Source organism: Ruditapes philippinarum, unplaced genomic scaffold (genome assembly GCF_026571515.1).
Source record: "Ruditapes philippinarum isolate M1 unplaced genomic scaffold, ASM2657151v2 ctg612_1_1_1_1, whole genome shotgun sequence".
In the NCBI taxonomy this organism is placed as follows: domain Eukaryota; kingdom Metazoa; phylum Mollusca; class Bivalvia; order Venerida; family Veneridae; genus Ruditapes; species Ruditapes philippinarum.
In genome coordinates, this window is record NW_026856417.1 from 1 (window position 1) to 56,377 (window position 56,377).

Genomic DNA, 56,377 nt, shown 5'->3' on the forward strand with positions numbered 1-56,377 from the left:
ATCTTCATGGACGTGTTCCTTGGGTTAGGGCTTTAAGACTTTTCATGTGCAAAGAAGACCCCCTCAAGTTGTACAAAATCAAATTTGCAACGGAATTGATCAAATGGTTTTTGAATGGTAGGCTCGTGAATATGATGTTTCTTCCCGAAATTTACATAGAGAAAGAACAAAATCGCCGGTGCAAAAAAAATGACCAAGCCATGCGGAAATCTCCTGGACATATTACTTGGGTTAGGGCTTTAGGCCTTTTCATGTGCAAAGAAGACCCTCTCTAGTTGTACAAAATCGAATTTGCATTGGAATTGGTCAAATGGCTTTTGAACGGTAAGCTCGTAAAATTGATGTTTTTTTTTTTCCGAAATTTATATACAGAAAAAGCAAATCGCTGGCAAGTGACCTAGCCATGCGGAGATCTCAGATGGACGTGTTCCTTGGGTTAGGGCTTTAAGCCTTATCATGTGCAAAGAAGACCCCCTCAAGTTGTACAAAATCAAATTTGCAACGGAATTGATCAAATGGTTTTTGAATGGTAGGCTCGTGAATATGATGTTTCTTCCCGAAATTTACATACAGAAAGAACAAATCGCCGGTGCAAAAAAATGACCAGGCCATGCGAAAATCTCCTGGATATATTACTTGAGTTAGGGCTTTAAGCCTTTTCATGTGCAAAGAATACCCTCTCTAGTTGTACAAAATCGAATTTGCATTGGAATTGGTCAAATGGCTTTTGAACGGTAAGCTCGTAAAATTGATGTTTTTTTTTTTTCAAAATTTATATACAGAAAAAGCAAATCGCTGGCAAGTGACCTAGCCATGCGGAGATCTCATGGACGTGTTCCTTGGGTTAGGGCTTTAAGACTTTTCATGTGCAAAGAAGACCCCCTCAAGTTGTACAAAATCAAATTTGCAACGGAATTGATCAAATGTTTTTTGAATGGTAGGCTCGTGAAAATGATGTTTCTTCCCGAAATTTACATAGAGACAGAACAAATCGCCGGTGCAAAAAAATGACCAAGCCATGCGGAAATCTCCTGGACATATTACTTAAGTTTGGGCTTTAAGCATTTTCATGTGCAAAGAAGACCCTCTCTAGTTGTACAAAATCGAATTTGCATTGGAATTGGTCAAATGGCTTTTGAACGGTAAGCTCGTAAAAATGATGTGTTTTTTTCGAAATTGATATACAGAAAAAGCAAATCAATGGCCAGTGACCTAGCCATGCGGAGATCTCATGGACGTGTTCCTTGGGTTAGGGCTTTAAGACTTTTCATGTGCAAAGAAGACCCCCTCAAGTTGTACAAAATCAAATTTGCAACGGAATTGATCAAATGGTTTTTGAATGGTAGGCTCGTGAATATGATGTTTCTTCCCGAAATTTACATAGAGAAAGAACAAATCGCCGGTGCAAAAAAATGACCAAGCCATGCGGAAATCTCCTGGACATATTACTTGAGTTAGGGCTTTAAGCCTTTTCATGTGCAAAGAAGACCCTCTCTAGTTGTACAAAATCGAATTTGCATTGGAATTGGTCAAATGGCTTTTGAACGGTAAGCTCGTAAAATTGATGTTTTTTTCCGAAATTTATATACAGAAAAAGCAAATCGCTGGCAAGTGACCTAGCCATGCGGAGATCTCATGGACGTGTTCCTTTGGTTAGGGCTTTAAGACTTTTCATGTGCAAAGAAGACCCCCTCAAGTTGTACAAAATCAAATTTGCAACGGAATTGATCAAATGGTTTTTGAATGGTAGGCTCGTGAATATGATGTTTCTTCCCGAAATTTACATAGAGAAAGAACAAATCGCCGGTGCAATAAAATGACCAGGCCATGCGAAAATCTCCTGGATATATTACTTGAGTTAGGGCTTTAAGCCTTTTCATGTGCAAAGAATACCCTCTCTAGTTGTACAAAATCGAATTTGCATTGGAATTGGTCAAATGGCTTTTGAACGTTAAGCTCGTAAAATTGATGTTTTTTTTCAAAATTGATATACAGAAAAAACAAATTGCTGGCAAAAGACCTAGCCATGCGGAGATCTCATGGACGAGTTCCTTGGGTTAGGGTTTTAAGACTTTTCATGTGCAAAGAAGACCCCCTCAAGTTGTACAATATCAAATTTGCAACGGAATTGATCAAATGGTTTTTGAATGGTAGGCTCGTGAATATGATGTTTCTTCCCGAAATTTACATAGAGAAAGAACAAATCGCCGGTGCAAAAAAATGACCAAGCCATGCGGAAATCTCCTGGACATATTACTTGAGTTAGGGCTTTAAGCCTTTTCATGTGCAAAGAAGACCCTCTCTAGTTGTACAAAAATCGAATTTGCATTGGAATTGGTCAAATGGCTTTTGAACGGTAAGCTCGTAAAATTGATGTTTTTTTCCGAAATTTATATACAGAAAAAGCAAATCGCTGGCAAGTGACCTAGCCATGCGGAGATCTCATGGACGTGTTCCTTGGGTTAGGGCTTTAAGACTTTTCATGTGCAAATAAGACCCCCTCAAGTTGTACAAAATCAAATTTGTAACGGAATTGATCAAATGGTTTTTGAATGGTAGGCTCGTGAATATGATGTTTCTTCCCGAAATTTACATAGAGAAAGAACAAATCGCCGGTGCAAAAAAATGACCAAGCCATGCGGAAATCTCCTGGACATATTACTTGAGTTAGGGCTTTAAGCCTTTTCATGTGCAAAGAAGACCCTCTCTAGTTGTACAAAATCGAATTTGCATTGGAATTGGTCAAATGGCTTTTGAACGGTAAGCTCGTAAAATTGATGTTTTTTTCCGAAATTTATATACAGAAAAAGCAAATCGCTGGCAAGTGACCTAGCCATGCGGAGATCTCATGGACGTGTTCCTTGGGTTAGGGCTTTAAGACTTTTCATGTGCAAAGAAGACCCCCTCAAGTTGTACAAAATCAAATTTGCAACGGAATTGATCAAATGGTTTTTGAATGGTAGGCTCGTGAATATGATGTTTCTTCCCGAAATTTACATAGAGAAAGAACAAATCGCCGGTGCAAAAAATGACCAAGCCATGCGGAAATCTCCTGGACATATTACTTGAGTTAGGGCTTTAGGCCTTTTCATGTGCAAAGAAGACCCTCTCTAGTTGTACAAAATCGAATTTGCATTGGAATTGGTCAAATGGCTTTTGAACGGTAAGCTCGTAAAATTGATGTTTTTTTCCGAAATTTATATACAGAAAAAGCAAATCGCTGGCAAGTGACCTAGCCATGCGGAGATCTCATGGACGTGTTCCTTGGGTTAGGGCTTTAAGACTTTTCATGTGCAAAGAAGACCCCCTCAAGTTGTACAAAATCAAATTTGCAACGGAATTGATCAAATGGTTTTTGAATGGTAGGCTCGTGAATATGATGTTTCTTCCCGAAATTTACATAGAGAAAGAACAAATCGCCGGTGCAAAAAATGACCAAGCCACGCGGAAATCTCCTGGACATATTACTTGAGTTAGGGCTTTAGGCCTTTTCGTGTGCAAAGAAGACCCTCTCTAGTTGTACAAAATTGAATTTGCATTGGAATTGGTCAAATGGCTTTTGAACGGTAAGCTCGTAAAATTGATGGTTTTTTTGCAGAATTTTTAAACAGAAAAAGCAAATCGCCGGCAAGTGACTTAGCCATGCGGAGATCTCATGGACGTGTTCCTTGGGTTAGAGCTTTAAGACTTTTCATGTGCATAGAAGACCCCCTCAAGTTGTACAAAATCAAATTTGCAACGGAATTGATCAAATGATTTTTGATTGGTAGGCTCGTGAATATGATGTTTCTTCCCGAAATTTACATAGAGAAAGAACAAATCGCCGGTGCAAAAAATGACCAAGCCATGCGGAAATCTCCTGGACATATTACTTGAGTTAGGGCTTTAAGCCTTTTCATGTGCAAAGAAGACCCTCTTTAGTTGTATAATTTCGAATTTGCATTGGAATTGTTTTAATGGTTTTTGAACGGTAAGCTCGTAAAATTGATGTTTTTTTCCGAAATTTATGTACAGAAAAAGCAAATGGCTGGCAAGTGACCTAGCCATGCGAAGATCTCATGGACTTGTTCCTTCGGTTAGGGCTTAAAGCTTTATCATGTGCAAAGAAGACCCCCTCAAGATGTACAAAATCAAATTTGCAACGGAATTCATCAAATGGTTTTTGAATGGTAGGCTCGTGAATATGATGTTTTTTCCCGAACTTCACATAGAGATAAAACAATCCGCCGGTGCAAAAAAAAGACCAAGCCACTCGGAAATCTCCTGGACAAATTACTTGGGTTTGGGCTTTAGGCCTTTTCGTGTGCTAAGAAGACCCTCTTTATTTGTACAAAATTGAATTTGCATTGGAATTGGTCAAATGGCTTTTGAACGGTAGGCTAGTAAAATTGATGTTTTTTCTTCTGAAATATATAGACAGAAAAAACAAATCGCTGGCAAGTGACTTAGCCATGCGGAGATCTCATGGACGTGTTTCTTGGGTTAGGGCTTTAAGACTTATCATGTGCAAAGAAGACCCCCTCAAGTTGTACAAAATTGAATTTGCAACGGAATTGATCAAATTGTTTTTGAATGGCAGGCTCGTGAATATGATGTTTCTTCCCGAAATTTACATAGAGACAAAACAAATCGCCGCTGCAACAAATGACTAAGCCACGAGCAAATCTCCTGGACATATTACTTTTGGGATAGGGCTTTAGGCCTTATAATATTCAAAGAAGACGCTCCAAAATTGTACATAATCGAAAATGTTCAAATAGTTTTTGAACGGTTTGCTCGATGATTTTTCCTAAAATTTATATAGAGAAAGAACCAATCGCCTGTCAAAAAATGTATCAAGTTACGCGAAAATCTCCTGGACATATTGCTTGGGTTAGAGCTTGATGCCTTATTATGTGCAAAGAAGACCCTCCAAAGTGTTACAAAAACGAATTTGCAGAATGGTGTTTTAACGGTTTGCTCTAGAATACAGTGGGCTTTTTTACGAAAAATATACACTTTATTGAAAAATAATCAATTGCCGGTCTAAAAATGACCGTGTCGCGAACATATCCCGGACATATGTTTGGGTTAATGTTTTAGTCCTCATTTTATGCAAAGAAGTCACTTAAGTTGTACAAAACTGAATATGCAACGGAATCAGACAAATTTCTAACAGTTGGCTCTAAAATATAGTGGGTTTTTTTTTACGAAATATAATACACCATAATAATATATATATAGAGGGAGAACAAATCGACTGTCTTAAAATTGGCCATGCCACGCTGAAATCTCCCGGACATAATGTTTGAATAAGGGCTTTGGTGTTCATTTTGGACAAAGAAAACCCTCAAAAATTGTACAGATACAAATTTGCAACGTAATCAAACAAATGATGTATAAACAGTTCGCTTTAGAATATGGTGCTTTTTACGAAATTTCTCAGACTTCATATACTTTAGAACTAAACGCCGGTTCAAAAAGCGATTATTTATGGGGCCTCTTTCTTTTATTTTTCTTGCGTTATCTAGGTTTTTTAAAATATTTATTGCTGTGAAGAAGATCCTCTTTATCACCACAATCTTCGTGATCATTCCACTTTTTCTCTTAATACGTAGCGATCATTTTTACTATGGCTAACTGTACATGACGTTAATTCCTGTGAGAACGTGCTCTAAATTGCGTCTCTTTGTCACACACCACTAAATAACATTTCTATAGAGCTGTGATTGGTCAAAATAATGTAAAACACATCTTAAGGAGGGTTTTATCTCCGTAATGACACTTTGTAAGTTTTCAATTTATCTACGGTTATATCGAAAACAGCAATTCGCCGGTCGAAAAACGACCAAGCCATGCGGATTTCCACGAATCCATTTTGATGTTAGAGCTTTAATCGTCATATTGTGCAAGAAGATGAATTTACAACGGAATCACGCACATGCTGTTTTAACGGTTGGCTCTAGAATATTGTGTGTTTTACAAAAAAATATTCACTTTATAAATAGAAAATGTCAGTACAATGTAGTTAAGTTGTTTAAAATGGGAAACCAAGAACATTTCTAGCGTAAGGAAATACAATATGGATGAAATAACTCACAGTGATAGGCCTTTTGAGTAGGACTTAACAGGGAAAACCAAAAACATTTAAGCCTCAGGAAATACACTCAGTTTGACCAAACCCATGGTTATAGGCCTTTCAGTAGGTATCAACGGAAAACCAAGCCCGGATCTATCTTAAATGCATTCAGTCAAGCTGACCAAACTCCCAATGAAAGACTTTTTAGTAGTTCTTAACAGAAAACCAAGACCTTTACCTTTCTATGCATAGCCAATACAGTTATGCTTATCAGACCCATGGTGATAGGCCTTTTCAGTATTTCTTAACGGAAAACCAAGAACCTTTCTAGCCTCAGGAAATACTGTCAAGCTGAACAAACCCACGTTGAACGGCCTTTTTGTAATCCTTAACGGAAAACCAAGCCCGGTCCTACCCTCAGGGAATAATGTCAAGCTGGCCAAACCTACGGTGATGCAACATTTTAGTTATTCTAAACGGAAAACAAAGCCCGGTTCTAGCCTCAGGGGATGAGTCAATCTGACCAAATCCACGATGATAGGCCCTTTTAGAAGTTCTTAACGGCAAATTAAGAACCTTTCTAGCCTTAGAGAATACATTCAAGCTCATTAAATCCAATGTGATAGGCATTTCTTAACGGAAACCCAAGCCCGATTCTAGAGTAAGCAAACACAGTCAAATTGACTAAACCCTATGTGATAGTTCCTAAAGAAAACGAAGGACCTTTCTAGCTTCAGGAAATACAGACAAGTTGACCAAATCCACAGTAATATGCCGTTGTAGTGTTTCTTAACAAAAAATCAAACCCGGCTCTAACCTCAGACTGACCAAACACACGATGATGGGCCTTCTGAGTAGTCATTTTGATGGAAACCCAAGTCCGGTTTTAGCCTCGGGGAATAAAGTCAAGCTGACTAAATCCTTGGTGGAAGGCGGTTTTAGAATGATATAATATAATGAAATATATTTTCGAAAATCGGGAGGTATTGGTTTCCTAGTTAAAAACTCAGTTACTGAGTATGTTGAAATTAAGAAGTCTGAACGCGAATATGTTTTTTGGCTAAAAATTTGTAAATCTGTGTTTACTGATTTAGACAAAGATTTTTTTATTGGTGTTATATATATATATCCCTCCCCAACAGTCGCGGTTGACAATAATGACGAATTTTTCAAATTCGAAAACAAGGCTTCTACTTCATGTAGTAACAACAAATATTGTATTATTCTGGGCGATGCAAATGCACACACTGCCTATTTACCTGATTAAGTGATTTTTGATGAATTTCTTCAAACACTTTTTGATTTAAGTGAGGATTTTATAGGCGAATTAAGCACTACAGAGGTCCTAGAATAATGATATTCCATTGAATAGGACATCTAAAGATACAAAAACAAATGCTAAAGGGTTTAAATTCTATTCTATTCTATTCTAATGAAGTTACATTTTTATTTTAAATGGGCGTATAGGCAATGATTATAGAGTTGGAGAATTTACTTTTAGAGATACTTCTACCATAGACTACGTAGCGTCAACAATTAACTGTTTTAAAATTTTGCAAATTTTGAAATAGTAAACACTGATCCCCTGTTCTCTGACGGCCATGCCCTCCTTTCAGTCACTGTTAATTGTTCTTTTAATTTCCAAACAATATTCCCAAACCGCATGTAAATATTAACCATATGGCGACGTCGAAACCACCAAAATTGCAGAATAGGTTGACAAATAAATTCGTAGAAAACTTGTGTCGAAAAAATAAACGAAGTTTTAGTTATGGTAAAAAATATATCACCTCATTCCTTCTAAACGCGAAAAAAATTTGGTCTCAGATCATATTGCGGAACTTTATGATTCGGCTACATCGACATTTCCTAAAAATTACTCATCTTTTCAATAAAAAAGATAAATCTAAAGCGTGTTTCGGGCCTCTTTGAGCTTAATAAAGGCAACGATACAACTCGGCGAGAAAGAAATGTATTTTGCGTAAGTCTGACCTATATAGACACGAATAAAATAGGGCGAGTAAAGTTTTAAAACAAACGATGAATATCTTAAAGCGGCACGCCTCCAGATTCATGCTAATTTTCATGAAAATTTTGAAAATGTCTTTAAAAGTATTATTCAGTGAAATAACCAAAAGGAAGCAATTTACACAATATCAATGGCACTTACAACCCACGTAAATTACTAAAAAGAGGACAAAATATTCAAAAATAGCCCTTTCTGCGTTAGTAACGCAGTAGAAATATAGTTATAAATACTGAAAAATCGGTCATTGACCGCACATAACATGTAAATTATTCCTAGAACTTTGAATCTTTACACTTTTCCTAAAATCTTAGTACATTTTTCTCAGGTTTGATTTTATTGAAATATTTTTCTCATCTGGAGGCGTGCAGCTTTAATACAAAAGCACAGATATAAAAATGAACGAAAACTCCGCTATGTTGAAAATTTTGAATAGTCTTAATACTGAATCTAAACGTAATAAAATACCAGATTTCTGAATATTACGAATATTATAAAAATACTAATGCTGATACTGAATATGATGACAACTTTAATTTTGAATGTGACATTAGTTCACAAGAAAACAATAATGTCTATAATGGTAAAACCTCTTCTGCAGAAATAAGTAAAGCGTTTCGGAAATGTAATAACTCAAAAGTTACATCACCGCAAGACTATATACACATGTATAACAAATATTTAAAGAGTACTGAACATATAATGAAATCAATTTACTGCGACTTCTTTAACAAAATATTTGATTCGGGTATTCTAGCTGATATCTGGTTAATAGGAACTATAACCCCAATTTTTAAACAGAAAAGGTCCCCACTCGCAGTGGAAATATAAAGACCAATAACAATATTAAGCGGTTTACAAAACGATGTTTACTGCGATTCTAAATGAAATAAGTTTCTTTTATTCAATAACTCATTAAACAAAAAAAGCAGGTTTTGGATTAACTATTCAACGTCAGACCAAGTTTTTATGTTAAAACTTCTTATAGATAAGTTAAGAGCTAAAAAGAAAAAACTATTTGTTCGTTCATTGATTTTTCTGCATCCTTCGACAAAATTTGGATAGTGGGTTTATGGAGCAAGTTACTACAAACCGGTATAAATGGGAAACTATTCCAGGTCATTTTTAACATGAATGCAGATATAAAGTCCTGTGTCACATTAAATTATAATATTTTTCCGTTTTTTAAACGCCAGTGTGGAGTCAGGCAAGGTGAAAATATGTCTCTGATCCTGTTTTATATTTATCTTAACGATCTAGAATCTTATCTTGCTATAAACAACAACGGAATCATAATTTAACGCCCAAATACTGACATAGGCCTATATTTAAAATTGTTTAACTTGTTCTATGCAGACGACACATTTCAAACCTTATTGAACGATTTTCATAAATATTGTCAAACTTGGAAATTGAAAATAAACATGAATAAAACAAAAATAATAATATTTGGAACGAACAAACCGAAAACTTATTACTTAATGGAGAACCAGTTGAAATTGTTAAAGAATATAAATACCTATGAGTTTTATTTTCACCTTCAGGAAGCTTTCTCAGTGCTAGAAAATTAATTTCGAGTCAAGCAAACAAAGCAATGCAGCTATTAAATGCAAACATATTTTACCTTGATCTTCCTTTAGATATTCAATTTAAATTGTTTGATCAGACTATACTACCAATACTAATTGCGAGGTCTGGGGTTTTGAGAATATTGAGATTATTGAAAAAGTACATTACGACTTTCTTAGATAAAATACGAAAGTAATAAAAGTACACCCCTCTATATGCTTTACGGAAAATTAGGCAGATCTCCCCTAGAAATTATAATTTAATCAAGAATTATTAAATTCTGGAGCAACTTAATTTCCGGAAATCAAAATAAAATACATAAAATATGTTACGGCAATATGTTGAATTCCAATACAAATAACAAATGGTTTAATTTGCTCAGAGATATTCTTTACTCCACCAGTCCACAGGGAACACCTTTTTTGGATACATCAAAGTACAAATAATCTTAAAATGTTAATAAAATTACTCTTATTGATTACTTTTTACAGAAAAAAACTGACGTAAAACTTGAACCATATCTAAAAGTCTTACCAAGCCATTTGAGACTGACTTTATTTCATTTTAGAACATAAACTACTGGTTGAAACTTGGCGGTGGTACAACTTCCGCGTCCAATACGAAAATAGAAAATGCATTTTGTGTCCACTTGACGAAATTGGCGACAAATTTCACTATTAATTTAAATGTCCATTTCTTTGACAAGAATAAAATTTATTCCGAAAACTTACTATAAGAGACCGAACGTCCCGAGGTTTGCGGAACTGTTTTCCGCCGATTCATTAAACATAATGCACATGTCGCAACAAATAATGAACCATTTTCGAAATTAAATAACAAAGGTTAACCGTGAAAATACAAAGCATGCAAATATTGCACATTACTATTAATACTTATGTCTTGCTTACCTTTCGTTAATCCCAAGAGCCCGAATCAATATGAATATTTCTATCAACAATAAATCCATTTATTATTTTTCACAGTGACAAGTGCGCGAGCATTCGATTTTCGACCACACCGTTGCTTCGTTACGCCGAAAGAGATTAAATCTTGGCCACGCTTACTTTTGATAATCTATGAATGAAAAATCGTGCTTCCCGTGCGTCACGGACATTGATAGTTAATTTGTAGAAACTATATCTCAGCGGTGTATTGATTTCAGTTTGTCCCGTTAGATTTGAATTTACCTATTCAATTTGTTTTTATATACGAAGATACTTTGTTTATCTAGAATATAAAAAACTTACTACTTCTTTTACACATTGATAAATTGTTACATACAAAAATTACTTTCTCAACCTGTTCCTTATATTACTTTCATTTAAGCTATAGTCATTCTATGTTATCGGATATAGTTTGAAAATATAATTAAAATGCCAACAATAAGAAAAAATAAAACTTTTTGATCATGTTGTTGCATTTACATGTATGTGACCTGATTCTAAATAAAAGCATTTTTGTTGTTGTTGTTTTTTGTGGTTTTTTTGTGTTTTTTTTTTGGTTTTGTTTTTGTTGTTTGTTGTAAGTAGTACTAAACGGAAAACGAAGAACATTTCTAGCTTCAAAGAATAGTCAATACAGGAATACAGCACGGTGATAGACCTTTTAAGTAGTTTGTAACGGAAAACTGAACCCGGTAAACCTCAGTGAATACAATAAAATTGACCAAACCAACGTCAAACGATGAGTTCGTAATTGAAAACCAAGCCCGGTCCTAGCCTCATTGGGTACAGTCAAGCTGCCCAAAACCACGGTGATTGGCCTTTAAATAGTTCTTAACGGAAAACTAATTGCGGTTCTAGTATCAGGGAATACATTGAAGCTGACTAAATCCACTACCTTTTAGAAAGTAGTCGGGCTTTTGTGCGAAAAAACAACTGAGTATCCTGATGGAGCACGCATGGTGTTCCAGTATCAATCTTTCTATATATCAGTTTTAATTTTTCATGAAAAGTTCTTCATATTTTTTTGCAATAAATGCAAAGTATGAATTATCTACTACCTCCTTGTAGGTAGTTTGGGATTTACGCAAATAACAAACCGAGTTCCCTGGTCGACATTGGGATACGGGGTGATACATTTTGGTAGAACTCATTTTTCTTTTCATATGTTTCTTTTTTTTATTCTGAAAAAAATGTTACTGATTTTAGAGAAATACAAATTATATTCTTTCAATTTATGATGTAGGGGGTGGGCGGTATAATAATATAAAACAAAACACATATTTGGATACATTACCATTAAATTTGTTTCAGAAAAATACTTTTATAGTAAATTTATAATCTAATAGTAGTAATATGTAGTATCTCATCTGTTAAAGCTGGTGTTGTATGTTCTATTTTGTCTCATTATCATATGTATATTTTGTTTAATTTCATTTTGTATGTCTTGTTCTGTTTATTGTCATGCTGTAAGTTCGCTTTAGTCTCGAATTGTATGTTCTGTTCTGTTTAGTCTCATGTTGTATGTTCTGTGCTGTTAAGTCTCATAGTGTATGTCCTGTGCTGTTAAGTATCATGTGGTATGTTGTGTGCTGTTACTTCTCATGTCGTATGTTCTGTGCTGTTAATTCTCATGTCGTATGTTCTTTGCTGTTAAGTCTCATGTCGTATGTTATGTGCTGTAAAGTCTCATGTCGTATGTTCTTTCCTGTTAGGTTCATGTATAATGCATACTCACCGCATTGAAAAATTAAGAATTATTTATGAAACAAAGTGCGGATTTTATTTTCTTTATTTTCACTGTATAAATTTATTTTTCACTGCAGTGAAACATATTTTCCGTATTTTCACTGGTACCTTGCCGGACTACCTTCCTCTAAATTAAACCAATACACAGAATTAAAAGGGAATTTTGCCTATTTATAGGTTAAAAATTTATAAAATAAACAGAAAATTTATGTTTTTTTTCCTACAAATACAGGATTTATTGTCAGCTAGTGGTATGAAAGTTATTATATTTCACCCGATGAAAAAAAATCCTGTATTTATAGAGGAAACTTGTATAAACTTCTTCTATAACTTCAAAATGCGAGAACACAACAGAGACAGCAACAGTAATGTTTGTAGGTAATTAGACAATTTCGTTTAAATTCTTTTAGGAAGAATGGCTTGTCTTATTTCAAGTAATTGTTAAAAATTAAAGTAAATATAAGTTACTAAACCTATGAACGGCAAACCATGTTGTGCTCTGACTTCCACTTAGATAATATTTATAATAGCCCAAAACGAAACAAATAATCTCAAATTATCATGCACTATGATTAAAATTGAGTCAGTGCATCGAAAACGTTACCAATAATACCAACAGAAACCAAATGATACATGTACCAAGTAAAAAGGAAATATCTAAACTATAAAATTGAACTATCAATACTGTAACTTTTCATTGAACATTTTATTTTAATTGGATAGGGAAAGGAAGCCTTATTTCGTACACATATTAAAGCAAAATTTGATTGTAATTTGATTGTATTTGACAAAAGAAATAAATCTAATTAGATTTATTTCTGTAAGATTTATAATAATAATAATAATTATAATAATAATAATAATAAAAAGAATAATAATAATAATAATAATAATAATAATAATTAAAATAATAATAATAATAATGATAAGATAATAATAATAATGATAATAATAATAAACATCATCATAATAATAATTCCTTTAATATTGCCTTCTATTTCAAAGAAAAATACAAGTTATTATATTGCCATAGGAAACTAAAAATAAATAAAGATTAAGGTGATGGCTCACACTTTCCAATAAACAGAATGTAAGAATTCATGAACACTGTTTCAGCTTCATGAATTTATGATTTCAACTTCACAAATGCAGGATTTGAACTTTGTCAATTTACTATTTTAACTTCGCGAATACACGATTTTTACTATTTCAAGTACACGAATTGACAATTTCAACTTAACGAATGTTTTAAACCTCGAGATTTCAATTTCATCAGTTTCTCTCTTTTTGTTTAGAATTCTAAAATACCATTATCATTAAATCATATCGTTAAATCAAAATTACAGGACTCACCATAAACGCAGAATACAAATCGTCAATCGCAAGTGTTCATTACGAGCCATATAGCCAAATTTATGCTAGACTTTACTTTGAACAGTAAAATTTAAACATGAAATATGTTGAAATTGTCTTAATAGATGTCTGCGGATTTTAAACAGAATGAATATGGGCTAAAAAGTAAAGGCTAGAATACCGTGTTGCGTTGTATATCTTAATACAAATAAAGAGATAATCGAATATATATTGTCGTTTATTGTTTGTTCAGTCAAAGATCTATCGATGCTTTACATATACAGTGCACTGACTATATAATCAGTATGCAACTGACATGTTAATAAATCTAGGAAATATATCATTTAGCTGGGTAAAACTTTATAATTTTAATGTTACTCTGGCAAATATCTGACATACGAAAGCCTAATATTAATTGAATATGGTATTGGTAAGGCGTTATAACGCGAAACAAAAGGAGTGATAACGCGAAAAGGGGCATTATCACGAGAATAAAGGCGTAGTAATTAACGCAAATAAAGGCGTTATAACGCAAAAATGCGTTATTACACGAAACAAAGGGCATAGTAACGCGAATCAAAAGACGTGATTACGTTTTATAATTTAGGCAGTTTTATATTGTAACATAAACATTTTTCTTTTGGTCAATTACAATTATAAAAGCCAATCTTTTGAAAAATATTACTGAAACAATTTGACAAGCTTAAAAGTGAGCATACTATCACTTTCATCGTGTAACTATGATGACTCTTTGGTGGAAATAAGAATACGTAGCTAGCTTTAAAACCCATCCTGTCCACGCAGCGAGCCATTACTTGATTATTTAAGTAGATTTATCTAAATTAATGATTTCCTAAAAAGGAACTTTTTTTGCACCTCACACCTATAAATGAACTTATAGTGAATACATTGAATAAACAATTAGAATACCATTGATAATGTCAGAGTGTACTTTTCGTACAGAGAAATTCGGTCAGTTTTATCATACATTACTTTGGATACATAGACACCAAATATTTTGGTAACAATAGCACATCGTTCCAAAATTAGCAAGATTCTTTGGTTGTCGGATGAACATGCATTATTTAAGACAAAAAAAAGAAATGCAGATCTAGACATAGTATGTCTTGATAAGGACCTTTGAATACGTGAAACACGATACACACGCGATACGACATTCAACTCGTCACTGTGTTACATTCTTTACAATACATGACTGAAGAAACAGGCTGAAGGGTTAAGGTGGACAAATTCAGAAGAATGATTTATTTCAAAGTTATTCTACGACTTTGTTTCGCTTTGTTTCATTTAGTGGGAAATGTGCATATGTATTCAATTGTGAAACGTCAAGGTAAGATTTTTTTACTTTTTAATAAAAGAACATAATTAGAAAATCAAATAAAAAAGGAATATAATTTTATAATAAAACATAATAAATCAATAATAAATTAATATATTAGCTTGATTAAGATACTTCTAACTCTACTTGTATATTTTTTTTTTGGAATTTGTAACCCCATACCCTGATATCACAAGGGGAAGCGTGGTCATAAACCGATTAGAGCTTTAACCAACTTTATCCTGGTAAAGCGGTATACATCTTAACGTTAGGCATCCACCCACACACACACCCACTGACTATACAGTGATTTATTGTCGAATAGGAACACAAACAACAAAATATATATATGGAAGCTTTATGCAACTTTATTCTATTTGTCATTGAATATATTTAAGGTAAATTAACGCTAAATTATGTGTCTATTAATATGTAAATGTTTTTCCTCCGCTACATGAACATTTTGCATAAAACATGTGTATCGGAATGTTATCTGCGTGAATGATAAGACAAATTGCGTATGTGTGTATATTGTAATATAATAACAAAGAGGACGAGTATCATGTGCACTTATTATACGGAAATGTCAGCACAAATTAACCATTATATCTAATTATGCATGCAATATTTTAATGAAAAACTTTTTTTTTAATTTTTTTTTAAGTGCCGAATTTTCAGTGGTATCAAGCCGGTCATGTGACATCCCACAAGATAACCGAGGCGTCTGGACTTGCTGCAAGTCGTAAACATCCGGGAGCTATTTATACTCACAATGATCATGGGGGCGCTGCTGAAATCTACGTCATTAATGCTTTAACTGGAGAAAAAGAGGCTACACTTACAATAAGTGGCGTCACGTCAAATGATTGGGAGGATATAGCTCTCGGGAAATGTCACCCTGATCCGAACAGTGGCTTTTGTATCTATATAGGTGCATAAGTTTTGTCTTTTTTTTCTTTTCTTTTAATTTGATTTGCTTTAATTGGTTGCTTGTAATTGACAGATGTCTATTTTCACTAGCCGAATGCATTCAAACCCCGTCAGGGGCAAGTTGTTGTTTCTTTGAGCAAGAAACTTTACACTCATTGCGCAGTACTGGTTGGTACCAGTGTAACGTTTTGGCATTTTTTTATAATTAACTAGTTTTGAATAAAGATTATCGTTTGCTGAAATGATTTTAGTGTAACTTTACAATTATGTTAATTGTTTATATTGCGACAATATATTTTAGTTTACGGTACTTTACAATATACGTTTAGTATACGTATTTTCAATGAACGTTTGATATCATATAATGTAATTAACGTCTCAGTGATCATGATCATTCTTATCAGCCAATGAAAATAAAGTCATGCTTGAGCGATTATCTCAGCAGGTATAAATACGGCGATTAGAAAAAAATTACTCAGTCTGCAGAGGAATTCACCGGGACCAGGTTACTTTATGTAATTGAAGCCTCGCTTCATACATAGAGGATAAGTTCGTCTACCTAACTGAAGCCTAGCTTCATAGGTAGAAAAGAAGAATTGGCAAAACTTAATACCCTTGTCTATCCAATTGAAGTCTAGCTTCATGGATATAGTGTCGTTCTAGTTTAGTTGTGAAATTGTATTTGACTCTGGGTACTTATAGATTTCCATATTTTCTGAAAGCCTCGCTATCAGGAAATTGGTAACATATAGGTATTAAAAATCCAGAGGTATACCAATAACGAATAAGTTTGTATAGATAAAACAGTTGGAACTTTGTAACAGTTGTAATTCCCCGCCAGCAGCTTATCTTTCTATCTAAATAGAAGCCTCGCTTCATAGATAGGGAGGTAGTTGCTGGACTATAGGAAATTATCGGGTTGCAGCGTGATATCTATAGCTTTTGAATTATTTCATAGTGTTATATTGTAAACATATTTACTGTATTGTGACTTTTAATAATTTAATAGTGTATTTTGGAGTATTAATTCAAGCTGATTGTTTATGATATATGATAATTTCATAATCATTTGTATCTAATCAAACGGCAGGTAGCCCAAAGAAAAATTTATTATATATTCGTTGTACATCCGCTCGGTACACGTTACACCAGGAAAGGATTGGAGAGTGTGTCTATAACCTTATAGCTCCCATACAATCGAAGTAAACAAAATTTGTATAGACCAAACAATAAGTGTACAGTTTCATTCTTACGGATATAACGACTTGCACTTAACGGGGTTTGAACCAAAGGAGCCAGCAATCCGTAGATTATTAACCCGACTCATTAACTATACCGATACCTGTATATAGCTTTTTTAACTAATTGCTTTACACACTTAAAACACAACATATTGTAAAATAATTGTAAAAAAAAAACGCGTATGTTTATGATCTCAAATGTTATATTATAAGAACTGAGCATTGCTTAGCATTGTATAGCTATTAAGTGTTTATTTTTTACGTTCCAGGCGACTTTGGTAACAGTGGCAAGGGAGCTCTGAATAATATTTACAGAGTTACTGAACCTGATGATCTAAGCAGTCAAACAATACATGTTGGTTCAAACGATAAATTAGAGTTCTCGTAAGCATCACGTCTAAAATTTACACGTCTAAAGTAAACATTATATCCGTACTAATACTTTGCTGTATAATGTGTATTATAATAAATCACAACATATCAGTTCATATACAAAATCTTTACTCTTGACTCTACAGATTTTATTCATTACAGATGGAACTTTGATGATTGTGAGACGTTGATGGTGGACCCAAGTGCCAATCTGTTCATAATTTCCAAAGTTTCAAACGGTCACGGTACTATTGCTCAGCTGCCAAATTCTGCTTGGGGTTCGAGCTCGAGAGTTTCTTTAAGCTCCACGGCGGTAGTTAACATTGAATCAGGCTCGAATGATCCTGTTGGTGGTGATATTTCTCCGAATGGGAATGAGGTTCTTGTAAAGGTATTTACTCCGTTATTAACCTTTTTTATAAAGGTTTCCACTACGTTATTACTCTTTTTATAGAGGTATTAACTCCATTATTGACCTTTTATAAAATTATTCACTCAATTATTGCCCTTTTGTTAAAATGTTTACTCCGACATTTCCTTTTTATAAAGGCATTTACTACCTTTCAAAAATTCATTTACTCCGTTATTTTTATGAAGGTATTTTCTCCGTTACTTCTTTTTATTTATAAAGGTATTTAATCCATCATTTCTTTTTTATATAGGTGTTTTCTCCGTCATTTCTCTTTACATAAGTATTTACTCCTTCATTTCGTTTAATATAAATATTTACTCCGTTATGTCTTTTTTATGAAGGTATTTACTCCGTTATTTCTCTTTTTATAAATCATTTACTCTGTTACAACGCTTTTATAATAGCGTATTTTCGTTATTACCATTTACTCCTTAACTCTCCTTCTTTCAAGGTATTAACTCTGATATTATCCTTTCATAATTTTATATACTCGGTTATTTCCCCTTTGTTAAAGGTATCCACTCTTATATCGACGGTATCCTTAAGTTTTGTAAAGTTATTTACTTGGTTTTTCATAACATCTTTAAGTCCGATTACCTTATTGATTTTTTTGCGACATGGCAACAAAGCATGACTTAAATTAAGTATTCGTCTAGAAGATTGGTGTCCATTACATAGCATTATCTTATCTAGTTATATAGTCGTGGCCGACAAGACCTTTCGAGAAATATGTAATTTTCGTTAAAATTCACAGCTGGTCCAAGGACTGGCATATGAATGTATTTTTTTAATTCAAATATCCTAAAATGCTCTAAGAAACTATGAAATAATCCCTTTTCCCACAGAAAACAATGTGTGTACGTTTCTATAATAAAACATCACATTCTCCTTATATTCCATTAACTCGTGAACTTTTTCAGCCAATCGCTGGCTATTTAGCAAGGAAGTAACACCTTATCTATAAAATTATTTTATTATTGCAGCTATAATACTATATCGTCTCTGTTTCAGACCCATCACAATATCTATTATTGGAATTTACACGGTTCAAATGACTATTTAGCCACGCTACAGACACCTGGGACAAAATTAGCATATAAAGATGAGCCCCAAGGGGAGGCCGTTTGTTGGGACGCAACTGGGCTCGGATACTACACTCTCAGTGAGGGACAAGATCAAATTCTTTATCACTACGTCAAATGATACTACACTCTTAGTGAGGGACAAGATCAAATTCTTTATCACTACGTCAAATGATAATCCTTGTGAAAATATAACATGTATTTATTTTTGACATTAAAATGTTAACATTTACTAATTTAGAATTTTTGTGCCACCTTTTTGAATATGTTGTCCCTCCTCCAAGTACATAACTTTGAATCGCAACATGAACATCCATATTTTTAACGTTCTCAGAAGTCTAGTTTTGGAAAGGTTTAAGGATGCCTGAAAATGATATATAATAGAAGTATAAGGAAAGGTATAGTATAGATGGATATTAAACGCGTGATCTGAAATGACGTCATCTTCATTAATACACAATTTCAACATACAGAATTCACAAATTCAGTATTTCAGCTCCATAAATTCACGATTTCAACTTATTTAAACTTCATGAAATCACGAGTTCAACTTCAATCATGAATTCACGATTTCAACTTAATGCCATCTGGTATCACACAAAACTACACAGAAGCAATTATTAATACACTTGGAATATAACCAACTAAACTAGTTATTACTTCAAATATTTAAAGAATTATTTTCTAGAATATAACCAGTCGTTTCATATAATTGTCAAATCAAAAGAATTAAAGTGAAATAATTAAGAATTGTGTCGTCGATAAAATACGATTACAATAAGAAAACCCTTCGAAACCTCTACATGTCCTCTCTCTATATGTAAATTAAAATAAAGCCGATCTTCTATCTTTAAGAAACGAACGTCTCTGCGCGCTATAAATAATTCTCGAGGCGCTGTCTTGGAGAAGACTTAAAAGTGATATGATGCACTTTTCCTTGGTAATATTACTGAGATAATTAGTTTGTAACATCACATAATTGTTTTGTTTTGTTTTTTTCAACAAAAATGAGCTAAAGACAGCTTTAATTATACAGAAACATTAACGCCTACTTTAATATCGAGCAAATCTAAAAATCATGATTTATTCAAATATCATTATATATACGCTTCTCTGATTATTGTGAGATCCATGAACCGAGAATTGTTCTTACAATATCTGTTGGTGATGAATTAATTAAAACTAATTAGTTTTATTGTATTTGTATGATTTGCAAGGGTGCAGCGGTCGATTGATCTTTGAAAAACTATGAAAACAACATATCCATTTGCATAGGAGCGTCACTTGAACTAAATGGAGATAATGAAATAATTCTTATTACAGCAATGGGATTATACAAATACAAATATTTTGCTGCTTTATATGTTTTGATAGTTACTATTGCATGTTATATTACAAGAAGCAACGGATCAAAATTTAAGTATAACATTTCAAGTTGGAAATTTTGTTTAAAATCCGACCATATTTTGTCGACGCTGACACAAGTAACGCTATCGCAGTGTGTTGATGAATGTGCCACACGAACAGACTGTCAGGCGGTTAACTATTTCAAGAGTTACCACATCTGTGAACTTATTCCGGAAAACAATGGTGTGTTGTTTGAAACTACAAAGGTCAATCGTGGATGCGTTTTGGTAAAAAAGGATGATATGATCACAACCGAGGTAATGTTTTTTAGATAAAAACGATTGTAGAATTTAAATACATATTTCTTTTGAGAAAATCAACCCAAGATTATAAAAAAGATCATTGAAGTAACAAAATTATAATGACGTCTAGGATTTTCATTATTATATTAAAGATGCATCGGTATAAATGCAAATGTGAATGTTTAAAGTGTGTTTTAAATCGAATGTTTGTTCATTTAATAGTGATTTGCAAAAGGTAAATATGACATTAAGACAATACAGTTTTTTATCTGAATAAAACTAAAGTAGAAACAGAAAAAAACAACAACACGATGACCAACAACAACATCAACAACATCATGCAATTACTGTTGGAATGAATACTGCTACCACTATTACTAATACTGCCGCGGCTGCTACATCTACTACTACTACTTCTACTACTACTGTTAGTGCTGCTACTGCTTGTGCTGCTACTGCTACTTTTATTACTAATGCTACTACAACTACTGCTTTTACTACTGCTATAAAGGCTGCTACTACTACAGCTACTGCTGTTTCTGTTGTTGTTGTTGCTACTTCTGCTCATACTACTAATGCTACTGATGCCTCTGTTGTTGTTGCTGCTACTTTTGCTGCTATTACGATTGCTTTTGCTACTATGTCTGCTACTACTTCTGCTTCTTCTACTACTACTGCTTTTACTACTGTTGTTGCTGTTGTTGCTACTACTGCTGCTAATGCTTATACTGTTACTGCTGCTAATGCGTCTGCTTCTACTACTGCTGCTGCTACTAATACTACTTCTTTTGCTACTTCTTTTGCTACAACTACTGCTGCTTTGACTATTACATGTAATGCCGCGGGTTTATATCTTTAACTTAAGTCTGAAACAGTCAAACACTTGCTCGATAACCAATACTGATTGATGAATTTCCTTACAATTAGATTAATGAAAGCTGTCCTTGTGGCGCGAGGGAGTCATGTGACCTTGAATTAGATGTGTCTTGCACGATTAAAGGTAAATATTATGTCTCCAGTGATAATAAATACAATATGAACTATTCAATTTAGAATTGCTCTCAACAGATAATGATCAAATTCTTTACACTGTAAATGAACAGGTATTTGGAAAAAAGCTTTCCCGCAATTATCTGTATTAAATAATTAAATAACAATATAATCATTCAGATCACACGTTAATATATTTTTTAAAATAATGTGTTCATATGAATAGGCTTCATTAACAAAGCTTTCCTTTTTCATAGAATGCGAAACTTTAACGATACAAAATGGTCGAGTAAATGGAAATATGCGGTCAATAGGATCTTCAATAACATACGAATGCAACCAAATGTACATTGCAACATTTCAAGAATCAGGAGCGACCTGCCTTGCAAATGGGACATGGTCATACACTCCCGATTGTACAAAAGGTTTTCCTTTTTGCTATATATAGGAACATTTTATGTTTTACTGAGTGGAATGGAAAAGAAAAATAAGTTAGCAAACAAAAAATCTCCTGGTAAAAGTTTGGCTGAAATGAAATTGAGATCAAAAGTAAAACAACTTTTCTTGAGTAAGGTTTTTGTACCGTTCCTTTCAGTGTATGTCTTTCTTTTTCTTTAAACCTATTAGAATAATAAAAGAAATGCATCAATATTAATAAGCATGACATTGTATATGTTATTGAATACGCCAATGGTTTGTTCGATATTACGGTCGCCACCATAATAGTACATGTTGTTTCACTATTTTAGTCAAAGAAAACCAGAAGAGAAATTTTCGAACTCTTTTTTGTCTCAATTTATTGCACATCATATACAAGTATATTACACATTGATATTGCACACATTCCTAGTGTATATTGGTCAATAAACCACTATATTTTAGATACTGAAGGTAATAACATTTGCAAGGGTTGTATACGTCCGAGAGATTGTCAAGATGTTAAAGCAGTTAACAAAACAGCAGAAACAGGGTTGTTTAAGATTTATCCAATTGGAAGCAATGGGTTTATGGTTCGCTGTGATATGGACACGCAACCTGGCGGCTGGACGGTGTTTCAACGCAGAGAATCAAATAGTGATTTTGAAAAAGACTGGGAAGCATATAAGGAAGGGTTTGGGCAGTTGGCTAATAATTTCTGGTTAGGGAACGATAAGATATGGAAACTTACAAGCAGAGGGCTGTACAAACTACGAGTTGATCTCATAGACCAAAATGGCTCGGAGGGATATGCGGAATACAGTTCTTTTTCAATCGGAAATGAGTCGACGAAATATGTCTTGAATATCGCTGGCCAAAGTGGAACAGCCGATGACAGCTTGATCGTGGGTCATAACGGAATGATGTTCAGCACTATTGACCGAGACAACGATACATATTTTAGATCTTGTGTATATCTTTTTAAGGGAGGGTGGTGGTACTCTGACTGTCAGGTTTCAAACTTAAACGGACCATATGGGAACGTCCGTTGTAATCGCGGAATGACGTGGAAACAATGGAGAGGTAATTGCGTGTTTATGAAATTTACTGAAATGAAAATTCGTCGAAAGTAACTACAATGTTTTGAGAACAGAGATAAAGCATGCTGTTTATTTGATAACTTTTTATTGCAGCAAAATCGCTTTAATTTCAATGAAAGAAATTAATATTTTGCGTTAGTGTCAAATATTTCACCGTAAGATGCACATAAACATTATAACATCATCTTATGTATATAACAATTGTTCTTTATATTATTCTGAAAAGTGAAATCCTTTAAAATCATTATTTTATTTTTTATAACTACCGCACTTAAATCATAATTTCCGTTTTGATAAATGATAGCGCTTTAACTTCATTATTTAAATTGTAATAAATGATATCGCTCTTAGATCATTATTTCGATTCTGTTAAATAATAGCGCTCTAAAGCATTTTCTAACACTATCGGAATTTTTTCTATATAAACAAAGAAGGCCCGAATCGTGCATTATTCTACAACAATGCACTCGCCGTTCTTATCATCTCCCTGTGCATTTTCACATTGAGGGCGCCATTTTGTTTGAAAAATCTGATAAACAAAGAAAAATTTGTTGCGAAAACTATTTAGAATGAAAGAAAATGGTCTTACTATGAAAATGAATCCGAACATCAATATCTTTAATTCAGTCGTTAACGCTGCACAGACGTTTAAACTGTTGTTTACGTGACGTCACAATGTAGCGCCAAACAGCACGTGCAAAACAATCAAATCAAGTACGCTATTTCAATATCGCAAACGAGTTAAGTTTTACATTTATTTCACTTTTAATAATTTGTATTTCGCTTGAAAAATTATAGAGTGAAATAAAATAAACAAAGTTTTACTAACGTTTTCAAAATTCGTTATTCTCAAAATGTTTCTAAATACGGTAGATTTAACGACAGTTTTTTCAACCCACTGGAACAGCCTTTAAAGAACGTTTCTATTGGAAATTCTGAGGCGAAAACAAGTTTAATCACCAAACATAATGTACAACTTTATAATAATAATTATAATTTATATCTTTTCTTGACGTGTTGGAATGAAAATAGATATTAATTCTTCGTGCATTATTGTATAATAATACACGTTTTTCGTTCAAATGCTTTGTAATTAATCACTCAGGCCTATCGGCCTTCCTGATTATATTACTACGCATTTGAACTCAAACCGTGCATTATTCTACAACAATGCACTAAGAATTTATATCTATTTCCTTAATTTACGTTTGGAAAAAATCATAGCGCTGTATGTTTTTTTTTCTGATAACGCCCTGAACTCTTATTTTTCCGATAAATTACAGCGCTTTTAAAGCATCATTTCAATTCTCATAAATGATGTCGCTCTTAAAATCATTATGTCGATTTTGTTAAATAATAGCACTCTAAAATCATTATTTTCATTCTGATAAATGATAGCGCTTTAAAATCATTGTATAAGTTCTGTTAAATAGTAGCGCTCCAAATTTATAATTTCCATTCTGATTAATATAGCACTCAAAAATCATTATTTCCATCCTGATAAATAATAGAACTCTAAATTTTTTATTTCCTTTCTAAAAAAATGATAATGATCAAAGAGCTTAGTTTTTATTGTGATATGCTGATATAAAGGGCATCTAAAACATTCTTGAATTTCTTATGCCTTTGTACTTTTACACAAATCATTTTAACAACATCTGTTTTCTAAAGCAGCATGCCTCCAGTTTATGCTAATTTTGTAAAATTTTGAAAATGTATTGAAAAGTAAACATTTTGAAATAAACAATAAAAAGGTAATTGATATATTGTAAACGGCATTTACAATCCGTGTGAATTACCAAAATGATGTCAAAATATGCAAAAATAACCCTCACTGCGTTTATTACGCAGTAGAAATATAATGATAAATACTTCAAAATCAGTGTTCAAAAGCACAAAACATATGAATTATTACTCAAATATTTAAATCATTTTACTGTTCTTTAAATATTCCATAAATATAGAGAGCACAACAGAGCGTCATATATACTCCAGACTTGGTAAACTATCTATTACTTTTGAGATGGATACTTGAAGCTTTGCTAATTTAAACTTGTTGCTAATAAATTAATTAGAACTAAATATTCTCGCTTCGCCTTAGTGATTAAGAAATCGGTATTGTATTCGCATAAGATAATTATAAAATGCATTTTTTCTTTAGATGGCAGTGTCGGTTAACCTTGAATAAATGGAATACGATCTCTTATTACAGAGATTGGGTCGCACAAACTTATAGTCATATTACATGCTTTCTTAGCACCAATTTATGTTGCGTATCAATGACCAAAGGAGTCAATGTAAAGTACAATATTTCGAGCTTTAAAAACTACTGTTTACAGCAGGACCGTTTTTTACGACGCTGACACAAGTATCGCAATAGCATTATGTGGATGAACGTGCAACAGGAACACACTGTCAGGCTATTAACTATTTCAATCTTTATCACGCCTGTGAACTTATTCCGGACAATGATGGTGCGCTGTTTGAAAGACTCCATCATGTATCTTCGTTCATGAAGCTGACATGGACCTAAGTAATGTACTTTAATGAGCATAAATATCTCAAAAATATGATGAGTTCATGAAGGTAATTTAAAGCTGAAATATCGTTTTAAACGTACAAAATATGTTTAATATGGTACACTTGATGAATTGAAATTTTATGATTTGATTTAAACGCCTGTTTTTTTTTCTAGTATGAATTATACGAATCGTTTGTAATAACCAATTTGATCAAGATCTATTTCTAAGTGATGTTATATTACCAAAAGGTTAATGACAAATGTTCTTGTAACCCTAGGGAGTCATGTGATATCGAAACTGATGTCTCATGTGCGATAAAAAGGTAAATACTATTTTCATATCTTGTTCTTCTGTTGTGATGTTTTGGGGTTTTTAAAATAACTGTTTTTTTTGCAGACGGGAAAGAAGTACACAAACTAATTACCCTTTCTATAATATTATTGTACGTATATTGAAAAAGTTACATTACTCTACATTTTTTGTATATTTTCGTAAATAGTCTTGTCCCATGTCAATTCACGAGAACATAAAGCTTTACAATAACACATTGGATACATAATTAAATGTGATTAACCGCTCGTTTGTTCTTGCTGGAAAGAGTGTGAAAGTTTTAGGATTCAAAATGGTCAAGTAAAAGGAAATGTGCAGTCCATAGGAACTTCAATGACATACGAGGGCAACCAAATGTTTATTGCAACATTTCAAGAATCAATCGCGACTAATCTTGCAAATGCCGAATGGTCATACGCTCCAGATTGTAAGAAAATGTTTACGTATCATTGCACTAGTATCTTTTATATATGTTGCAACATATCTCTTAGAAGAAAATTTAACAAAAATTCAAACATGCTTCAGTTTTTGGCCTAAATGATTAAAAACCGATTTTTCTTCGAACAATGGCCACATAGTACTTGTTTTTTTAGGATTATGTCACTTACATTCTTATATATGAATAATTTACTAAATAATAATTATCAACATTCTAATATTTGATGTTTTTCTTCTTATTACATTGTACCTAATGTATAACAGGGATTAAGGGCAAAAAGTATGTCAATTGCTTTTTGTTGAACTGTTTCCGTCCTTTCATCAATTTGTCTTTTGCGATTGCATAAAATCTATATTAGCAGTTTACGTTTTAAAACATACTTTACACAAGTCAAAGTCACTTTTACTTGAATCTTTCAAATTTTCTGTATTTAAGATACTAATGGGCATAACATTTGCAAGGGTTGTTTACTTGCGAGAGATTGTCAAGATGTTCAAGCAGTTAACATGACAGCAGAAACAGGAGTGTTTGAGATTTAACCAACAGGAAGCAATGGCTTCATGGCTCGTTGTGACATGGACACGACAGCTGGCGGTTGGACGGTGTTTCAAAACATATAATTACATAGTGATTTTCTAAAGACCTGGGAAGTATAAGGAAAGGTTTGGTCAATTGAATGACACGTTTTGGTTAGGGAACGATAAGATATGGAAAGTTACACACAGTGAGCAGTAAAAGCTACGAGATTATCTCAAAGATCAACAGGGTATGCCAAAAACGATTTATTTTAAATAGGAGCTGATACGACGAAATGTATTTATAATATCGCTGGGCATAGCGGAACACGGATAGTTTGATTGAGAGACACAACGGAATGAATTTCATTAATCATCACCATGATACTTCTATTAAGTATGATTGTGCAGAATATTATAAATGAGGCTGGTGGTATTGCGACTGTCAGTCACCGAATATAAATGGGTCATATGGAGATTATCGGTTGAAATTACGAAATGACTTGGAAAGATTGGAGAAATCCATGCGTGTTTATTAGACTTACGAACCATAATTGGGTGCAATAATGTTATATTTAATACTTTTAATATGTTCTCGTTATATCTAATCAAACTTTGCTAACATAAATTATCATCAAACAGAAATTCCATTATGTTGTTGTTTTGTTTTTTCAATTAAAAATTCAATGTTAACCTATGTCATTTTTTTCAATCGTTTTAAAACAACCACACCAACAGAAAACAATGTATTTTTACACTTCAATCTATTTGAGATAGACACTTCCATAGAACTATCGATTATTTTATTAATTTAAGGACATTTATTTTACAGTCATCTTAGTTATGAGTAGTTATTCAATCCGGAAGTTTAAAATATAAAAGTAAAAATCAATAAGAGTCAGCGCCGTTCACTATGATAGCCCAAAGCACACGACTACCTCATGTTTACTGATATATTCTGAAGAAAATAAAGAATGTCAGAATATTCAAATCCAAACACTTATTATAAATAATAACTACATGTATATAATTGTTCGATGCTGAAGATTAACACCAATGTTCAAAGCTTTTTTGTGAAGAAACTCACAGACGAGTTATTAAAAAAAACCATCTATAAACCCTGTACTTAGTTACACCCGTCTGAATATTACGCGACACCGGTAAAAACAACACACGACCATGCCACTCAGAAATCCCCTGCTTTGGTAAGGACTTTGAGCCTTATATTGCTGTAAAGAAGACCCTCAAAACTAATGGAAAACCAAATCATAAACAGAATCAGACTAAAAGTGTTTCGTATTTTATTTAATATACCCTTTACATACATAACCCTAGAAAACAACATGTCATGCGAAAATATCCCGGCCATTTTGCTTTGGTTATTGCTTCGGGCCTGATAATGCTTTGAAGAAGATCTTACAAAATAAAGGGAAAATGAGGATCCCTGGTTTGAGTACAAGTCAGGTTGCACCTTTTCTCTCCCTAAATGACAATTGCAATGATTGTGATGTCATCCTGCTGCTGTTTCTCAAACATGATGATAGTGGTCCTTATTATTGTAAACTATTAGGCTGATGATTAAAGAATTGATGAGAAACTACACTTATTTTGATGGTGGTGATGATGATGATGTTGATAATGATGATGATGATAACGATGATCACACTGTTGATTTTGCTGGTATTCCTCATAATCATGATCATGCTGTTACTCTTCATTTAATAATTGAAGAAAAAAATGTTATTGATGATGATGATTCAATGATTGTGATGATGATGATTATGATATTGATGATGGTTGGCATACTTTTGCATCTAATACTGATGATTATTTTCTTAATAATTGAAATAGTCATGTTGCTGATGATTCTGATAATAAGTAATAGTATGTTGATTGCTTTAATGAGGATGGTGCTATTGAAGATGATAATGATGAATGTGAGGGTAAGAAGAAGCATATTGATTGGTATGCTGCTGCTGCTGATGATAATAATGATATGTTGATATCCTTTGAATGATTTTCTTTAGTTTACTGCAGTAAATTAAAATGATCTGGAATCAAATTCTAAATATTTGTTTACGATAAAATATAATAATTGCTGTACTCTAGTCAGTGTGTGTTGTTTAAGTCAGCTACATTTCTAATAAAGGTGCTCTTGGTAGGGTAAATTTCTACTTGATATTTCCTATTTAAAGAAAAGCAATGTTGAGGTGAATATATGTGTGTCACAAATTTAAATGATTTAATATTTATAAGACCCAGTTTAACTCTATCTAGGTACATTTATGATCTATTAATCAAAGATGCAAGTATCTGACAATAACAAATAAAGACAAAGGTATATCTAGAAAGGACCATGTGCATCAGTTTTAATTTCAATGATGTTCTATAATTCAAAGATTAATTAAACATTAAAGAAATGACATGGCTACGCCCGTTATGAATTATTACGGGAACGCGGCAAGGCACCGAGGAAAATTTCAAGAACAAAGAGAGAAGAGCGACACCAAGGAAGACCCCCGTTCACACATTGCATTGTTTAAATTAACAATTTAGTAATTAAAGTTGAACAACCTGAAGGATTTCTTACATACCAACATAAAACAGGTAATTAGGTAAATAATTTTCCTTTTATCCTAGACTAAAATTTTGTTTTTTGTTTTTGGGGTTACAGTGAACACTTATGCACTTATTGGTGAAATGAACGAATTTCCATTTTACTGCATGAAGGAAGAGCAAAAAATGCCCTTAAAAGAAATTTAATAAATTTAGGCAACGAATTTAAAGGGAATGTAAAACAGACGTTTGCAAGTTAGCTGCATAGCTTCAGTCACAATAAAAAGGGAATTGAAAGTCTTCAGTCGGGAATTGAATCCCATAGCGAGAGGGCAAAGTTGGTTTGGAAAGTCAAGTACCATCAGCTCAGCATCGCCCTGAAGCAGAAATTAACTTAAAGAAGATGAAATTTTGTTTTGATCAGCTGTTCTTTATTGGAAATATATTCTCAGTGAGTAATATTTTGTTGAACGACTTGCAACCGCTATATGAACACATCTGCTGATGTTTCAAAATTTGCCAGTTCAATGTTAAATGTTTAATTCTGCTTAAGCCGGTGCTCGGAGGCGTGAACGGTAGCATGCAATTACCACTACCACCCTTAAACAGGCTCAATCAATCCAAGTCTGTGACATTTTCAATTTTGCCGTGTTGTGCTTTCTTTAGGAATTCTGCTTTTCTCTTTTTGCTGAAAGAACAGATGCAAACGTTATGCACTTGCATTGGAATGAAAAGAAAAAAACAAGATAAAACCATTATTTTACTTGCATACAATATCATTGGCAAAAGAGTAGACGAAAAATACATTCAAAAGAAGATTTAATAAAAAGCTTAATTTGATAGATAGATAGATATATAGATTTATTTCGGCATAAAGGTAAACATGTTACATGATAAACAAACACAATATAGATTAAAACAATTACAAATAAATAAATAAATAAATAAATGAATAAATACTATATTATGTAAAGGATTTTACTTTTAATTTATAAAGAGATGTAAACAAGATGTATTTACTTAGTATTTTAGATCAATTTAAAGTTCTTTAGAGTCTTACATAATGACGGTTCAAAATGAGGAATTTGAAATCTTCTTAAGATAGAGAGAATTAAAGAATCCCATAAGAGCGTACAAAACGATAAAATTGTAAAAGTTGCAGGCTCGGTAATGGAAAGTGCAATTTACCATCCATGCCTGCAAGCATCGACTGAAGCAGAATTCAACATTAATCATGGTAATGATGAAACTTTGAATTTAGAAACATCCGCAGTTATATGCATATGGTGGTTATCATGGAACCTTCAATGTGACACTTTCGTGCCATTCAATGAAAAGCGATGTATGGTCCCGAAAATAAGAAATTTCCTCACCTCTTAATTTTTCACAATTGCAGCAACTTAGAAATAAAAGGTATACTAGACTTCAGATTGCATACCTTTTTATCATACCATTACATGAAATTTCAAAAAGTTTGTAAAGAAAAGATTTATTGTCATATTTCAATTTCAAACATATTTTGTTCTGGTGCCAAGGGAATGTTCTAATCAGGACAATGCAATTTCATTCTCAGCTCTGCCTCTGTGTTCGTTATATGTTTTATTCATATACACCTTATTACGTTAATGGCGTGGCTAAAAAATGAGGTTATAAAACATTGAAAAGTCATATGTTATTCAAAATATAAATTATTGATGAGAGTCTAGTTTTAGACAGGCTTGTTGAAAGTTCTTAATAGTGTCGTTGTAAGTGGATTATTGTTCAGTTTTCGGTCGGTTCAGAATTTGTTTTTTGGCAACTGCAAAGAATACTGTGGTTTAGTACTACCAGCATAGTAACATTAACTTACATAAGAAGCCGTGCTGCAGGAATGGGCTACTACAAAACGATCAAAACTATTTCTGTATTGTGTTTTTCGTTTGTAACTATTACATTAAGCATTTTCACAAATGACGAACTAAAAGTTAAGTTCAGAATTTCGAGTATGAAATTTTGTTTAAAATCTGACGATATTTTGACGACGTTGACACAGGTTTCGCTATCGCAGTGTGTAGATGAATGTGCAACAAGAACAGATTGTAAGGCTATTAACTATTTCAACCGACTTCACACATGTGAGCTTATCCCGGACGATGATGAGGAGCTATTTGAAAATGCCAGGAGAAATCGTGCATGTGTTTTCGTAAAAAAGACTGACATGGATGTAAGCGAGGTATGGATGTAAAGAAAATCGCACTTGTGGAATGTTCAGAATTGATTTCATTTTAATAATCAATAGATGTCTTTTTCTACTTCTATTAAATTAAATGCATATTTATAAAATGACAGATAACATATTTAAAAACACAAATTATTTTGTTTATTTTGATATATTTATATTTTCATACAAATATCTAATATTTCTCAGAGGCGTGAGGCGTGGGGGAAGATGCACTTTTTCATTATCTATTACATACAGACTCTATCAAACCGAATTTTCACGAACTTTGATGTGATTAATGCTTCCTAGGGATCACTCTATAGCCATATTTTTATTCCGAAACGCCTTAGTCAAATATTTTTTGTTGTAAATGTTGGCCTACAAAGTTGTGTAGTACAATGCATGTCATTCATTTCATATAATTTCTTTCACTAGATAAATGACAAGTGTGCCTGTGACGCTGCGGAGACTTGTAATGTTGAACCCGATGCTTCATGTGCCATTAAAGGTAAATATTGATTCTTGATTTCTTGATTTATGGAGGATATGTTTCCAAATCAACGGTATTTGTATATTTTATTTGACAACACCACCAACGCAATGACAGGAAATTTGGTCATTCATTACTGCCAAAAACTTTAACAGTGCTTTTATGAAAGTATTGTGTCTGGAAAATCGTTTTTCAAATACCCAACCCATCCATCATAATACTAAACATAAATATACTAGCCTTCCACTTACGGGTTTTGAATTTGTGCGTTTAGCAATCCTTGATTTACTAGTCTTCAACGTTTACCGGGTGGCCACGCTAAATCTATATTCATGATTGTGTTAGATCGCACAGGTAAAATAATGACAACATTTTTCATCTTAAAATTAATATGGGAAAATACAGAAATTTGACCATATCTTACTTCTTTTTTGTAATTTCAAAATAAAATCTTATGAAACAGTGTCTCGCAATTTAACTACCATTGTTTAAATGAATCCATTTAGCTACATGTTAGGTGTATGTGTTTGCTTGTTTGGTTCTTTTTACGGCGAATCAACACAGTAAAGGTCATATAACGCCGGAACAGGAAAGATGATTTTGGCTAACCTCGTGTGTTACAAACTTCAACACCAAGGGTCAAAACCACCTCAGCTGCTGAAGCTGTAGAAGTATAGACTCCAATTATTCAAACCCATTTTGTCGCCTCTTACGATCACATAGGGATAAACTTAAGTTGCAATTCTTATGCCTCGAACATCGACGGCAACCCCTCAACCACAAAGGGAAAAGTGGTATGAAAAACACATTTAGAGTTACCTTTAGATTCTATATATTGTATATAGGTCATCAGGAATAGATAAATCATAAAAAAATCACAATAAAATTGTTGTACATGTAAAACAAGATCATGAACATACAAAACAACGCTGGACATTAATTCAATTAATGTCTTTTAAACATTTCAACCAATAATAAATTGTTAATAATTTAAACAATATATTTCTACAAAGACGTTTAAGTCGGAATATACTCGTAAACAACAAATCTCGAAAGCAGTTATCATGTTTGAATCAACGAGCACATGCAAATGAATAATGTATGTAGATCTTATCAAAATATTATTGATTTAGTTTAAAAGGAACGCTAACTAAAAGCCTGCGTATTATTATCTCGTATTTTGAAACCATTCACTCTTTCTTGTTCATTTTTTAAAGTACAATCCACAATGTATATGCCAATATGGAAATAAGTTTGATTCAAAATAAATTCAAACTATTAAATGAATTTAATAGTACATATTGCTTTCATATGTATACCTGACACTAAGTTAATGTTTCAGAAACCTTTTACGAGATAAAAAAGGGATACCGGTGGGTTTTGTAAACGTTTAACTTAATACGGTCTTTGTCAAATCTGGATTAAAGGCTTAAAAATTTGCAAATGTCTCTTGTCGCTATCATATTCATCTTTCAAATTATAACCATTGTTCATATATATACTTTGACACTGTTATAAGTTAATGGCAAAACATGGCCATCGGGCATGCATATCTAAATCGAAGATAGCATACAATATATACAGTCGAACTCGCTTATAACGAATTATCGTTAATAACAAACTAATTCTGAATTCCCCGGCCGATTCCTACTTTATTTTATATTAAATTCAATCACATTGCTTAGTTCGTTCTCTATTAAAACGAATTTTCGGCTATAGCGAATCATTTTTTCACGTCAAACCGGCGAAAAATACGTAAAATTCGTCGGTTAAAACAATCTGTTATAATTGAAATATGATGGTGCAACGATTAATTTTGAAATTGCTTATGGTTTAAATTCTATTGTATCATAGTTTGGAGACCTTTCTGTTGAAAATGTGTCAGGGTTAAATCGTATACATATACATGCACAGTGCGTTAACTGGAGTGCGGGTATTAGTTACCCGCACTCCAGAGCATGCCCATTGATTGGCTAATTTTTGCTGGGGTTTACATACTGTGACGACAGAGAAAGGGAAAGCGACAGAAATGTCATATTCAGATGTTCGTTCATTAGTTCATTTTTGCCGGGGTTTCATATTGTGACAACAGGGAACGTGCTTTTATGTTTGACTATGATACAAAAGAGAAAGAACACCAAACCACTCGGCAATCTGATTAATACTCGGGGGCTACGCCCCCTCGTACAAATCAGATAGCCTCGTGTTTCGGTGCTCTTTCTATTACTAAGCTTTTGGACGTTTGATGATTGAACGAATTGGAGTGTTCTATATATGATAAACTGAATGTGAAAGTTTCATTTATATATATGTTTTAAGAAAATAAACTTATTAGCTCATTAACTTATTATACGATCTTATTAGCATGGGAATACAATACATGTCCATAAACATGTACCTGTGTATATAAGTAAATGCATGTATAAGAAAGAAAGTACTTACGATGATAGTATATTTGTATATTTTCGTCAGAGTTTAATTGTATGAAATAATTTATATATATAAATAAATAGAAATATGACAAAAATAACTATAATGCAAGATTCCTAAATAATAAAAGATCATAATAAATATAAAAGTTTAATGGTAATAACTGTTGTCACTTTAGCAAATTAACTATTAAGGTCAAATTTATAAACGTATTCTTGTATATTATTTATTATTAGTGAGTTGTTTTTTTTTCGTTTATATGGACTTAAAATTTTCTTTCAACAGAGTGTAAGAGTTTAAGAATACGTAATGGCAGAGTAAATAGAAATATGCGGTCCATAGGAGCCTCTGTAACATTCGGATGCAACCAAATGTACATTGCAACATTTCAGGCAACAGGAGCGACTTGTCTGGCAAACGGAACATGGTCTCACAAACTAGATTGTGAAGAAGGTTTAGTTTTATGTACTATATGTTTGAAATAACTACCTATACATATGAATGTGTTAGACGGCCGTAAAAAATTCAGAAAGAATTTAGATAAAACTGCTTGATAATTTGATAAGCGTCTGCAGCGACATTCATACAGAGGCATAAACTTCACTTCAACACGTCAATCAATGTTTCTTTTCTTTTTCATAATTTGTGAAAAATGTTTTCACAAACAAGTAAAAATGTGCCTTCATGTATAATTACCTTACCTTTAAACATTTTTGCATATCATTGAAGATCCTCTATTTCGTAGATATAATGCAGTTTGTTTGTTTTGTTGTTTTGTTAAACAAGCACATTTTTCACAGTGTGTCATTGTTGTTAAAACTTAGCATATTACAATATTCACACGTTCACAATTGATAAATGTCATATTGTTTTCAGATGCTGATGATAATAGAACTTGTTGTACATTTCTTCCGGGAGATTGTCAGGATATACAAACTATAAACAAGGCAGCAGAAACTGGGGTGTTTAAAATTTATCCAACGGGAAGCGATGGCTTCATGGTTCGTTGTGACATGGACACGCCACCTGGCGGGTGGACTGTGTTTCAGCACAGAGAATCAAATAGCGATTTCCTACAAAACTGGGAGGCATATAAGGAAGGGTTTGGTCAGTTGGCTAATAATTTTTGGTTAGGGAATGATAAGATATCGAAACTTACAAGCAGTGGTCAGTACAAACTACGAGTTGATCTCATAGATCAGGAAGGCTTAGAGGGATATGCGGAATACAGTTCATTTTCAATCGGAAATGAGGCGACAAAATATGTCTTGAATATCGCGGGGCATAATGGAACAGCATCGGACAGTTTAGTTGAGAAACATGACGGAATGATGTTCAGCACATTTGACCAAGACAACGACAAAGTAACTGGTAATTGTGCGAAAAGATTTGAAGGAGGTTGGTGGTATCGTGGCTGTCAGACATCGAATTTAAACGGACCATATGGGGATGGCGATTGTAATCACGGAATGACGTGGAAAAAATGGAGACATCAATGTGTCTTTATGAAATTTACTGAAATGAAAATACGTCGGAAGTAGGATGGACATTTTTAACTGTCAAGCATTGTGTGTTTAAATTTGAAAATTAAGTTATTAAAGCTTCTATTTCTTTAAATAAAACTTTAATAAGTGTATGGAAAAGGTGCAGCATGGCATGATAAGGCCTGATACAAAGAAAGCATTGTTATAAATTCTTAATTTTCTTACCTTAACCAATTCATCCGGGCAGCAAATGATAAAGTACTTCATTCAAATGTTGTTTGTATTCTAACATACTTATTAAGCAAGATAAACAAACAATAAGGACAGACAAACCGCGCATTATTAAAAGACGATGCACTAAATAATCATTTATATTTCCATAATAGCATGTTCAAAAGATATAAATTAAAGTAATACAAAATACACTAAAGATCTTATTCAATTTTATACATAATGCTATTGTAGAATGTTATATATGTATCTATGTCACCTTTCTTTTCTGGATTAAATACTTACTATATTATAGTATTTATTGTTAAGTAGATCATCAAACCTTTAATTGCATTCAATCTTAAATTTATTCTTTTTAACTTTAACTGGCGTTGTATCCTTTCTGCTATTTATATTTAATCTCCTTCTACAAAGCGGAGAGGGTATTTTTAACTTACACTGGCGTTGTATCATTTCTGCTATAAATATTAAATCTTCTACAAAGCGGAGAGGGTTTTATTTTTAATTTTTACTGGAGTTGTATCCTTTCTGCTATTAATATTTTATCTCCTTCTACAAAGCGTAGAGGGTATTTTTAACTTATACTGGCGTTGTATCCTTTCCGCTATTAATATTTAATCTCCTTCTACAAAGCAGAGAGGGTATTTTTAACTTATACTGGCGTTGTATCCTTTCCACTATTAATATTTAATGTCCTTCTACAAAGCGGAGAGGGTATTTTTAACTTTCACTGGCGTTGTATCCTTTCTGCTATTAATATTTAATCTCCTTCTACAAAACGGAGAGGGTATTTTTAACTTTTACTGGAGTTGTATCATTTCTGCAATTAATTTTTTATTCCCTTCCGCAAAGCGGGGAGGGGATCATAGGTATGGCCTGCGTCTGTCAGTCAGTCCGTCCGTTCGTCTGTCTGTCCGTAACACTTTTGCGTTTGCTTGTGTGTTTTTATCTATCTCGCGGCCACGGGATACTTAGTCTTGCGCACGAGATATTTAAGTTGTGCGCAAGAGTAACTATATCTTGGCTACGAGTTACTATTTTGTGCGCACAAATTAATAAAGTGGTACACATGAGATAAAATGTTAGTCGTAGGAACGAGATAATTAAGTGATGCACACGAGATACTATGTCGCGGTCACGATTTACTAATTGGTGCGTTCGATATACTATGTCGTGGCCACAAGTTACTAAATCGGGGGAACGAGATAATTAAGTAGTGCCCACGATATACTTAGCCTGAACGACGAGTAACTAAGTCTCGTGTGCAAGAGATAATCAAGTGGTGCACACGAGATATTATGACGTGGTCACTAGTAACTAAGTCGTGGTACCGAGATATTTATGTGGTGTGCACGAGATACAATGTCGTGGTCACAAGTTTTAATTCGTACGTATGAGATAATTAAATGGTACGTACGCGATACTTTAAGCTTAATGCGTGTCTTCAGGGTCATATTAGGAGATCACTATCCAAGGCCCATAGATCAGACTTTAATTTTGACTTAGTTTGTTGAGACCATCCTCTGATAGGTTTGATCAGATTGAAAGTACTAACGGCCTGTTAACATGGTTCATACAAAGGAATTAGCCCTGGTTTATTTTATTTGGTAGGGACATTGCCCATGGTCAGTAGATGGCCTACATTAATGTTTGAGGTCATAGGTCAAAATCAATGTAACTGTGACACTTCATGTAAAATCATTGTCTGATAAATAACTTGAGAGGGACGTCCGTGGCCGAGTGGTTAATGTCGTTGACTTCAAATCACTTGCACCTCACCGCTGTGGGTTCGAATCCTGACAGGGACTTTGGAATCTTTTATGTGAGGAAGCTATCCAGCTAGCTTATGGAACGTCGATGGTTCTACTCAGGTGCCCGTTCGTGCCTGAAATAATGCACGGAAGGGCACCTGAGGTCTTTCTCCACCAGTAAAGCTGAATCGTCGCGATATGACCTATACTGTGTCGATGTGACGTAAAACCCAAAAACAAAAAAGAAACAAAGAATAACTTGAGAAGAAATAAGCTATAATTTATATAACCTAGTTAGTACATTGCACTTGATCAGTACAACTAAAAATTTTGAAGGCATTGGGTCACAAATCAGGTTTAAAATGATACTGAATATTAAATCATTGTCCAAACAATAACTTTTATGTATGGCAAAATAACATGCAGATGAAGTAGGGGCAGCATTGTCCTATGGCACATTTCAAGTTAACTAGGAAAAATCATATATAGAGTGTAATCTAAGTTTTAATTATCTCGTGCGCATATCTTAATCATCTCGTTCCAACAACTCAGGTACTCGACATATATTCTCTTGAGAACCATTTAATTTTCTCGTTCCCACGACTTAGTAACTTGTTGCCACGACATAGTATCTCGTGCGTACAATTTAGTATCTCGTTCCAACGACTTTGTTACTCGTGGGCAAGACAAAGTATCCCGTGAAAAGAAACTTGAATATCTTGTGCGTACGACTAAGTAACTCGTGCCCACGACTCAGTAGCTAGTGCCCATGACACATAATCCCGTGTGCAACAATTAATTATTTCGTTCTTACGACTAAGTAACTCAAGGTCATGGCATAGTTTCTCGTGCGCACGACTTAATTATCTCGTTCCCACGACTTAGTAGCTCGTGGCCACGACAAAGTATCTCGTTCGCACCACCTAATAATCTCGTGCTCACGAATTAATAACTTGCTGCAACAACATAGTATCACGTGCGCACAAGATAAATAAAAACGCACAAATGTCAACTCTGTGCCACCCTATTATGCACAAGCCTAAAAAGTCACAAATATCATGCATCGGAGGAGTACTTTGCAAAAAAAACTCATAATTTTAGCAACTTAACCAATTACTTCATGAGCGTTTGTTGAAAATGACATTTTTCATTGAGAAGCCTCCTGTTACAATTTCAAATTGCTATAAAACTATACAAAAATGCTTTATTGCTGATTAAACTTAGCACAAATGTTAACTGGACCATAGTCATTATAACGACATGCTTAATCCTATATTTCTTGTTATCATGGCAACGAGGGACTATCTTAAACTTGCAAAAAATCATTTTGCATAGATTTATTTTCTTTTTAAACTGATTTTAAAGTGCTGCAACTTCTCAAAGGATTGGGATAGAGTCAAAGTTCTTCAGTGTTTGTTACAACTTATCTTAAGATCGACGTGAGGCTACTTTAGCCTCTCACAAGTCCAAAATATAATTCTTGGTGTTGAAAGGGGCGAATGCCCTCTTCAGACCCTAAACAGAAGAGGGCACACACATTCTCTCTGGTTCCCCTGACGTATCTTTTCGATAGAGGGGCGGCGCCGAAAAAAGTGATCACTTTTTTAACAACATTTCTCAAACGAAAACAAGTGTTTCGGACCTAAAAATTACATGTTTTACTATCTGAGGCCTCAAAGGTGGTCGAAAGTGCGTTGATTTGCGTATATATGAGGTAAAGTTTTAAATTAAAAGGTATACTCGCCTTTAAATTGCATACTTCTTCTTTCATAAAAAGCTATTAATGACATATTTTAGAAACTGCAGATACATATAAACATAAATCATTTTTTAAAAAGTTTGTAAGGATAACAAATGCTTTCATATTACAATTTCAAACATGATATGTCATGGTACCTAGGGTATGGTCTAATCAGAACAATGAAATTTCATTCACTGTCCCTAATGCATCTTTGTTCGTTCTATGTTTTATTCATATAAACATTATTACTTGACTAACGTGGCTAATAATGGAAACATTAAATATTGAAAGGTCACATGTTATTTAAAATATAAACTATTGAAACGATTCAGTTTCAAGACAGGCTTATTGAATGTACTCAACAGTGTCGTTATTTTTAAGCCAATTATTGTTCATTTTTCGGTCGGTTCAATACACGCTTTTTGGCATCAGCAAACAATATTTTGGTTTAGTACAGCAAGCTACAAGTACATTAACTTACGTAAGAAACCGTGCCGCTGAAATGGGATTCTACAAAACGATCAAAACTTTTTCTGTATTATGTGTTTCGTTTGTTACTATTACATTAACCTTTTTCGATAGTGAAGGACTAAAAGTTAAGTTCAAAATTTCGAGTATGAAATTTTGTTTAAAATCTGACGATATTTTGACGACGTTGATACAAGTATCGCTATCGCAGTGTGTGGATGAATGTGCAACAAGAACAGATTGTAAGGCTGTTAACTATTTCAACCGACTTCACACATGTGAACTTATCCCGGACGATGATGAGGAGCTATTTGAAAATGCCAGGAAAAATCATGCATGTGTTTTCGTTAAAAAGACTGACATGGATGTAATCGAAGTATGACCTTTTAAAAAATCGCTCGCTCTTATGGAATGTTGTGGTGCTTTCAAATAAATAAATGATAGATTTTTCTTTTTACACTTGAATCTATTGAATCAAATGCATAATTATCAAAATGACAGATAACAGATTTATTTACATAAATTAATTTGTTAATTTCAATATATTTTTCATTTTTAACAAATATCTCATATAGCTGATTTGGTTTTTATGTTTGAATAAACTAATTAATGATAACTGATTTAAAAAATATATAAAATATTAAAATAGTATGCTTAAATAATACTTAAACATACATTTACGTCTGTTGTGACCGTTTACTTAAAAAACAGCAGCAAAACTGACGGCACAACAAAAAAGACAATAAAATAATATTCTGACAAAGATGATGGATAATGGTATAATTATACATCTAGGTATATAAGCCAGTGCTTGGGGCGTATGGGGTGTATCACATTTTCATTATCCCATACATACAGACTCAATCAAATATTGTCTGCAATTTTCATGTAATGTGTAATTTTGTTGTGATTAATGCTTCTAAGGGATCACTTTTTCGCAAGATTTTTATTCCGAAACGCTTAAGTCAAAGTTTTAATGTAAATGTCTGCCCACCAATTTGTTCAGCACGTCCATACGCCATTCATTTCAGATAATTCATGTAATTATGTGTGTTAAATAGTGGTAAAGGTTTATCAAGATTTATTGTTGAGTGATAATTTCTTACTTCTAGATAAATGACAAGTGTACCTGTGACACTGCAGAGACTTGTAATGTTGAGCCCGATGCTTCATGTACAATTAAAGGTAAATTTTGATTTCTTAACTTAGGATGGATGTGGTTCCAAACCAACGGTATGTGTACATTTTATTAAACAACACCAACACAATACAGGTAATGTTACCATTCGTTACTGCTCAAACGTTTTATAGTACTTTCATGAAACTATTGTATCGAAAAAGACTTCTTCTTTCTAGTATAATTTAGATAAATGGAATGTGCAGATACATAAACAGATTGTTATTTGTTTCCAACTCAAGGGATGGATTTTTATAATATTTTTTACGATTATTGTTAGAGTGTTTTTTGTGCAATTGTGTAGGAAAACCTATACACATATAGCTAGCCAGTGCTGCGTTTCTTTCCCATGGGATTGCCCCCGACGGGATTTAAGCTCCCGCGTTCAGCAATCTTTGGATTACTAGTTAGACAAGCTTGGATACTGATATTTATGCTTGCGTTTGATCGCATAGGTAGACTGTAAAATATGATAATCTTTCAATGAAAGTATAGTTATTTAACCGTTTCTTATTTGTTTTGTATAATGTCAAATATCTAGTTGGGATTCTGAAAAAAAATTTTTTTTAAATGTTGTCTCGCAATTTAACTACCATTACTTCATAAGAGTATTGATATAGTTCAATTAAGCTACCACCTAGTGGTATGTGTTTGTTAGGTGTGTCTATGGCTGCAATCATTATGCCTCAAACTTGACGGCAACCCCTCAGCCACAAGGGAATAGTGGTATGTGTTTGTTAGGTGTGTCTATGGCTGCAATTCTTATGCCTCAAACTTGACGGCAACCCCTAAGCCACAAGGGAATAGTGGTATGTGTTTGTTATGTGTGTCTATGGCTGCAATTATTATGCCTCAAACTTGGCGGCAACCCTTCAGTCACAAAGGGAATAGTGGTATGTGTTAGATTTTATGATAAATTATTTATCTTTTCAATGAGGGAATAATTTATTTCTTCATCAAACTATGTATATTATATATAATAACATTATAATATTCACATTAATAATATTTGTCATATGTTGCGGTTTGGATCGGAATATCCGTCCCGAGGGATTGCCTTGTTACCATCTATGGGCGGGTTCACCAGGGATGGATATTTTGATCCGAACCGCAAACATATATCAGATATTTCTTTTTGAATATTCTACCATATTCTATTATATTTTAAATTCTTTACTGTAACATGTTATTACATCCGTAACTATTCTCTTACAACAGCATATAAAATTACAGATTCATTCATAACGGTATATTTACGTCTTCCTAAGCAAGCCATTGTGTATCACGCGACTCATCCCTCCATATCTCATGGGTAGAACTAACGGAAACGCCAGTCTGATATGCAAGAATGCACGCACCGTGTTTTGTAGCACGTCATTACCAATAGATAAGTCAGAAAGTAATTTATTATTAATAATAAATTCATTTCAATAACGCGTTTCCATATTCGCATAAACATTGTTGTTCAATTATTGTTCATGTAAAGCGAGAAAATGAACATACAGAAAACGCTAAATATTTTATGCAGTCAATGTCCATTTGATATCTCATTTATTATAAATTGTTTATAATTCAAACAATATGTTCAAACAAAATATTAACGTCGGAATAAACTCGGAAACAACACATCTCGAAAGCAGTTTTCATGTTTTGAATCAACGAACACAAGCAAATGAATAATGCATGTTAATATCAAAATTTTATTGATTTAGTTGGGAAGGAAATATGGAAACGCATTGTTTAAGTAAGTATAATTCAAAATAAATTCAAATTATTTAATAAATTTAATGGAAAATTTTTCTTTTATCTGTATATCTGAATTTCTAGTAAAGTTACAGTTTCAGAAACCTTTTAAGAGATGAAAAAGGATGGGATAAGTAAACGTTTAACTTAATATGATCTTTGTCAAATATGAATCAAGCGCTTAACAGTTTGCAAACATAGAAAATGTCCTTTTTTGCCATCATTTTCATTTTTCTATATTCAAATTAGAACCTTAGTTTTTGTTCATAAACATAATTTGACAATGTTGTTTGCTAAAGGCAAAACAGGGAAAGTAGGCATGAATATAATTATCATTTTTAAAATCATCTAGACCAAATATAACATTCAGGCGAAATAATCTTAAATAAAGTTTAAATAATGCTAAAATGAACAAAATAAAAAAAGAAAAAGAAATGACTTACAGTTTCATTGATTTTTGAGAGTGCTCATGGTAAAAACTGCTCTAGTTTATGGAAGCTTGATGTTTTTAGATATGACAATCATGAAAATGCTTGTCCTTCTATTTATATATTTCAAGGAAAAGAATCTTAAGATTCTACAAGCAGAGGATACAACACATGTCCATGAACATGTACCCATGTATATTAGTATACACATGTATAAGAAAGAAAACAATTTACGATGAGAGTATATTTGTATATTTTCGCCAGAGTCCAAATAATTATATGAAATGATTTATAATAGAAATTGAACAAAAATATACATACATTTTTCCCAAATAATAAATGAACATAATAAAATAAACAAATTTAATCATCTTGATAACTATTATCACATTATTAATTTTACAATTTAGGTCAAACCTATACATGTATATCATTTAAGTGATTATTTTCTAAATGGACTCAAATTTTTCTTTCAACAGAGTGTAAGAGTTTTACCCTACGAAACGGCAGAGTAAATGGAAATATGCGGTGCATAGGAGCTTCTGTAACATTCGAATGCAGCCAAATGTACATTCCAACTTTTCAGGCTCTAGGAGCGACTTGTCTTGCGAACGGAACATGGTCTCACAAACTCGATTGTGAAGCAGGTTTTTATGTTTGTGTATATATATGTTTAAATGATTGATTATAATAAAATCGATACAAGTACGATAAAATCTCCGAGTGTAGCTTATATTTTTTAAAACATTTATAAGCGGTTCCGGGTCAGCATCGTCATTCATACACAAGCATAAACTCATCCCACTTCAAAAATATACTCATCTGCTATATGCATGAACTATCTTTTGCATCTTATCCCTGTTTGCAATTGGTATAATCTTAGTTAATAAGTATTTAGCATGGACATCTAAGTACTACTTTGTTACCTTTATGCCATAAAACTGCATGTTCAGTACTTCTTTTTATTTTGAAAAACATCTTATTATTTAAACATTATTTAACCCATGTTTGATATTTCTAAAGAATTAAAAGAAATATGCATTTCTGAGGCATAATATATAATACTACATATAGTACAATTAAATCATTTTTCGTATATCATAGTAAATAGCATAACATATTTACACGTTTACAATTAATTTTCATTTGCAATCTTCAGATGCTGATGATAATAGCATTTGCGACGGTTGTATACTCCCGAGAGATTGTCAAGACATAAAAACTATAAACGAGACAGCGGAAACAGGGGTGTTTGAGATTTATCCAACAGGAAGCGATGGTTTAATCGTTCGCTGTGACATGGACACGCTACCTGGCGGCTGGACAGTGTTTCAACGAAGAGAATCAAATAGCGATTTCCAAAAGGACTGGAAAACATATAAGGAAGGGTTTGGACAATTGAATGACAATTTCTGGTTAGGGAATGATAAAATATGGAAACTTACACACAGTGGTCAGTACAAACTACGAGTTGATCTCATAGATCAAAATGGCTCAGAGGGATATGCGGAATACAGTTCATTTTCAATCGGAAATGAGTCGACAAAATATGTCTTGAATATCGCGGGGCATAGTGGAACTGCTACAGACAGTTTAGTTGGGAGGCATAACGGAATGATGTTCAGTACTATCGACCAAGACAACGACATCTATCCCCGTAATTGTGCGGGTCGTTTTAAAGGGGGTTGGTGGTATTGCAACTGCCAGTCTTCGAACTTAAACGGACCATATGGAGACGTCGTGAATAATCGTGGAATGACGTGGAAAGATTGGAGACAACCAAATGTCTTCATGAAATTTACTGAAATGAAAATTCGTCGGAAGTAGGATGGACATTTTTAGCTCGACTTTTTTTTTTGAAAAAAAAATAGAGGTATTGCTACAGTCAGGTCGGCGTTGCCGTTGCCGTTGCCGTTGCCGTCCGAAAACTTGTACCTGGATCATAACTTTTTTATTTTCTTTGTGTATTGTCTTCATACTTGGCCACAACAACCCTTGGGACAAGACCTTTCAGTAGACCACACTAACCTTGACCTTCATCCATAAATGACCTTGACCTTCAAGGTTAAAAGTCCAATTTTTGCTTGTTCATGCTGTTATTGGCTGTAACTTTGTTATTTTTGAATGGATTGTCTTCAAACTTGAACATAATAATCTTTAAGGATATCCCTTAAAAATAACCAGCCAGACCTTGACCTTCACTCATAAATGACCTTGACTTTGAAGGTCAAATTATTGAAATTTTCATTTTTTTGGCTTTTATTGGCTGTAAGTTTGTTATTTTTGAATGGATTGTCCTGAAACTTGAACATAATAATCTTCAAAGATTACTGTTAAAGATATACCGGAAGACCTTGACCTTCACACATTAATGACATTGTCTTTGAAGGTCAAATTATTGAAATTTTCATTGTTTTGGCGGTCACTGACTGTAACTTTGCTATTATTGAAAGGATCAACTTCATATTATTAGAGAACATTCTTAAGGACCAGACCTTGTTTTTTATCAAACCCAACTTTGCTTGGGCTCTTAAATGACCTTGACCTTGAAGGTTAAATTACTGAATTTTCTCAGATTTGTGCAGTAAATGACCATATTTAAATATTTATTGGTGTGTGTGTGTCTATATATATATATTTACAACAACAACAACAATAACTAAAATTGTGTCATTGTTTCTATTTATAGAATTGCGTCATTGTTTCTATTTATAGAATTGCGTCATTGTTTCTATTTAGAGAAATTGGGTCATTGTTTTTTTGGGGTTTTTTTATAGAAATGCGTCATTGTTTCTATTTTTAGAGATTGCAACATTTTTTCTATTTTTAGAAATTGCATCATAATTTCTATTTTTAGAAATTGCATCATTTTTTTTCTATTTTTAGATATTGCGTCATAATTTCTATTTTTAGTATTTTTAGAGATTGCATCATTTTTTCTATTTTTAGAAATTGTGTCATAATTTCTATTTTTAGAAATTGCGTCATAATTTCTATTTTTAGAAATTGCGTCATTGGTGCTATTTTTAGATATTGCGTCATTTTTTCTATTTTTTAGAAATTGCGTCATAATTTCTATTTTTAGTATTTTTAGAGATTGCATCATTTTTTCTATTTTTTAGAAATTGCGTCATAATTTCTATTTTTAGAAATTGCATCATTGGTGCTATTTCAGAAACTGTGTCATAATTTCTATTTTTATAAATTGCGTCGTAAATTTCTATTTTTAGAAATTGCGTCATTGGTGCTATTTTTAGATATTGCGTCATTTTTTCTATTTTTAGAAATTGCGTCATAATTTCTATTTTTAGTATTTTTAGAGATTGCATCATTTTTGCTATTTTTAGAAATTGCGTCATAATTTCTGTTTTTAGAAATTGCATCATTGGTGCTATTTTTAGAATTTGCGTCATTGTTGCTATTTTTAGAAAATGCGTCATTGTTTCTAATTTTAGAGATTGTGTCATTTTTTCTATTTTTAGAAATTGTGTCATAATTTCTATTTATAGAAATTGCGTCATTGTTTCTATTTTTAGAAATTGCGTCATTTTTTTTCTTTTTAGAAATTGCGTCATTTTTTTCTATTTTTAGAAATTGCGTCATAATTTCTATTTTTAGAAATTGCGTCATTGGTGCTATTTTTAGAAATTGCGTCATTTTTTCTATTTTTAGAAATTGCGTCATAATTTCTATTTTTAGAAATTGCGTCATTTTTTCTATTTTTAGAAAATTGCGTCATTTTTTCTATTTTTAGAAATTGCGTCATAATTTCTATTTTTAGAAATTGCGTCATTTTTTCTATTTTTAGAAATTGCGTCATTGTTGCTATTTTTAGAAATTGCGTCATTTTTTAGAAATTGCGTCATAATTTCTATTTTTAGAAATTGCGTCATAATTTCTATTTTAGAAATTGCGTCATTGGTGCTATTTTTAGAAATTGCGTCATTTTTTCTACTTTTAGAAATTGCGTCATAATTTCTATTTTTAGATATTGCGTCATAATTTCTATTTTAGTATATCTAGAAATTGCGTCATTTTTTTCTTTTTTTAGAAATTGCTTCATTTTTTCTATTTTTAGAAATTGCGTCAATTTTTCTATTTTTAGAAATTGCATCATTGTTGCTATTTTTAGAAATTGCATCACTTTTTTATTTTTAGAAATTATGTCATTTTTTGTATTTTTAGAAATTGCGTCATTTTTTCTATATTGAGAAATTGCGTCATGTTGCTATTTTAAGAAATTGCGTACTGTTGCTATTTTTAGAAATATGCTTAATGTTTCTATTCATATATATACAAAATATATAAAGAAAACTAATGTGACAAGACAGACAAATTAAATTTATAAAAAGGAAACGTTAATATATGTTCAAACCTTTCTATGTTTGCGTTTAGAAAAAGTAAAAAGTCGAGCGTTGCCCCCGCCCGGCGGTGGCTCTTGTTAATGTCACGCACTGTGTGTTTGAATTTGAAAATCTCGTTTCTTAAAATTTCTATTTTATGACAGTATTCTTTTAAAACAAACTTCAATAATTGTATCGAAAAGGTGCAGCATGTGGAGGCCTGGTACAAAGACAGCATAGTAATATTAAAAGGCCTCAAAAATTTTACCTGATTCAATTCGCCCGGGAAGCAAATGATAGTACTTCAACAAACAGTTGTTTCTGTTCTTACATACGTACTAAACAAAATTAACAAACTAGATAGGAAGACAAATCGCGCATAATTAAAAGGCAACGCACTGAAAAATATTTTATATTTCTACTCTAACATGTTCAAAAAGAAAGAAAATATAGTAATACAAATAGTAAAGATCTTATTCAATTGTGTAGATACTGCTGATGTAGCATGTTATCTATGTTATCGTTCTTTTATGGAATGTACTAGTAGTTATTGTAAAATAAATTGTCAAACTTTTAAAAGCATTAAATTTTAAATATTTCACTTAAGGTGTATCCTTTCTGCTATTCATTTTTATGCCCCATATAGTAATTGAACCGTCCATATATCCATCTCCCCGTCCGTATTAGTTTAACCTAAAACAGCATATATTGATTTTCTTAAGTTCTACCTGTACCAAGCATTTCATAATTTACACACTTACTAACAATTCAAATTTCATGATCTGGGCAAGTTACATAACTATGGCTTCCATTTTTCCAAGTTATTGCCCTTTTCAACTTTTAGAAAATGATTATGGATATCCTTATCCGGCAAGTTGGTTATATCTTAAGTTCTGTTTATACTGATGGCTTCATTATTTCCACACTTACAAACCAATACAAAGTGCATGATATTGCCAAGTTATAAAACTGTGCCATCCACAATCCCAGTGATTTCCCTTTTTATCACTTTGGAATTGGGCATTGTGTAATTAACCTATTCCGGCAAGTTGGATTTATCTTGAATTTCTTCTAACTACTTCATTAAATCAATGACATATTTGGTAGATGGATACCCTCAATGGTCCTCTAACATTTTGTGGAGAAGGGGTCACTGCGCTCATTGTCATTGGTGTAAAAAATAAATTTCAACATTTCTGCTCATATCGCTCTAATTTTAAATTGATGTCTTTCATATTTAATACGGACGTGCCTAAGAAGGTCGTCTTACTTTGGGTTCAGTAAATGGCCATTTGGGTCAAAGGTCGATAGGTAGGTAGGTAGGTAGGTAGGTCGGTCGGTCGGTCGTCGGCAGGTAGATAGGTAGGAGGCAGGCAGGCATGTATGTATGTATGTATGTATGTATGTATGTATGTATGTATGTATGTATGTATGTATGTATGTATGTATGTATGCATGCATGCATGCATGCATGCATGCATGCATGCATGCATGTATGTATGTATAAGCCATTTCAACGTAAAATGTAAGCGTTTAGTAATATGGGTATTTTTTCAGTATTAAGCAGTATTTTGGTCAAAACTCTTATTTTATTTTTTAAGATATTTAATTTACGATTTATTTATTAATTGCTAATTAAAAGAATAGTCTACTTCGAATGCATTTTGTAACTCTTTCTTTTAAAATGATTGTATTTTGTTTGTTTTGTTTTTTCATTCTATGTTTGTCATACATGTCGTAAAAACCTTCTTTATATATAATGTTAATTTCTAAAATGCAGTACGCATAACGCAATATGTTCCGTAAACTGCTAGCTCTACTGTAAACAATCAATGGCCTCTTTTATGTGCCTTATTTTTTATTAATAAATGCTTTAAATTAGTTTAGCTGAGCAATATAGTCTTCTTGTTTCAAATACGCTTGAATGGCATAGTATAATAGTTATGCGTATGTATGTATTGCTAAATATTGCATTAACCACGTGTTATTAGCGTATGTCATATCACGAGCGGGAACTCTAAAACAAAACTATATAATACGATTTTGTAAGTAAATCCAATGTCCACCTAAGTGTGATGTTTGAAAATAGTTTGTAACGAAAATGTTGACTAAAATCAGATGCCCCTGTAAAGTCGGAAATTTGAAATGTGTACGGAAGCGTCCTGGTGCCAATTTAACATGTTCTAGAAAAAAAGATAACTCCTTAGTAGGACTTTGCAACTCCTACGTAGGACTTTATAACTCTTACGTAGGAGATATAAAAAAAGCCTTATTAGGAGTTTATAACTTCTACGTAGGACTTTATAAGGTTAAAAAAGCCTAATTAGGTTATAATTAGGATATAATTAGGTTTTTATATCTCCTACGTAGGAGTTATAAAGTCCTACGTATGACTAATACAGTCCTACGTAGGACTTACAAACTCCTACGTAGGAGTTATAAACTCCTAATTAGGCTTTTTTATCTCCTACGTAGGAGTAATAAAGTCCTACGTAGGAGTTGCATTTTTTATAGAACATGTAAAATTGGCACCAGGACGCTTCCGTAAATTTGGCTATGACAGTGTCGGTGCAATTAAACATTTGCACTCAATCACCGGAAAAAAATTGCGATTCCACTTGAAAACTGTCGGGCCGCAATTTATATTCTGCTGTTAAAAAGTGGCACATATCTATATATCTCAGAATGCTGGAAAAAACAGTTTTGAGATACACTATGGCCAACTTTGATATTAAAAGATATTTATAATTGCTTCACAGTCTCTTTGTAAATATAAAATAAACATGTTTTGATTTCACACAAAGTAGATTTATTATGTCTAAAATTCTACACACCATAGGTGGTCACAATATGAATATATAGTGTCATTAAAAAAAACTGGCAGTTTTTTTTAAGGAAAGACCAATTGTCCTTGTCACATAATAAGAAATGCAGCTGCCCATACATACTATATTCATTCTTTTATTCAAATAAGACATATTCAGTAAGAATTTCATAGATTTCAATGAATCTCTGTGAGTCAAATGTTTTACTTAATGATGGGCATAGTATATCTTTTATAATGTTTTAAGTGTCGTGCAGTTATCTTATGAAAACGAATTACTATTTACTCTAATTCTTCATAATTTGTAAACTCACTGTAACATTTTCATCTGCGCTTTATCATTTTTAGGGCGGTGAAAAACGGATTACACATGTACAAAAACTGTATCCAAAATAGTGTAACTCCTACTCACTGTTTGGTTCACCAAAATCTTCATCGGTTTAAAAGCTATTTTTAGTTTCAGGTAAAACATAAGATAGTGACACTTTCGTATGAGGACGTCATTCTCAGAAAATTTTATTGAACATTGATATTTGCCCATTCATGTATTGTCATTTGAGACAATGAAATAATCTTGATTTGTAGTGCCGTAAAAAATATACATAAACTCTTGTTTGGCCAATTCTTTTAGAGGTATCCGAAAACTGAAAGAAAGAGATAATTGTTTGGGATATAACGACAGTATCCGACATTAACGGATGTTTAATATTCCACTATGGTCCATAATCCTTAATAGAAAACTTGAAGTCTGGTATTTGAGGCAGTTTGTTTTTGTCGGCAGTTCTGGTGACGTTTGAGCGAAGTTGCACAGAAATTTGTTAACGGTCCGTCGAAATATATATAAGGAAATGAATATTTGAAGTTTTGTATATAATAAGCGAAACTTCATCTTACAATGATTCCCTTATCATTATCTTTTGATACATTTCAAAGACTTTTATAAGATTTAAATATCAAAAAGTCATGTGTTACCTCTCTTTATTAAACCGGAATAGATAAGCTTAGGGTCAACACTAAACAAGTCAAAAGAGGACATTCACGCGCTAAAAAAGGAGGAAAAAGGAATTCCTAAAGAAAAGCTCGAAATGAAAATATTGCAAACTCGTTTTTATTTAAAGTGTTGAACAATTACACTTGTACACGTGCGCACACTCGCAGTTATACAATATTTTCGAAGCTTGTTTAAAAAAGTATTACTCTGTCCGGCGTATTTTCATTTCAGTAAATCTCATAAAGACACATTCATTCCTCCAATCTTTCCAAGTCATTCCGCGATTACAAGCAACGTTCCCATATGGTCCGTTTAAATTAGATGACTGACAGTCGCAATACCACCAACCTCCTTTATAATATTCTGCACAATCGTGATGATTAGAAGTATCATGATGTCGGTCAAAAGTGCTGAACACCATTCCGTTATGTCTCTCAACCAAACTGTCTGTGGCTGTTCCGCTATGCCCAGCGATATTCAAAATATATTTCGCCGACTCATTTCCAATAGAAAATGAACTGTATTCTGCATATCCCTCCGAGCCATTTTGATCTATAAGATCAACTCGTAGTTTGTACTGACCTCTGCTTGTAAGTTTCCATATTTTATCGTTCCCTAACCAAAAATTGTTATCTAACTTTCCAAACCCTTCCTTATATGCTTCCCAGTTCTTGAAGAAACTGCTATTTGATTGTCTTCGTTGAATAACCGTCCAGCCACCAGGTGGCGTGTCCATGTCACAGCGAACGCTAAAACCATCGCTTCCTGTTGGATAAATCTCAAACAGCCCTGTCTCTGCTGTCTTGTTTATAGTTTGTATGTCTCGACAATCTCTCGGGCGTATGCAACCTGTGCAGGTGCGTTTTCCTTTAGTATCTAAAAAAGCAACACAAAGAAAATCATGTTGTTGTGCCTTTGAATGAGTGCAAAGCTTGATGCAATATTGTTACAACTGTTAGACAACGATTCAAGCGACCTTAATTGATATAGTGATTAAGCTGACATTATGAAAAAGGGGCTTAAAATAAATAGAGTAAAAGACAATGATCTAAAATCAAGACATTTTCCTTTCTTTATTCAAATTGAAAAGTTGTTGGAAGTAATACTTTAATATAAACATCAACGTCCTGTGATTATGATTTATAGCAGTAAATGTTTGTAAAACCAAACGCTAAACAAGGTTTTATCATTTTGGTCCGAGTGGTTAAAGTCGTTTACTTTAAAACACTTGCATATCACCGCTGTAGGTTTGAGCCGCGTCAGCGTGTCCGGATTCTTTCATTTGAGAAAGCTATCCAGCTATCTTAAGGAACTTCGGTGCTTCTATCGGGGTGCCCGTTTGTGCCTGAAAAAATTCAGAGAGGGGCACCTGAGGTCGTCCTCCATCAGTACAGGTGGTAAGTCGCCATATGACCTATAATGCGTTGGTGCGACTATAAACCCAACAAAAATATCTAGGTTCACGCAGTAGAGTGACTTTGTGGCTTGCGCGCACTTCTGTTGAATGCTCTCATAAAAACATGTATACGTGAAAAATTAAAGTGAAAACCTTTTATACAATCGGGTGTGTATGACCATGTCCCATTTGCAAGACAAGTCGCCCCTGGTGCTTGAAATGTTGCAATGTACATTTGGTTGCATTCGTATGTTATTGAAGCCCCTATTGACCGCATATTTCCATTTACTATGCCATTTTCTATTGTTAATCTTTCGCATTCTGTCACATAAGAAAGAGAGTTCAATCATATACAAGTTAAAAATACTTGAAGCATATACATCTGCGTACGAAATAGACATTAATCGTCTAATATGATCATCTTAATATAAGCATATACCTAAGTTTTCACTTTATCATAAGACATCTACATTTTTTCTATTATGTTATAAATTAAATAGTCCATTGTTTTTATTTGCTTGAAGAATAGTATTTCTTTAATTTTATTTTCTTTTCTTCATATTCTAAACCTTTCCGATATACATTTGTATTTGTCAACACACATAATTGATTTGGAAATTGTTTATAATGATAACAAACGTCTTAGAATTCGATTACGAAAGTAATTACAAAAAGGTGTTAAGTGAGTTACAATCTAGAAATAAATATGCTTTCTAAAACCAGGAATCATGAACTCAAAACATACAGAAATGTTAGTTGCATCTTCACCCGAAATATATTTAGCGGGAACTTTTTCAGTTTAATTGAATTTATGCTCCGCCTTCCAATATAAGAAAAAGAAGAAAAAAACACAAGCGAACATTATATTTACCTTTAATCACACATGATAAATTGGGTTCAAAACCGCATGACTCCCCAGGGTTACAAGAACAGTTTTCGTTAACCTACCGGGATAGGAAAAACACTTAATAATGGATTTTGAATAACTTGTATATTAAAAATGATGTTGTACACGTTTAGATCCGGAGGGTCAGGGTCAAATGAAACATTTAATTTTTCAAGAATTTTAAAACGTATTAGTTCAGAAACATTATTCGAGAAGCCTCAAAAATGTATTTATTTATTCCTCTTATGCTTATACGCAGGTCATCGGATTTGTTAATCAAGGATTCTTTGGTTTTATCATCGGCCGTAGCAAAAATTGTCCGAGACAATTTATCTCTAAAATTTTACTCAGAAATTTATGTTTGATTAGTTGTTTAGTAGATACGGTTGACCGACGTCAAGTTGGTGTTGAAGTCGGTGTTTAATGGGCTAAACAAACACATTTCACGGTAATAGTGTCTGAAAATCAATTTTTTGTGTTCAAAATATTACTTTCAATTAACTAATTTATAATAACTATAATCTAGAAACACAATGTAAAGATATTTTCCAACATTCCTGATAAAGGTTTTTGTACATTATTAAGTTGAAATAAACATCCTGAAGATATAAAGTAATTGTATACGATTTATTATTTACATATTTATATAATAATGAAATAATAGAAAAAGTACATAAAAATATTAAAAAAAACAATTTTCTTGAAATCCATACCTTGCTTACACCCATGTCAGCTTTTTTAACGAAGATACACCCACGAGTTTTCTTTGCACTCTGAAGCAAGACACCATTATCATCCGAGATAAGTTCACATGTGTGAAGTCGGTTGAAATAGTTAACCGCCTGACAATTTGTTCTTGTTGCACATTCATCCACACACTGCGATAGCGATACTTGTATCAACGTCGTCAAAATATCGTCAGATTTTAAACAAAATGTCATACTCGAAATGCTGTACTTTACGTTGAATTCTTCGCTTCGTGAAAAACAGCATTTGATTGCTGCTAGACAAACAAACAATACAAAACTATGGTTGTTTATTGCCATTGCTTTGATGATATTTCTTGTTTTAATAACTGAAACCTTACAGACGCTAACTTGTAAATAAAATGTTATGGTATTGTTTTTTCTCAAAGCGAATATGACCGACAGATTAACCTTGTCATCACTCGTCAGTTGTGACGAAATTGTTCGGTTTATTGCTAACGAGCATTTTTTGAACTAGCATCGCTTCAAATGTCTCAAATATAATAGCTTGACAAGTCTTGCGTATAATTGACACTTTGATATGTACATATATGATTTGTTTCATATAACATGAATTAAGTATAATGAAAATAATTCGATCGATTTCTGTTTTACTTGTTTATCAATATAGCTGATCAATAAAGGTTTAGTTTATTTACAATACCATTTTGCATACAAAATAAGTTTAAACAAATACATTCAAGTGTTTGCACCTGAATATATTTCAAAAGAATCGTTGTAAAAAAATGTTATTCCATTTACGTGATGTTAATTATCTGTTATGCGTAAGTGCGACTAAATTAACAGTTTTATGCACTTAAACTGGCTATACCCGAAGCAAAATGGGTTTGCATTGAAACAAAAATGTGAGTTTTATGATGCAAATCGATGGAACTTGGAATAAATATCTGTTTCATTACATCTTTAATGTTTTCATTTATTTGTGATTTACATACGTTATTGATTTTAGTGGAATATTTATACTTTACAATAGCACTTTCATTTAAATAACGCTTTTGATAAAAGTCTTTGTTGGAGTGACATTATGCTCATTTTTTTAATCTAAAGTTATTTTTACTTGGTTTAAACTGGTTTAAAATTTTAAATGCATCATTTCTGCCCAAAGAGCTAGTTTTCCATAATTATTCCCTGACATAAGGATAGAAGCACAGATAAGGAAATCACCACTGTGAAGGCGCTTATTCAAAACCGGCTGGGAACACCAAGACATACTGACATGACCACTCTGACACACCTGAAAAAAAAGATGTTTATTGTTATGAACATTTAGAGCATAAGTATAAAGTTATAAGTAAACATGTAAATGCTCTTTAATTTTCCGGCAGGCAAAAATCTTACATTTACTATTAAATGTACAATGACCTAGACCTGATTAATGATGTAGCAGATAGAACTCATCAATATGCATGTTAAATCTGCATACAATGTTTGAGGTCT

The 56,377-nt window shown here is 32.9% G+C and overlaps 7 protein-coding genes across 7 annotated transcripts in view; 5 read left to right on the forward strand and 2 right to left on the reverse strand.

Annotated features, from left to right (window-relative positions):
* The first annotated feature begins 14,829 nt into the window (after positions 1 to 14,829).
* On the forward strand, positions 14,830 to 19,286 carry LOC132746447 (uncharacterized). Its single transcript, XM_060735596.1, has 5 exons — positions 14,830 to 15,047; positions 15,700 to 15,966; positions 17,476 to 17,590; positions 17,741 to 17,969; positions 19,002 to 19,286. The coding sequence occupies exons 1-5, from the start codon at positions 14,957 to 14,959 to the stop codon at positions 19,191 to 19,193; spliced, it is 894 nt and encodes a 297-aa protein (XP_060591579.1). The 5' UTR covers positions 14,830 to 14,956; the 3' UTR covers positions 19,194 to 19,286.
* A 938-nt stretch (positions 19,287 to 20,224) lies between these two features.
* LOC132746448 (fibrinogen-like protein A) lies at positions 20,225 to 23,642 on the forward strand. Its single transcript, XM_060735597.1, has 4 exons — positions 20,225 to 20,736; positions 21,649 to 21,721; positions 21,969 to 22,136; positions 22,594 to 23,642. Exons 1-4 carry the CDS (start codon positions 20,398 to 20,400, stop codon positions 23,259 to 23,261), a joined length of 1,248 nt encoding a protein of 415 aa, XP_060591580.1. The 5' UTR covers positions 20,225 to 20,397; the 3' UTR covers positions 23,262 to 23,642.
* A 7,671-nt stretch (positions 23,643 to 31,313) lies between these two features.
* On the forward strand, positions 31,314 to 32,322 carry LOC132746449 (uncharacterized). The gene is made up of 2 exons (XM_060735598.1): positions 31,314 to 31,802; positions 32,226 to 32,322. The coding sequence occupies exons 1-2, from the start codon at positions 31,461 to 31,463 to the stop codon at positions 32,307 to 32,309; spliced, it is 426 nt and encodes a 141-aa protein (XP_060591581.1). The 5' UTR covers positions 31,314 to 31,460; the 3' UTR covers positions 32,310 to 32,322.
* A 2,717-nt stretch (positions 32,323 to 35,039) lies between these two features.
* On the forward strand, positions 35,040 to 36,251 carry LOC132746472 (ryncolin-4-like). Its single transcript, XM_060735648.1, has 2 exons — positions 35,040 to 35,163; positions 35,587 to 36,251. The coding sequence occupies exons 1-2, from the start codon at positions 35,040 to 35,042 to the stop codon at positions 36,249 to 36,251; spliced, it is 789 nt and encodes a 262-aa protein (XP_060591631.1).
* Positions 36,252 to 40,369: 4,118 nt separating this feature from the next.
* Positions 40,370 to 45,568, forward strand: LOC132746450 (fibrinogen-like protein A). Its single transcript, XM_060735601.1, has 4 exons — positions 40,370 to 40,761; positions 41,498 to 41,570; positions 44,213 to 44,380; positions 44,893 to 45,568. Exons 1-4 carry the CDS (start codon positions 40,420 to 40,422, stop codon positions 45,558 to 45,560), a joined length of 1,251 nt encoding a protein of 416 aa, XP_060591584.1. The 5' UTR covers positions 40,370 to 40,419; the 3' UTR covers positions 45,561 to 45,568.
* A 6,465-nt stretch (positions 45,569 to 52,033) lies between these two features.
* LOC132746453 (techylectin-5A-like) lies at positions 52,034 to 55,114 on the reverse strand. Its single transcript, XM_060735607.1, has 4 exons — positions 54,887 to 55,114; positions 54,159 to 54,231; positions 53,450 to 53,608; positions 52,034 to 52,767 (listed from the first exon to the last, which is right to left on the reverse strand). Exons 1-4 carry the CDS (start codon positions 55,112 to 55,114, stop codon positions 52,094 to 52,096), a joined length of 1,134 nt encoding a protein of 377 aa, XP_060591590.1. The 3' UTR covers positions 52,034 to 52,093.
* An 898-nt stretch (positions 55,115 to 56,012) lies between these two features.
* LOC132746454 (uncharacterized) overlaps positions 56,013 to 56,377 on the reverse strand; it is a 4,238-nt gene continuing 3,873 nt past the window's right edge. The window contains exon 7 of the mRNA XM_060735608.1: positions 56,013 to 56,174. Within this exon, the coding sequence (XP_060591591.1) occupies positions 56,013 to 56,174 (162 nt within the window). The remainder of the gene's footprint in view (positions 56,175 to 56,377) is intronic.

Bases quoted from the DNA above. Each gene is read 5' to 3' on its own strand.
- LOC132746450 (XM_060735601.1), top strand. From the start codon at position 40,420: ATGGGATTCTACAAAACGATCAAAACTTTTTCTGTATTATGTGTTTCG. The intron at 41,571-44,212 runs GTAAATTTTGAT...TTCTTTCAACAG, and splicing joins TGCTTCATGTACAATTAAAG to AGTGTAAGAGTTTTACCCTA. The intron at 44,381-44,892 runs GTTTTTATGTTT...TGCAATCTTCAG, and splicing joins CAAACTCGATTGTGAAGCAG to ATGCTGATGATAATAGCATT.
- LOC132746453 (XM_060735607.1), bottom strand. From the start codon at position 55,114: ATGACATTTTGTTTAAAATCTGACGATATTTTGACGACGTTGATACAA. The intron at 53,609-54,158 runs GTAAATATAATG...CTTATGTGACAG, and splicing joins TTTATCATGTGTGATTAAAG to AATGCGAAAGATTAACAATA. The intron at 52,768-53,449 runs GTATAAAAGGTT...TTGCTTTTTTAG, and splicing joins ATGGTCATACACACCCGATT to ATACTAAAGGAAAACGCACC.
- LOC132746449 (XM_060735598.1), top strand. From the start codon at position 31,461: ATGGGCTACTACAAAACGATCAAAACTATTTCTGTATTGTGTTTTTCG. The intron at 31,803-32,225 runs GTATGGATGTAA...TTCTTTCACTAG, and splicing joins CTGACATGGATGTAAGCGAG to ATAAATGACAAGTGTGCCTG.
- LOC132746447 (XM_060735596.1), top strand. From the start codon at position 14,957: ATGATTTATTTCAAAGTTATTCTACGACTTTGTTTCGCTTTGTTTCAT. The intron at 17,591-17,740 runs GTAAGCATCACG...TATTCATTACAG, and splicing joins AACGATAAATTAGAGTTCTC to ATGGAACTTTGATGATTGTG. The intron at 17,970-19,001 runs GTATTTACTCCG...TCTCTGTTTCAG, and splicing joins GGAATGAGGTTCTTGTAAAG to ACCCATCACAATATCTATTA.
- LOC132746448 (XM_060735597.1), top strand. From the start codon at position 20,398: ATGGGATTATACAAATACAAATATTTTGCTGCTTTATATGTTTTGATA. The intron at 20,737-21,648 runs GTAATGTTTTTT...CCTTACAATTAG, and splicing joins ATGATATGATCACAACCGAG to ATTAATGAAAGCTGTCCTTG. The intron at 22,137-22,593 runs GTTTTCCTTTTT...ACTATATTTTAG, and splicing joins CACTCCCGATTGTACAAAAG to ATACTGAAGGTAATAACATT.
- LOC132746472 (XM_060735648.1), top strand. From the start codon at position 35,040: ATGCGGTCCATAGGAGCCTCTGTAACATTCGGATGCAACCAAATGTAC. The intron at 35,164-35,586 runs GTTTAGTTTTAT...TATTGTTTTCAG, and splicing joins CAAACTAGATTGTGAAGAAG to ATGCTGATGATAATAGAACT.